The sequence below is a fragment of the Podarcis pityusensis genome (genome assembly GCF_964106645.2).
Source record: "Podarcis pityusensis genome assembly, chromosome: 10".
NCBI classification, from domain to species: Eukaryota; Metazoa; Chordata; class Lepidosauria; order Squamata; family Lacertidae; genus Podarcis; species Podarcis pityusensis.
The window spans coordinates 54,210,544-54,276,494 of record NC_138035.1 but is presented as its reverse complement, the minus strand read 5'-3'; the positions used below and the strand labels follow the sequence as shown (position 1 = coordinate 54,276,494).

General features: G+C 41.9%; 1 protein-coding gene across 1 annotated transcript; it reads left to right on the top strand.

Moving 5' to 3' along the window:
• The first annotated feature begins 6,766 nt into the window (after positions 1–6,766).
• PPP1R3A (protein phosphatase 1 regulatory subunit 3A) lies at positions 6,767–37,275 on the top strand. Its single transcript, XM_080971117.1, has 4 exons — positions 6,767–7,631; positions 30,106–30,164; positions 30,280–30,416; positions 32,822–37,275. The coding sequence occupies exons 1-4, from the start codon at positions 6,811–6,813 to the stop codon at positions 35,651–35,653; spliced, it is 3,849 nt and encodes a 1,282-aa protein (XP_080827243.1). The 5' UTR covers positions 6,767–6,810; the 3' UTR covers positions 35,654–37,275.
• Positions 37,276–65,951: the final 28,676 nt, after the last annotated feature.

The following is a 65,951-nucleotide window of genomic DNA, read 5'->3' as shown; positions in this document are numbered from 1 at the left end:
ATAGGAATTTGTTCATTCCCCCCCCCCAAATATAGTCTGGCCCCCCACAAGGTCTGAGGGACAGTGGACCAGCCATCTGGTGAAAAAGTTTGCTGACCCCTGGATTAGACCCTTCGCTGATATGCAGAACAAACCGATATCACTGCTTGGCTCCTGTGCGTGACACCTAGTCAGACATGTTTGCATTTGACAGAACACATGCTTGCTTGATAAAAAATACAAATTGAAGTGAAATTTGTTGCGGACTTGGCTGTAATTATTTCCAGTCTATTGCACAAAATCAAAACAGAAGCTTTCATCTCTGAAGGCCTTCATTACTGATAGCCTAAACCAGGCATCCCCAACCTTTGGCCCTCCAGATGTTTTGGACTACAATTCCCATCATCCCTGACCACTGGTCCTATTAGCTAGGGATCATGGGACTTGTAGGCCAAAACATCTGGAGGGCCATAGGTTGGGGATGCCTGGCCTAAACTTTTGTTAGTGCCTGACCAGGTTCGGTCCAAGAAGATTCCTGAGGAAGAGCAGGACCCACAGCACTTCCAGGATCTCTGAAGAGCAGTTGGAGCCTGCCATCCCAATGACACCCCATCAGTAGCACAAGAAGGCCCCACACCATCTGCCTGCCTGATCCAGTTCGAGATACCACCACCCCTGATCATTCTAGGCCCTCCTGGAGCAAAGGCTATGATGAGAAAGATTAGAATGAACAATGAAGCACCCCGTTAGCTGCACAAGGCCCACCTACCTATAGTCCTGTTTAAAAGATGAGGGATGCTCATGTAGGCATTTGTTCAGAGTGGGATCCAGCAGAGAGCCAAGAATAGGTGGAACAGCCAGCTCTATGTTTTGATCTGCTGGTCCAACAGGTCCTTGTAGGCTCTCCTGGGGGAGTCAGTGTGCTCTCTCTCTCTTTCTCTCTTTCTCTCTTTCTCTCTTTCTCTCTTTCTCTCTCTCTCTCTCTCTCTCTCTCTCTCTCTCACACACACACACACAAACACACCAGGTGGTCGAGGAAAAGCACAGTCTTTGAGTTCAAACCTTTCTTCTTGGTAGCCCTTACTCATGATGCTGGTCACAACTTGATCCCAGAGCAATGATCTGTAAAAAAAATCTGCAAAAACAGCGTTGCCAACAAATTTAAACTAGAGTGAATTGCAGAGGGAATTTGGAAGATTCCTGCTGAAGCAAAACAATCATGTTTCCCCCATGCGACTGAAAGGCATGCATGCTGCCCTCAGCAGAATGCACAAGTGTGTGGAAAGGAGCCTGCCAGCTGGCCTCTGAATAATTATGAACAGTGCTCACAATTGGTTCATTGGGACCAAAATATTGTTTGGAGATAGGCCTTAGTTCAGACCAGAGAGAAGAATTTACTTCTCTGGGTGAGCCAGATCCTTCTCCTTTTACATGGATTTCTGCAAAGAAAACTTCACTTTACTCAATGTCTTAGGAGGTGTCTTTTTTGGTATAATTATAGCATGTATTTAAACAACCAAACTAACATGTGGTAGGCATCTGCTATCTCTTCAAGAACTTAATAAAATGGGTGGTAATGATAAAATTCTTAATAAAATGGGTGCAAATGGACTTCTTCAATATTTCCAGATAAAGAGTATCATTAAGAGGAATGAAAAATTACCTCAGTTTGGGAAAAAGACAGCATCTGAAACATTAATTGCATCAGTTAACTCAAAAGGTTTAGCTGGGAAATGATATTTTTCATCAGATTCAGATACCAGAATCTAATTACATGCAAAAATGGAAAAAGGGCATTGGGATTAATATTCTATAGAGAGAATGGATCTGAATGTACAATAATACTGTTAAAAACTTCATAAGTTGTTTGTTGAAGGAAACCTTTATTAAAAACACAGCTTCAATAGCACCTCAATACCTTAACCTCAAGATAACAGAAATGTATGAAAAAGCTGCCACTGATAAACAGTTATGTATAGTGCTATTTTTATTTATCATGCAAACACACCAGTCCATGAAATGCAAGCTTAGCAGGTGATAAGCTGACCACTACCAGTGTATCAAGTGATTGTGCAGTGTGGTCCTGGAACATGTGGTCCTAGCCAGGACCAGCCCAGTACATTTTGGCACCTGAGGGAAACCACAAAATGGTGCTTGCCCATCCACCAGGGAACAAGAGGGGACTAAAAATATCTCTGCCAGCCACAAGGGGAGGAGTGAAGATCTACACGAGGCACAACAGTGGAGTGCAGTGGCAGCAACAATGAGCAATGCATTCCTTGGAAGCCAGATCTGCCACCTAAGGCGGCCACCTCACCTTGCCTCATGGGTGTTATGATACTGAAATTCTGTTCCACCTTAAGTACAGGCATGACTGTTGTGTGTCACATGCCTGTTTACACTCCAGCACAGCTTGCTGGGAACTTCCGTTTGTGTGTATAGCTATTGCTTTTGCTGCTTGCTCTTGGACACGAAGGGAGAAGACATGTTTTTCCTTTGTCCTGATGTATGCTGAATAAACTGCCTGTAAATATGCTCTCACAGCCGTCTCCTGCCACTTCTGTTGCGTGTTATTTACTGTGAAGATTAGAGCGTGCTCCAGCTTCTGAAGGCTTCTGAATCTGAGGGTTGCTATTTCATGCTGAGTCAAGGACCGGAGGCTGAAGTGAAGGCACAAGACTGAGGATTGATCATCAGTGAGCTGCACACAGGTGAGCTGCATGCAAGCTGCTCGCTAGCCCTGTGGAGCCTCCTTTTATTGAGACAAATATGCAAGCCAGGCAAATACATTTTGGACTGCGACCTTTACACATCTTCCGTCCCGAGATCGTAGGGTGGTACAAAGTTATTTTGGCACCTGTTTCCACCGCGTCATTTTCGCCTTGCACAGTATATGACGAAGGAGACAAAAGGTCTCAGGGACAAAGGTTACAGACAGGACACCGCAGACTACTGAGACCACAAAAGGTCAGACAGAGGGGACGATCTTCCGACAGCCGTGGCTTGTCTGAGGGGGGGTTTGCCCTGCACCCCAAGGTCACGCGTGCAGGCAGACTGTTGCTGCCTGCTGGTGGGGAGTGTGCTCCCTCCGGACCCCACTGCCCACTCCGCGATTATCCCTACAGAGATTGTCCAACTTACCGGCCGGTGGGCTGGAGCCAGCTAGGAGCTTGCAAATTGCCCCCGTTTCCTTGGAAGCCTCCCAACAATGGGTGGGCCAGCACTGGTTCTAGTTGCTGGAACGAAATCCTTCTATCTTCCATGTGCTGTGCACCAATTGTCAAATCTTCAGAAAACCCACAGCTGGCTTTTGGAGCTGGAGATACTGAAGAAAAGAAGTGGTTAGCTAATAACGCATACGTGAATTGTTGAAGCAGGGATGGCTTGAATATCTGGAGGGGGCCCCTCCTGAACTTGTTGGATGCCAACTCCCATCAGTCCCAGCCATCATGGCCAATGGTCAAGATGATGGGCAATGTAGTTCAACAACATCTGGAAACCCTCCTTTTCCCCATACCAGGATAATTTTTGATAGCTTCTTGGTTTTTATTCTTATCAGCCTGCTTCTATTTCTCTTGTGGAAAGGCCAAGGAATTTGTTTGCTGCAAATGAGGTTGCCTTGGCTCAGTGAGATACAGTTTGATACACAGCACATCTGATCTAAACACACCCATGGGATAGATCAGACTGGATAAATATTTTAGCAGTTTTCATTACCTATTTTGGTGTACAGAAAGACTACACACACATTCGCCTTTTACACATGTCTCATGCATAATGAACCACCTTTTATATACATATTAAAAACAGCTGAAGATTACAAAATGAACACCTAGGACAGAGGCCTTTTCATCTAGCTGTAAAAGCTTATCTGAAAGATTGCATCAATCAATTAGTTAATTAAGACCGATTCTACCTTCCATTATGGTCCAGGGACTTCCCAACTATTTATTTAAAGAATGTAAACCAATCCTAACTACAACAACTTTAAACAATTAAAACAACAACAACTAAACATTACAAAATAAAAAAGCCACGGCAACAAAAAAAGTCCAGTTTACAAAGGGCCAAGACCCTTACAAAACCATTTTACGTTCCGCTTGCCAATGTAATGTATCTAAGTACATGAAATGAAGCCTGAAAATATACTATACAAAACAGAGACGTTAAATGTCAATATGTTGTGACTACCAATATGTTGTGACAGTAAACTGGACAGAAAATTTATGGATGTTGGTGGAGCCACATGTGAGACCAAGTCAGAGAGTTCTTCCAACAGAAAACACCCCTGTTTCGTATTTTTCTTGCTTGAATTTTACTTGCTGAGATGGTGAAGAAATTCAGAAAGGGGTAAGACTTTTTTTATGCAATGTGTGGCGACTGCACAGAAAAAGAAAGGAAAAGGAAATTCCATGTGAGGGAATTTGGAAATGGATTAAAAATAAAACCGCCAGTATGATCATTCCCTTAATACAAGTCTGCAGTGTGGATCCCAAGTGCAATACGGTATACAGTTCTGCTCACCCCATCTGAACAAGGATACGTTGAGCTGGAAGGGGTGCAAAAAGGTGCAATCAGAATTCTAAGAGGTTTGAAGTAGTGTCTATTTGGAAAAGATAGCTAAAGCATTTGGGGCTTTTTTACTTTTAAAAAATGTGACGGGGGGTGGATAAATGCTAAGCATTTTGATAAAATTAGACATGGCATGAAGAAAGCACATAGAGAAAAAGTATTCTTACTCCTTGTCCCATAATAGAAGAATCTGGGGTCATCCAATGAAGCTGATTTGTTGGAGATTCTGAACAGACAAAATAATTTGGAATTTATGGGATTTTGTGGCAAAAGACATAGGGATAGCCTCTGGGTTAGATGACTTTAAAAAGGATTAGACAAAGTCACATGGGGTAAGGGTGGCAGTGGCTGCTAATAATGGTGGCTATATGAAACCTGCATGCCTCTGTATGCCATTTGCGGCAGAGGCATATCAGCCGGGGCTTGTTGTATTCATGCCTTGTTTTTGCGCTCCCCAGAAATACCTAGCTGGCTACTGTGGGTAACAGGATGCCAGACTAGACGGGACTTCAGTTTAATTCAGAATTGATTCTGAATACCAATATGGAGCCTGATTGTTCAATAAACATGGAATTGCACCATATGGAGTTCCTTGTTATTCAGATGTAACTGACATCAGTGTATTCACATTCCCTGAACTGCTACATTTCTGCATCAGTTAATGGACTTTTTTTTAAAGTCCTCATGGAAATTACTGTTATTGTTGTTATTGTTATTGTTATATTTCAATATATATGTTATATTGTTATATTTTTATGTTCACAACATAAAAAAATCAGCATTTCTCCTAATACACACATTTTTGCAGGCAATTTCCCCCAATACAATGCATATGCAATTTTCTTTAATGTATGTATTTTTTGCAAACTGTCCCCTAAAACACACATCTTTGCACACATCTCAGTGGAGAAATTTCAAAGGACAGATGAGTTTTGGCTCATATATTGTTTCAGTTAAGTGCAATTTAGGTAGGTTCACAATAAAATCCTAACCAAACCAAATTTATTCCCTATCTGTAATCTATTCAGGGTAGGCTTTATCTCTTTTGCACAATGGGCAGGTGCTTTCTAATGCTGACACAAAGTCATTCCATATATATATATAAATGGGTGGAGAAAGACTATTGTAGGGGCTGGTCAAAAGATGACTCATGCAATGCCGAGAGCTACCTGATACAATGTAGTATTCAGTTATAATGGGATTATATCTGACAGGCACCATAGCAGGGCAGATTTGCCACACTTGCGCCACATAGGACACATCTGTTTTGCAGTTGCTAGCTGGCAATGATCATAACCTTTTATTAAAATCCTACAACATTCCCACTGGCCCTCTCTCCCTCCTTCTATCTTCCCCACAATGCTTCATGTGTTTTGACACGAGGCACTTTCATCCTTTGCTTCAAGTGTAAGGGTTAGAATCAGTGCTGTTTTTCTAGAAAAAAAAGTGCCAGAACTCACCATGATCACCTCCGTTGTTCTCTTAGAACGGCAATGGAACCCACCTGAGAGGTGCTGGAACTGAGTTCCATTGAGTTCCTGCTGAAAAAAATGCATTTGTTAGAATCTTATCTTTTGAAAAGCATTTAAGCTGAAAGTATTGTGGATTTTTAGGACACTATGCATTAAACCACAGGGGGAAAACTATATAGAAAGGATATTAAATGAAACTTAAGGCAGCTATAGGAATGACAGAGACAAGGAGTGGCATCAATACCAAATTAAACCAAATTAACTGATTACAACCCTAGGATCTGTCTGCAAAGTGTTGATTAACATGGTTCACGGAGGGCAGATACTGGCTCCCTGCCCTTAAAAAAATACACGCATGCAAGGCAAGTCAAACTGCCTATTTTGTGCATAACATAGAAATCTCATACAATATAGGAATCCTCAAGTTGACAAAATAAACATCCCAGATCAGGAATCTATGGTTGCTTTCTATCACTTGGAATGTCAACTTAGTATATTATGAATACGTATGCTTTTATGTTTGCTTTCATGATGAAAGTGGTTTCAGGTTTTAAGTTGTTGGCTGGTTGACATCTGTTTCAAAATGGATGTTTTCACAGTAATGCTATCAGACTGAAGGCCTTTGGAGAACAGGCAAGCATAGTTAAAAAGCCATTGCTTCTATTAATAGAGCAGAGTCCCTTCTGCAATGTCAACTGTAATATTAATCCTTGTTTCAAATCACAGGTCTCAAATATCAGCTGCCACTACTCAGACGGGTCTCTTTCAGTTTATATCAGAGAACCCAATGGAGTCTTTTGAAGAACCTGGTCAGGTTAGTAGGGAGAACTTATTAGAAGTTCCCACTTTAAGCGATTCTCTCTCAGAAGATGAAGATGTTAAAGCTACACTGCAGCACCGCTTCTCCCCCAGCCCCCGGAGGCGGAATTCAGATTCTTCTGAAGAAATGGAAGCAGAAACCCCATCCACCATTGCAAGAAAAGTTTCATTTGCTGATGCATTTGGTTTTGACCTTGTATCCGTTAAGGAGTTTGATACCTGGGATGTTCCAATTACATTACCAAATGACGACTTAGAAGATGAAGTTGTGCCTGTGGAGGAATTCTATTTATCTCCACTGTTTATACTGCCTGCCACACAAGAAGAGCTTTTGCAAAAAGTGCGTGCACAGAAAGTATGGTTAGAGTCTGTCGAGTTCCTGCCAGGGATAACATGTATGAAGGGCATCATCCGTGTTCTGAATGTATCCTTCGAAAAGCTGGTCTATGTCCGAATGTCTTTGGACAACTGGCAGACATATTATGACATCTTAGGAGATTATGTGCCTAATTCTTGTGATGGCGAGACTGACCAGTTCTTGTTCAAGATTTCATTGGTTCCTCCTTATCAGAGAGAGGATGCTAAGGTTGAATTTTGCATCCGTTATGAGACATCAGTGGGAATATTTTGGGCAAACAATGACAATCGTAATTATATTTTGATCTGCCACAAAAAGGAAACTGCGCCACCAGCAGAAGAGAATAAAGCCCAGGGAGAAGTTACAGATAAAGTCCAGGAAGGTGTTACAGACAAATATATCAAAGGCTGCTTAAAGACAATACCAAGCAGGTGAGGTTGCATCTTGCACTTCTTTCCTTTTAAAAAAAGTATTGTAAAACCTCTTTCAATGATAGTTTCCCCAAAAGATGTTCCTATCTCTTCAAAGAAGGAGATGCTGTTAATAATTTTTCAAAATCTGTCCCTGTGGTTAATTTTGTGCTTCCATACTACTTTAAATAAAATGTATATAATTATATATATATATATATATATATTTCCAGAGAGGTTAACTTGAGGGAAATGTAATTACCGTAGTCTTACATCCTAAGTGTATTACCAAAATAGTATGAAAGTCATAACTACTAAGTATAGGTGAAGCAGTTCATTACAGGTGAAACAGCTCATTCCTGATGCCTAAAATGTCGAGCATAGTTAGACTTTGATCACTTCCTATTTAATTTCACTGTAGAAATTTAGCAATAAACCTGCATAGTGGTTGCATACTCCTGAGAGTTTAAATGGGTTTTGGCGATAGTTGGGAAATGTTTGAAGTGTTTTTAAAGGCCCATAATCCTTTAAAAACAATTATATTGGTCATAAGAGAGCTCTGGTAAAGAATTAGTCTGTCCAGGGGACACTTTGAGGTGGGAGAAGAGGTGGGAAGACCATCTAGTGTGCTATGCCACCAAGTTCTGTTGCCACAGAGACCAGCTTATCTTTCACCTTTAGATTGGTAACTTGTGAAGGGGCAGGTAGCAGCATCCTTAGGGGTCCAAGTTTGCTTCAGAGGTCTGCAGCTGTTGACTCATGCATGAGAGGAATATAGAGGAATGTATTTAGGATTTTGTTATATTTCAGTCATAAAGAAAACACACAATGTAAAGATCTATGTTTTGGTTGCTCTGAGAAAAGCAATAATCAATTTTGTTTTGTTCTGTTATTAACCATCATCTAGGCCAGGGATGGGAAATCTGTGGCCCTCTGGAAGTTGTTGGACTCCGACACCTATCAGCCCCAACAAGTAGGCTCAATAGCTAAGCATGCTGGGAGTTGTAGTCCAACAGCACCTGGAAGGCCACAGGTTCTGTACCCCTGATCTAGATTCTGCTGTTTCCTATGTGTTACCAGTGTATGTTTTGACCGCAAGTCTACAAGTGTAGAAATGTTTATTGCAGATGAAATGTTGGGTCCCTAACAATCTCCGTTATCTCAGAGATCTCAGCTATCTTTTTGCAGGTTTAAAACAAGTAGCCTGTAATGCCGCCTGCTCTGGTTACATAGATGGTTTGCTTTGTTGCCATGGCATAAAATAATGCACGGAGTTGCTTACTTTGCACAATGATCCATTAGCCCTGTTGTGGTCACAATCAGAGCTGGCTCTATATCTGAGCTGCAAACCACTTGCCTAGTGGGCTCTTGACATTGGCGGGCTGCTGCAACATTGGTGGGTCCTCTTTGGGCAAGTTAGTGGCAGTGGGCAGCAGTTGCGCCATGATCTGTAACAAGGAACTACCATTTCAAATGTCGTTCAATGCCCTGTGATCGTTTTGGCTGCTTTTCCATTTTACAAGGTAAAATGGGCCCAAGGGAGCACAGGTGGGTAGGCAGGCCCAATTGGCAGAAGGCATCCACAGGTGGGGATGCTCAGCGATTACCCAAAGTGCCAAGGTCTGGTGGTGGGATTGTGCAGATTGGATTTATAAGATTAGATCCAATTAAGAAGAGCCTTGCTGGATCAGACCTGACCATCCCATTCTCACAACCACCAGCCACATGCCTACAGGAAGCCCACGAGCGGGATATCAACAGAGAGGTGCCACTGAGAGCCCTGCTTCAAAGCAGTGCTTTCGGACATCCCCTTAGACTCACAACTTGTATGGTGTGAGGAGGATGTGCATGAAACACGAGTCCAAAGCCCTTTAGGGTGTGGGGAACTAGTTGTGCAGTTCTGTTGGATCCTGGCCCTGACCTCCAAACGCATAACACCTATTCTGCCTTTAATCATCTGTTAGACCTGCATTTGATCACGAGTTTTCTGTAAGCTCTAAACTAAGCTCAGCACCTGCTCCCTTAATAGTTTTGACCCTAAGGAGATATTTTGATAACAATGACCTATTTGTATATAGTTGGTCATGATTCTAAGGACTCAAATATAAGGCTGACAATTTGTGACGCAACTGAATAAGTCTTAAGGGTTGAACTATGCAGGACAGTGGCAGGGTTTTCTCCCCCACGTGCCTGCCTGCCTTGTTCACAGATGGGGGGCAAATGTATTCATCTTAATCTGATTTTGCTGAATTAGGATGGCTTCTTCTGTGGAACTGATATAACATGTATGTTGTTGCCCTGGTTAATCTGTGACTATTATTATTATTATTATTAACTGAATTTATATCTTCCCCATCCTCCCCAAGGATATACAATTCAACAAATATATAATTCGAAAACCCAAAACAAAAATATTCTAAAATGGATTAAAACATTCCAAAAACAATTACAGTTAGAAACTTCTAAAAGGGACTGCAATTAAAAACCTCTTTCTGTCCAATGATTTCGAGGTAGCCAGGAACAGCCACAAAGGAGCATTTTCAAATTCTTCCTAAAACGATAACAATAACAAGGAAAAAAAGCACACCTCACCAGGGAGGACATGTCACTAATTTATGGTGAAAGACTATAATCTCTCTATCTAACAATTGGAAGTGGTTGGATCTGACTGAGCACTAAAAGAAGCGCATAGGAAAGATGTGCTAAATCCTCTTTCCTGCCTCCTTTCCCCTCAGTCTGTGGCTTAGACACTTTTCTCTATTCCTTGCTCACTTCTAGTATCAAAGCTAAGGTGGGAGAAAAGTGCCTGGCGCAACTGCATGAGGGGAGATCAGGGGGTGTATGTGTCAGGGGGATGCAGTGCCCCTCTCCCAGCAACAGGTGGTGTGCTTACTGATGCAATAGAGGTGTATGGTGGTGCTGAGGTTGGGAATGCCCAGCCACACCTCAGAATCCATGCAACGTTCCCATTGGTGTGCCCATCCAGCCCCGACCTCTCAATCACCTGGTGGCCCATCCTGGTAAGTGGCAAAAATGCTGCTTTTGGGGAGGGCGACCACTCAGCACCTCTCCAACTCATCAGATGCTCCTTTGTGCTCTCATATATTCCTTTCAAAGGTTGCACGTGTGGCACAGATAGGCATACCTGCATCTGTAGAGACCTTCCTTGGTACCCACAGGGTTTCTTTCTTTGGCTGCACCACCTGCAGAAATTAACCTTGAAAGATGCACTCCACTAGAGCCAATAGGATAGTCTGTGGTGTGTGCTTTGTTGCAGGGCATGTGTGGTGTCCACAATCCAAAGGTTTTACTCGTAAAATAATGCCCCATCTCAAAGGTTGTATGGGAATAAGGGAGATGTGTGGCTGACACCATCACCATGTTTTTTTGATTATTTTTGTGTGTGTTTTTAATATTTTGCTGGAAGCCACCCAGAGTGGCTGGGGCAACCCAGTCAGATGGGTGGATGATGATGATGATGATGATGATTTGTAGTTCCAGATAACCTGGTTAACCCCTTTTCTGTATTAATTGTAAAATGTAATCTGTTGCAGATTTTTATATATAGTCACATATACATTTAGAGAAAATACAGAGTGTTTATTGGGCTGTATCTTCAAACTACCTTTCTTTCTCCTTCCCTGCCCCATGTAGTTTAAATTGTTTGCTAACGTTACCTGGAACAATTTACAATTTTTACAAAAATTTTCCAGACAGAGATTAGGGCCCAATATTTTGGACAAGAGGAATCTTCATATTTTTGTGAACTAGTGTCTCTGTGTTTTTAATAAAATGCTTCACTTGTAACAATGAGGTATCATTCAAAAATATGCAGTGAACAGAAATACCTGCTGTAACAAAAGTAATTAATAGACCTTGACATTAGAATTTTGAAATCTCCCCAATTACACTTACAAGTCACCTCCTGGACTCCAATTTGCTTTATCCATTGGTGATGTCACAGCAATTAAGCCAATGGCACCCAGGTATCCCTCTCCCAAACTTCCTGCTTGTGGAGCATGAACATTCTGGTAATCTGATTTAGCGCAGTGCGTGGAGACTCTCTGAATGGGCAGCTCAATTCGGGGGTGGCTTGTGGGCCAGTTAAATAACCCCCATGGGCCGCTTGTGGCCCATGGGCGCCCTAGGTTGCCTACCCCTGATCTAGATGGTGCTGTGAAAGTCATTCTGTCTCTCTCAGACTAATGTTTCTCACTCCATAGTAGGGAACATAAATGAGACAATATTGCAATGTGTTCTGTACACATTGTTTTCCTGAGGCTGCTGCCACCCCCCAGTAATACGATTGTTGTTGTTTAGTCGTTAAGTCGTGTCCGACTCTTCGTGACCCCATGGACCAGAGCATGCCAGACACTCCTGTCTTCCACTGCCTTCCGCAGTTTGGTCAAACTCATGCTGGTAGCTTTGAGAACACTGTCCAACCATCTCGTCCTCTGTCATCCCCTTCTCCTTGTGCCCTCCATCTTTCCCAACATCAGGGTCTTTTCCAGGGAGTCTTCTCTTCTCATGAGGTGGCCAAAGTATTGGAGCCTCAGCTTCATGATCTGTCCTTCTAGTGAGCACTCAGGGCTGATTTGCTTAAGAATGGATAGGTTTGACCTTTTTGCAGTCCATGGGACTCTCAAGAGTCTACTCCAGCACCAGAATTCAAAAGCACCCATTCTTCGGCGATCAGCCTTCTTTATGGTCCAGCTCTCACTTCCATACAGCACTACTGGGAAAACCATAGCTTTAACTATACGATTAGAAAATATTAATAATATAAACATATAATAAAGCAGCTCACTGTGCCTGGGAGCTTGGAGTGCCCCCTTTCTATACCTTGGCCCCACACAACTGAATCATCAGTTTGTCTCAGTCATGTCTGGTGATACTCAGAAATGTTATCAGCCATGGATGCTGGCAGACTGAAATAGAAAATGGGAAGTGAGCAGGTTGGCTTTGGTATTGGGCTAGGGATTGGTTGACAAGGCTGTCGCTCTACATGGCCTTCAAGAATGGCTGAGACATGGCCATGTTAGCAGTGGGCAGAAATGGCCAGAAGTCATGAGAAATCTTATCAGGGGTGCTGAGGCCAGTGGGATGGTTCAGAGAGGTGGGGCAGAGGCCAGAATTCCCTCTCATGAAGGAGTGAAGGGGACGGCAGAAATATCTGAAGTAGACTAGCACAAAACATATCGCTATGGGGTGCTGCTTCTAACTGCTTTAGGATAAGGGTACTTACCTATTTTACTTACCTGAACTAGTCACTTCTACTGTGTACATAATGAAAACGCATAGTAGTATCTTTCCTGAGTTTGTTGCATCATTCAGAGCTCCAGGGAAGCAGGGCGCATTCCTGGATCACAGTCACACATTTTCAGTTTACCATATGATCTGATTTTGTAATCTGTTCTTTTTCAAAGAAAGGCACAGTCAATAATTTTTGTCATCACTGTGTTAAGATAGTCAGATATTAGTTATATAATTCTTTAGAGCCCAAGTTGATGCATCTGAAATGTTAGTGAAGGCTTTTTTTTTAAAGAGATAATACGTGATGGAGTACTAGATCTATTCTATCATAGGTCTAAGATAAACGAGAGACCAAATATTTTATTATTGGAGTGTTCTATCACAAGGAACCACAACTGAAATATGCATGTAACAGTGGTTGTTGCCAATGTAGGTAGAATTTCTTATATAAATCTGGACAATTATGTAGGATTTTGATTTGCTGAAACTGTCTGCTTTCTTTTAAGAAAAAAAAACCTACCTCATTTCTAGTGCAAAGAGCTGTGGAAATGTTTAGAAATATTAAAGTGATGGGTTCTAACCCAACTAAGTTCTACTTGGAGTAGACCCATTGAAATTACTGGCCCTGTTAGCCATGCTCATTCATTTCAGTGTGTCTACTCTGAGTATGTACTGTAACAACGGATACAACCCAGTGTCTGTAAAAGCCTTAGTACTAATTCATACATTTAGCAAAAGTATGGGGTACAGATTATCCCAAGATTACAGCATGACTATATATATGTGAGAGAGAGATCACAAATCTGAGTGTATCACCTGATGATGATGATGATGATAATAATGATGATACCTAATACTGGGAATTGTACAATAAAGGAAAATAATACAACCTTGCCAATAGCTTACATCTATAAAACCTCATATTGAATTCTGCTTGCATATGCAAACCTGTCATTCCTAGGAGCCAGCTCCTTGGAACCAAGGTCCCTTCAGCCTCCCCCATAAAATATTTGAGGGGACTGCCCCCCCAAGTTGATGGGCGTTGTCATTCAAATGGTGTGCGTGTGCCGTGTCATGTGATTGATTATGTGGGATGGGGCTTACCTGCCCCCAATGTTTTATTCAAGTTGGCACTCCTGCCAACTTAGGGAGAAGAACTGGTTGCGAATATGTTTCTGGTTGTAATTCAAAGCATTTGTGATTAAAGCCTTTAAGTGGCTTAGATCCAGGATACCTTTGGACCTAAAGTATAGGTCTAAGGCTTACAATATTCCATATTCTTCTGCTTCCCTATCAACCTGCCTGTTCCCTAACATCAGAAGTAGAGGCTCCTCTCTCTTTGTTCCACCTAGGATGGCAAGAGAGGGACTTCTCAGTGGCTGAACCCTGTCATGGAATACCTTGCCCTGAAATGTTTGGCATGGGGGTTTTATTTTTTGTTGTTTAGCTATTAAAGACTGTTTTATTACAATAGGCTTTTTTGTGTAATTGGCAGCTGATATTCTCATTGTGATTGGTTTATGCTGGTTCCTCTGTCCTTGCTTGCTTGTTTTATATCGTTGCGTTCATGAATTTGTAATGTCGCAAGGTGCCCAGAGTGCTGCTTTTTCACCGGAAGGGCAGGACACCAATGTTTAAATAAATGAATGAAAGAACAAATAATGTTAGCCAGACTTTTTCCTGTGAAATAACTTGTTTCACATGCAGAGAGTTAACAACCGAGTCAACCTATACATATCTACTAAGAGTAAGACCCATTGAGTCAAATGTTGATTGCTCCCAAGTAAGTGTGTCTAGGATTGCATGTGTTCAGAGGTGGCTAAATCCTGCAAGGGCTGTACTGCGAATCTCAGTTAACTTTTTGAATTGTCTCTCTGTTCCTTTGAGTGTCGGGTCATGCATGCACAGAGCACCCAGTCATGTTATCATGTGAATGCACCCCTGTTGCTATTAATTCTCTTTTGACTTTTGACTTTTCTCCTGCCATCAGTCTGCTCCTCGCCAAATGAAAAAAAACATCAACTACAAAATCTCAAATATCTGATTTTAAACAAAAGATGCACGTTAAGATGCTGGAAAACAGGTGAATGCATATAATTTCCTTGCTAGGATAAGTCAGAAACGTGGGGTGCTCATCTTGCAGAAGCAGGCTGGGTTTTTGTTTTTTGTTTTTAACAGACCTTTGGGTACGTCTTGTCAAAGCCTTCACTTGATAATGCCGACAGCTGCTGATCTTCTCTCTGTTTAAGAAAACTTGTTTGCCTTGTGTTTTCCTTTAAATGATTGCTCTCCAGCAATTAATAACTTTTTTCTTGACAAAAGAAAGACATGTGTTAAAAAGAGTATACGTCTTTACATAGCTCCGGATTTTTGCTCCAAGCACAAAATTGAAAGAGCAGCCTGCAATCAGCCTGTGGCTTTGGTTAAAGCCCTTTGCTATTATTAGGAAGTGATGATGTACACGGTCTTTTCCAGTACATGGTCTTTTCCAGCAGAGCAGCTGTTCCCTGCTACTGTGAGGGTGGGCTTTGCATTTACAGGGTGACAACTGAGAAAACAACACTCTCGCTGTTCTCAGATCCTCTTTAATATTCTTTACACTGGACCAGCAGCTACTGCTAAGAAATTCACGGTAATTTTTGGGCAGCTAGGGAAGTCTCGATTGTTTGGGCACTTCTGGCAGCGAAATTGTAAAAAGAAATATATTGCTTTTTGCAACTTCTTTGGGGCCTGACACATAAATAATATCCAATTGACAACATTATTGTTGTTGTTATTGATATTGTTGTTCTTATTATTATTTGCCTTTCACACTGAAGTGCATCAAAGCTGCATGCACAATCAAAATAGAAATATATATGGTACAAATCCTACTCACCCCACTTAAAATGATGCACATAAGAAGAGGCCACAGATATAGCTAGTTACCCTTCAAATTAGGACCAAATGCCTGGCTGTAAATAAAAATGCCTTTGCCTGGTGCCTAGAAACAGACAACAAAGGCACCTGCTGTGCTTCCCTCAGAAGAGTATTCCACAAATAGGAAGCTACCACTGAAAAAGTAAATGGAGAAAGGACAGAGGGGTTTAATGTGGTGTCCAGGTTGGTTTGTGTGTTGAAACAAAGACTGAGCTCAGTATCAAGAGAGCCCCTTCACCCTTGACTTCCTAGCTCACACCTAGCCTACCACAAAAAGCCTCTTACCTGTTTATTTGCATCCATTTGTGTGTCTGTGCGTGTGTGTAAGTTAATCATGTTTTTTCAATTGCCATCAGATTCCGCATGTGCTGTTCAGAGGTTCAGAAACATTTTCTCATCATCTCAGCCAACCATTGGAGTGTGGGAAAGGATGGAGAGGTTAACCGACCATCAATAAGCAGTTCCTCTTATTTACAATACTGTGGGTTGTATTAAGTGTTGGCCGTACTCAGAGTAGACCCATTGAAATTAATGGAGATGGTTAACCTAGGTTCATTTTAATTTATATCCCACCCCTTCTCCCAAAGGAGCCCATTAACTTCAGCAGGTCTACTCTGAGTAGAATTTACTTGACTACACCCTAAATCTAAAGAGTGTCAGTAAATGAAACAACTGTAAGGGGAAAAGGACATAAACCCAATACCAAACATACAGAATATATATATATATATATATATATATATATATATATATATATATATGAAGGTAGGTACAGGCATGGTATTTATGCAGTCACTGTGATGTAAAAGGGTAAGATTTTTTGGTAAATGCAGTTATTTATTAACTTATTAAAATATTTATACAGCAATGCAAAAACTTTTAAAAGCAATCATTAAAACAAATGGCTACTCAAGAAAATGGTTAAACTATGTAGATCTGCCGGCATTTAAAAAATCATATTTATATAACAGTTGCAAAAAACCCTACTATGTCTTTAAAAATGCTGACTCGTATACCATCAGCCCCCAGAAAGGGAAGTGTTTCTCTTTTGCTCATCCGATCTTGACCATAGTTAATACAGAATAGTGACAGGAACTGTGGACCACGGCAGCAAGACACACAGCATCCCCCATCCCAACACCAGGCTCCGAGCTTCAATCAGCTTCCTAATGTGAATGTAAAATGTGCCTTTGGCCGGGATGCTCATTTCCATTACAAAGACCCTCTCCTCCACTTTCTCTTGCACATGAGAACAATGATCAGGCACTGAAATAAACAGCAAGAGAGAAGCACAAAAGCAAATTTAAATGTGTGTGGAGGGCAAATGCTCAAGAGTGGGCGTGTTGCAGCCATCAGAGAGGCTGGCTCTGTTGGCCATCCAACGGTGTGTAATTGGCTACAGCTGGGAGGGAGAGCCCTGCCGCCTTTGTCAGACAAGCACCACAGCACACAATAAACAGTGATGTGCTCCGTTTTTCGTTTACCAAGCCGCCAGTATTGCAGCTGGCCATTTTATGTCTTTCTGCCATGGAAACTCATGCTCCCCAAAGCTGTCAATGATATGATTTCTTAGTGAGCATGCTTAGAAAATTGGCCTCCCCGCCAAAAGTAAATTTCTAGTACTCATGCTGCAAAGCAAAATGTTGACTAATGTCACTAGGGTGTGTGTGTGTGTGTGTGTGTGTGTGTGTGTGTAATTCCTTCTCTTTTTCAGCACATGCCATTGGAGCAAATGCGCTCTATTGCTTGGTAATGGGTATGGGAAAGAAGCTGCAATTTGAAAGGTGTTGTGAGAAGATACACACTTCTTGTGCGCTGCAGGTAGTGCTGAAACTCAGTTTAGAAGCCATTAGAGCATGGGTAGGCAAACTAAGGCCTGGGGGCTGGAGCTGGCCCAATCACTTTCTAAACCTGGCGTGTTTTTACATGAGTAGAATGTGTGCTTTTATTTAAAATGCGTCTCTTGGTTATTTGTGGGGCATAGGAATTTGTTCACCCCCCCTTCAAAATATAGTCAGGCCCCCCACAAGGTCTGAGGGACAGTGGACTGGCCTCCTGCTGAAAAAGTTTGCTGACCCCTGCATTAGAGGGTTAGGTAAATGTTCCTTATCTCTGGAAACATTCAATAGGATAAATAGATCTGGAGAAATTATTGGTCAGACTGAAGGGTGGGGAACAAGCAGAGCAGGAACTGGAGTAGAATGAATCTGGTTTGATCATACACATCTCCATGGTGAGCAGACTGGATTGGCCAGTCCAACACACTGTTTCTCCATTCTATTCCCAGGCTAGGAAGCAAGAGCAAAGTTTGCACTGCGTAATGGCGTTTTAGCAGTGCATACCTTTTTTTTTTTTTTGCAGGCAATGAATCCTTGCTGGACATCAAATTGGTGTGCCTAATGATGCTGCCTGTAACTAATGGATGTAAGCAGCAGGTCTCAGACACAGACATGTTAAAAGAGCCAGAAATTCAGGGGAGTCTGCATTTGATCAACGTGAATCATAGAATCGTAGAGCTGGAAGGGACCCAAGGGTCATCTAGTCTGACCCCCCTACAATGCAAGCATCTCAACTGCAGCATCCATGACAGATGGCCAACAAACCTCTGCTTAAAAACCTCCAAGAAAGTAGAGTCCACAGCCTCCTGAGGGAGACCGTTCCGCTATTGAAAAGCTGTTATTGTCCTAAAGTTCTACCTGATGTTTAGTCAGAATCTCCTTGCTTGTAACTTGAAGCCATTGGTTCAAGTTCTATCCTCCACAGCAGGAGAAAACAAGCTTGCTCCATCTTCCATGTGCCAGCCCTTTAGATCACATCTCCTCTCTTCCAGCCTAAACATACCCAGCTCCCTCAACTGTTCCTCATAAGGCTCAGTTTCTAGACTCTTGATCATCTGCGCTGCCGTTCTCTGAATACGTTCCAGCTTGTGATACGTTCCAGCTTGAGAGCCAGTGCAGTGGTTAAGAGCGGTAGTCTCGTAATTTGGGGAACTGGGTTCGCGTCTCCGCTCCTCCACATGCAGCTGCTGGGTGATCTTGGGCCAGTCACACTTCTTTGAAGTCTCTCAGCCCGACTCACCTCACAGAATGTTTGTTGTGGGGGAGGAAGGGAAAGGAGAATGTTAGCCGCTTTGAGACTCCTGAAGGGGAGTGAAAGGTGGGATTTCAAATCCAAACTCTTCTTGTCAATATCCTTAAATTGTGATGCCCAGAACTAGAGACAGTATTGCAGGTGTGGACTGATCAAGGCAGAATAGAGTGGTACTATTACTTCCCTTGATCTGGACACTATAGTTCTATTGATGCACCATAGAATAGCATTATTCTTCGTTGCTGCTGCTGCATCACATTGCTGACTCATGTTAAACCTGTGGTCTGCTAAGACCTCAAGATCCTTTTCACATATGCTACTTGTAAGCCAGTTGTCTGCTGCCTTATATTTGTGCAGGTGACTGAAGTATGGTGTACCAATAAACCAAATTATTTGCCTTTGGTACATTCTGTAGTATCTGCTGTCTATCCTGGTTATGGTTTACTCCCATACCCACTGGGTTGCTAAAGAGCAAACCCTGAATTAGATCACCAAATCAACACTTTTAATAAAAACCTTAATTCTCATTGATATTTCCATATTCTATGCTACATCCTGACACTATAGATCCTTGGAAAATTCAGTATTTGTGAATTCAGATGTGAACTGCCCTTTCCAGAGTAATGTGCAGACCACAATGTGGCAATTCATTAGATTTCACACTTCTCCAATTACAGCGATGCAGTTCTCAGATCTAAAATAATACACCAGAATGCATTTAAAGAGCTGCATTTTGAGATAAATGCACTTTAAAAAAAAATGTACACCATGAGAGAATATATACCTACAAACGCCCTTTTGCAGGCAATTACATTTAAATACACACTTAAATGCAAACCCCTAGATTAGTGCAGAAACAGAACATGTTTATGAGTGAATGCATGCAAAGTGACACAGATGAAAAATAGACCAATCTGGTGGTGTACTAATCTGGTCACCACAAAGAAGCCCATGAAACAAGACAGGCCAATTGTCACAGCACCATGAAGAGTTTTCTCATGAATTTTTAAAACTTTCCAGACACGTTTTAAATCCCCTCCCCATTGGTCTGTTACCCTCTAAATATTGAACATGATCAGCATTCTAAACAGCTCAAATATCATGCTCAAATATACTCATCTGCTAATCATCTCCAAAGGTGGTAATCTGCAGTGACCTTAGGCATGTAAGCTTTTAATGTTAGTCTAATATATGACTAGATAGACCAATATTCTGGCCCATACTTACCTTTAGAGACACTCAGGAGCTGGTTTCCCTGCCCTACACTATTGGTTTAGACTCCCTGTCCTACACTTCCTGTCTCTTTCAGGCATGTACTTTATAAATGTGAAGCGTGTATAATGTGTGGTCTATTAGGAATGTTTTGGAGCTCTCTGCATCATAGAAGAAGGTGCTACATTCTGTGCTGCCTGCTCTTTTTCACACGGGGCGCTGATCACATGAGCCAGCTGCTCATATGAGTTGAAAATGAGATAATCAGTGACAGAACCTTGTGAGAGCATTGGCCTTCATGTTTGCTGCCATTCATGCAGCAGACTGAAGCTAAGGATTTACAAAGCAAGAATCATAGTGAACAATGTGGATTAATGAGTGTAATGCCCCCTTTATTTCAGCCAAATGGGTCTTGGAGTTGGACTTGGGGCACCTGTCTCCCAGGTCCAATGCTTGTCTTTCAAGCTCAGGGTATGGACCTTCAGGGTGGCTTTGAACAAGAACACCCTGTCTGCATTACCATTGCTCTACTGAAGCATTCCCAGGGTAACCGATTATGGACTCATCTGAAATAATGCTCCAAAGAACTCGGTACCTCCTACCATGGGGACAATCTGATGGGACTGTAGAGAACATCAAGAAACTCCTGTGTACAGCCTGAGAGCACAATCCACTGAGAACTTCCCCTGCCAAACTCTGTTGAAATGAATGGGAGCTTTGCAAGAGTTCTTGCAAGGGCAAGGCTCCATTCATTTCATTGGGCTCATGCAGGAGAAGGTCCTTGGTCCACTTGGCCCCAAGAGCTTAATGTGTTAGTATCTCAACAATTAGAATATTTCCCCCTTGTTGTTAACCCTTAACAACAATCCTTCTGCAGTTTAAACTCAGTGCTTTTTGTCCTGTTATCAGGAGGAAAAGTGGAATGGTTGAGCCCCCTCTTTGTCAGAGATAAGTCTTAATATTTGCAAACTGGCAGCTTAGTCTCAGGGCTGTCGCAGGCAGAAGTATTTGCAAGTGTCGGGTGAACTGAAACCGTCTCTTGCCCAGTTTCTGCAAAGCCACACTGGAATTGTGCCAATCCCTGCTAGTCCGAGCCGATTAAGAGGATCAGTGCTGGCTACACAGCCGGGCTGCTGCCAAATCCTGCTTACCAGATGGAATAAGGCCAGGTTCTTGGCCATGCGATGCTGGCTATATTGACAGGGAAAGAAACACATCTTGCACAGTCACCTTAAAAAAACCATTCCTCCTGTGAACTCAGGCAAACGGGTGTTGAGCTGAGTAACGAAGGTGAACGCAAGCTCACTGACGATCGGAGCTTGTGATGAAACTTTTAGATGACCTTGTCATGAACAGGAAAATCATGGCTAAGACATCTGCACCTACATGCCAAAAAGGTTATGAGGACTGGCCGTCACTTGATACAACGTAATGACTACCCAGGAATGAGGTCATGTTCCTCAGCACGAAGAAGCCTCCAACTCTAATATCTTATGCCTCTGGCACTCTGACCCTGGGTATATGATAAAGCACAGACTGGAGCGCTACCCCAGTGGTATCCTATGTGATGTGAGGTCAGAACTCTCCTGCCACCATGTCTGGTTCTGGAATAGTACATTGCTGGGTTGATTCTAATATGCTTCCATCTCTGCCCATTTGGGGGTGGTTGCTCTTCCCTAATGTAGCAGTCGCTCACCTTGCTGAGAGAGCATGCTGAGGCCCAATGGTTATTTTGCTGCATCTTAATACTTATTGAGTGGTTTAGTGGCTCACAAGAGCAGGGCTTAAGATCCACTTTATTCTAAGAAGTTAAAAGAGCGGTCAGCATAAAAGCATCTCAAGAAGTGTTGAAGAGTCTGAAAGTGGGGGGCCTGTTTGTTACAATGGGAGGATCGCTGCCAAATAATGCAGGATTGCCCCTTTTTAGAAGGCAACACTCTTGGTGATACTTTAGAAATATTGCTCTTGGGGATACTTTAGGAATAACCAGGAGAAACGCAGCAAAAATGCCTTACCACTTGTACGTCCTCCTCTGAGAAGTTGTTGACCTTTGCTAACTTACATGAATCCATGATTCCTACAAGCTCTAATGGCTCTGTTCTTTGGAGAACGAGAAGAGAAGTGTTTCTACACCTCATCGCATGAGTCAGTCAACTCTGAATACCGACTGAAGCTTGAAAACAGCAAAACAATCTGTGCAATTATCTGACAAGCATAGGATTTAATTTGCCTCCAGTTGCTACTGTAACCACACCTTATCCCTTGTCCCGACTTAATGTGGTCCAGTGGAAAGCTGACATTTCTCAAGAAAAGCCAAACCTAGTGTGCCAGAGAGTGGCACTAAGGTTTTGATCCAGAATGGAACCCCTACACTGGCAATTTGTGTAAACAAACAAACAAATGCTACACATAACTAATATAACATCTAATTTCACAGGAACAGGATTTAAGCCATCTTTTGCATCTGTGGCAAATAGTATAGGTTTGGGTTTGCACCTACTTAGTATGGAGGAAGCGAGACAAGCCTGACATACATGGTGTGAGGAAGAAATATAGCATTTGCTCGTGAAAACTGGAAACAGGATCCTTGGCTTTTAATGGAACAGGGAACTGGTGACATGATACTTGCATCCTGCACTACAGATATGAGGCATCGCTCAGCACTCAGAGCTGCTGTGTTTACTGCTATGTATGTTTACGGGGTCATTAGCAGAACAGATGCAATTACAAAATTTGACTGCTTTTTCTGTGGGGGCTATCCAAAGCTATACTTCTCTTGCCCTAAATCCAGCACTCTGCGGGCCCCACACCAGTCGTCTGTGCTTCCTGATCTTTAAAAAAAAGTCCATGTGTGGAAAAACCTCATTTTGTCTTTCCCTGGGCTTTCATTGAAGCAGCAGACATCTGGGAATGCTGCAGAGTAAAAACCACCAAAGAGAATATTCATAGAATGAAAGAAGGACATTCATCACTAGCAACCCATGCCCTCCTCAAATGTAAGGGAAGCAAAACCCAAACCCTGCATCTCGCCCACGAGTATTTCACAGAAGTATTTTCTTCCCTGAAATATTTTTCAATACCTCCCTCCACCCCTTAACAGAAAAATGTGGGAGACATATTCAGCACAGCACTAGAATAATACCTTGTAATTAAATATGACAGGTATTTTAAAAGTCATTCCATCGCCTCTGTAAGAACCTGCACATGAGCCAATAAGTTCTTTACCTTCTTATCAGCTACAGCTTTTATGAAATTCAAAACTTCACTGAAATTCACAAAACACAGAATTTGGATTAAATATTAAGGTTCCTGTGGTTGTGGATGTTGATTATACCAAAATCCCTTTCACATGTTTAGCTATGAACTGGCAATTTTTTCTTGTTGTGCCATTCTTAACTACCACCATTAGTCATTCCTACAATTTCTCACAATATATGTAGCCTTGTTAGCTTTTAAGCTCCATTTGTGGTGAGCCATTTCTGCTTATCAGTCCCATAATATTTACATGAGACCTACTGAAAATGTGAAAGCTGCAGCTGCTTGATGTCTTGCCCTGCTCTAAAAAAGCTGCAATAATCCTGCATAGCGCAAAACAAGGCCAGTTGGAGATTGCAGTTTGAGATGAGCAGAAAACAGTGGGTAGCCAGGATCCAGGTAAGTCAGACTGCGTAAAGGTGACTCTGAGAAGGCTAGACTTGAGAAAGGAACCTGGGACTAAACCCAGAAGCAATGTAAGATGCTTAGCAGAGGCCTGAGCTCACCTGGGCACCTAAATATTGACATGGAGCCCTGCTTACCCCTTAAAAGCGTAAGGGTAGCAAGAATTCAAAGAGGTCAGTGCTGTGGACTGCGGTGCTCCAAAGCTGGAATGCCTCTCACAGCACCCCAGGGAAAGAGGGGTCCTGGGCAGCTGGAAATACGAAGGAGTGGTGAATTCTGGTGCCTTGGTTTAGCAGTCTAAATCCCCATCACCAGAGGCTGCTGACCTTCCCTAAAAGTGGCTTCCCTTTCACCAGAATCACTGAGATCTAGAATCATCCACAGTTTCAGAATGGACAGCTTACCGTATTTTTCGCCCCATAGGGCGCACCGGCCCATAGGACGCACCTAGTTTTTTTTTGGGGGGGGGGGAAATTAAGGGGAAAAAATTTATTCCCCCCCAGGTTTGTGCAGCCATCCCCAAGCTAGAAGAGGGAGACAGAGCGCTCCGTCTCCCTCTTCTGCCTTCAGGGACAGCTTCTCTAGCCTCCGTGGGGCAGCGGCTTGCCCCGCTGTCCCCTGAGCTTGTGGGGCTGGCGATGGGGAGAAGCAAGCTTGCTTCTCCCTACCGCCAGCCTCCAGACCAGGTCGGGGAATAGCGGGGTGGCAGCGCTCCGCCTCCCCGCTGTCCCCCGAGCTTGTGGGGCTGCCTGATATCTGCACGCATCGGGATGCAGGCTGCTATCCACAATGTGATGTGTTGTAGAGCAAGATATGTGTAAAAGGCAGACTCCTTCTATAATACGTTGGCTCATGAACAGAAATGAATGCACATGAAACTAAAAGGTAGAATCAAAGTGAAGGTATCTACAATACCGATAGAATCAAAATGTAACTGGAAGCATCTACAAATGTCCACAAGGCAATGGTTTTTGCCCAGTGGCTGTGTCAATGGAAGGCAGCTTGCCCAACCAATCTTCACCTTCCCCATCTCTTTCCTGCAGCCCCCAATAACCCCGAAAAGCTAATCCAAGGGGACCTACTGATCATTGTGGGTTGTGCCACAATGTAAGATAGGGGAATGAGGATGTGGGAATCACCTAAACCAGACAAAGGAACCTTACACAAGCAGAGCTCTATTGGGGAAAGGTCCCTTAGCCCAATTTTGTATCATTTCACTCTCCGTACTGCACTTTCATTGATGGGGTCTGTTGAAAATGGCTTCTCTATGCAAACCAGGAAGTGATCTCTCCAGACAATGGTATGACTTTTATTTTCTAATCTCAGTGGCTATGATCTCCTGTGTGACATGGACACTATTAGGCAGTTGAATGTGCATGTGTACTCTGTCCTTTTCCCTCCCTCCTTCCTGCCCCCCTCAACGCAGCCCCGGGCACTGGCAGCCCACGCTACACTACTGATTTAGCCCGCAATGTCCTCCAGATCCTCTGAAGATTGTAGATGGTGAAGGGGAAGGACAGATGAGGGGAAAGGTAAGATTGATTTTGCAAGTTGTCTTCCACTCCCAGAACCATTGGATACAACTCAGTGGATTTTCTGTGGGAAGCGACTGTATGGGGCCAGGAAATTGGAAATATATATTTCCTTTTGTGGTTTTCACATATCCAGGGCACTTATCCAGGGCAGAGATGTTGCTTGACGATAGAGACACTGTTTAAATAAAAACATTATTTGTCCAAAACAACTTTTCCCACTGTGAATAAGATACTGATGAACCAAGGAAAGAAGTAAAGGCTACATTATAAATTTAAAAAGGTGGTGACAGGTCATGTGTAGATTGTTGTAGCCAAGTATAAATTTAGCAACCTGCCGCTGAATATTTTTGGAGAATTATTTCAGCTTGCCTGCAAGATGTTTGAATAAGATGGAATGGGAAAAGATGTATAATTCATTATAACTCCAGGATTTTGCCTAATGGCAACACATAAATGCCTCCCCTACCCAAATGGAATTATATAGGGCAGAATCTACAAGACAGCTCTCCTACAAGAGAAGTTCCTATAGTTGGGAGGAGGGAGGGGAATAAAACTGGAAAACTGTAAGGCTGGAAATGGAGCTGAAGGCTGTCTAGTCCAGGTTAGGATGTTGTCGTTGCAAACACCCCTAAAGCAAGGATGCAGAATCTGTAGCCTTCCAGATGCTGCCGAACTACAGTTCCCATCATCCCTTGTCTTTGGCCATGCTAGCAGTCATGCATCTTGTTTCTCTCCATTGCCATGTGGCAGCATCAGTGGTAAATGTTGCAATAGGAAAAAAATACAAGAGGCCTCCATATTTATTTATAAAGTACATCTAACTATTTCAAGTGAAATAAGCACTTGCTACAGAGGAACCAGCAAGCTGTTTACTGATTTAGCTTTGTAGCAGACTCCTCAAAGGTATACTTAGGGGTGGAGGAGAAATTTGGTTTTGTTTACATTTTAATGAGAATCTACCTAGTTCACACTTTCTGAACCAATACACGAACTGAAACAAAGCTATCCCAAGAAACTCACTCTTCTCTGAATTTCATGATGCAGTTCTCTAAGAATGCACATGTCAGAGAGTCATGCATAAAAACACATTATACTAGTGAACATAGCATTCTATTAAGGAAAATAACATGCAAAAGTGTATATTTCAGTCACAACTCTGTACAAAAAAGTGTTTAATATGGTAAATTTGCTCCAAAATGCTCATGAATTTTCATGAGGGTTTTTTGTTTTTAATTGCAAATTTCTGCGGAAAGATAGGAAGAAAATGAGAAACGGAGAGACCAGGAACTGACATATCTGCCCCCCTTACTTATACTCGATCTTAAAATGAATGTCCCAAAGGGTATTTCTATTATAATACTGTGCCCGATGCTGTAACTGCTGCTTTTGCCGTTGTTGTTACACAATTCTATGCACTGCTTTTGCAAATTAACAAAATTGTTAGCCAAAACGACAGTTCCCTGTTCAAAGTGACTTGCATTGTACTTGATCTTATTTATTTGCTCCTGATGGAGTAAAGGAATAGGTCTTGGAAGAGTTTGTTTTTAACAGGGATCATTATAAACCCTTTGTCCATCACTTTTACAGGGGTTATGTTCTGGGTCTCCACACACATAAGTGAAATTTCATAAAGTGGGGAGCACCCTGAAAACACCCTTTAAAAGCCCACTCTGACACTCTCTCTTCAGTCCATACCAAAATACTGCATCCAAAATTATCCACAACTAGAATTAAAGCTCTTGGGCTGGCAGGAGGCTGGAGGATGCCCAGGAAAACTGCTGCTGCTGCTCTATCCCACACACCAGCTGTTAGACGGGGAGGCTGAGCAGCGTAAGCAAAGCCCTGCTGTGCCTCTTTGTCTTCAGGGCTTCCTCCACCCTCACTGATGTCCTTTTCAGGCTCCAGGAAGGGTCTTGTCACAAGGCACAAGGACTCTCCAGCTCTGTCCTGCCATTTCCGCATACGAATTAAATTATCTTATTATTTCCTGGTGCCATGTGCATGCATAGAATATGCATATGTGTGTGGGGGGGTATCTGTAAGTCCTTTTAGTCAGGGCTTTTTTCAACTGGAACTCAGTTCCAGCACCTCTCAGGGGGCACCATTGCCATTATAAAATAACAAGGGAGGTGTTCATGGTGAGTTCTGGCACCTCTTCTTCTAGAAAAATAGCACTGCTTATAGTGCTATTAAAAGGACACAGCGAGAGGACCTTTTCCGTGGTAGCTCCATGTCTCTAGAATTGATTGTCAGCTCACCACACTCCAGCCCTGTAGAGAGATTCTGAGGACCTCTTTGTTTCAGGTGACCTAGGCATGAATTATATCTTTCATTGCTGTAGTGCTCTTTGAACTGGAATAATAAGGGAAAACAATGTTTTCCTATTTGGGATTGAGCAGTGTTTTCCTATGGCTGATTCATTTAGTGCTGGGGTGTTTCGTACAAATCATCTTATATTTTATATTTTTGAATGTTCATCACGAAAGCTGCCTTGAGATCATTCTGCCCAGAAAGACAGCCTATAAATATTCTCAAAGTAAAATAAAATATATTCTTCATTTCTTCCAACTTCCATCTATACTCCACCTCTTTGCTATCCTGGCACTCAAAGCAGCAGACTTGGGGTTCTCAGGAGGTCTTACACTTAGGCACTGGCCAGACTGACACCTGCTTAGCTTTAGCAAGGGGGTGCACTGTGATCAGTTGTGTGCCAGTTGACTTGTGAAAAATTCCCAGTGATGCGATAAATAAACAAGTGTTTTAGGGACACATTTGGCCAGGGGTGGGTAACCTTCTTTGGCCTGAGGGCTGCATGCCACTTGTGCATGGGGCCATAGGCAAAGGTAGTCAGAGCACCAACATGAATTTTCCCACCCTGGCACTGGGTCTACCTACTCATCACCACTTATTGGCTTCTTGTTGTTTAGTCGTGTCCGACTCTTTGTGACCCCATGGACCAGAGCACGCCAGGCACTTATTGGCTTACTCCACAATAAAATTGTCTCTGTGCTTTTCAGTCAACATAACACTACATCAGGGGGGAAAGAGAAGATCAGTAGGGTTAGAATAAAAAATATGAAACCTTTGATCGTTTGAACTGAAGCCTTTGTTAGTGAGCTACACAGCTAGCTTGTGAGTCAGTTGTAAAAAACATTTGCTTTTGTACACCAGCAATGATGTAAGGATAGGTGTCACTGGAACTACTTGGGTTTCCTTCCTTCCTTCCTTCCTTCCTTCCTTCCTTCCTTCCTTCTCTGACCATCACAACAAACATTCTTTGTATTATCAATTTCTAAAAATGCTTTCATTCATTTAGGGAAAGACACTGGCATTTCAAATCAGAATTCTCCTCAAGCTGCGCCAAAGCAGTCTTTCCCAAGGCACAAGCTATTGAAGAGCCTGGGTATAAATAACAATAAAAGAGAACAAAACAGATGGCCTACCTCTCCTTGTCCTCAGCCACAGAACGTGCAAATTAATCTGAGAATGGAGAATGCATGAGACAACACAATTATTGACAGCATAGGAACATAGTGTGTTGTTGGAAGCTGTCTTATAATCAGTCAGAATTCAAACAGAATCATGCCCCTGTTGTAGAAAGTGTGGAGCAAGTGGTTCTTGATATAGTTTGTGCTCACAAATGTGGGTCTTAATAAATCTAGCAGTCATATGCATGTATATCTTCTTTAGGGGCACAGAATGGCATGAGCGACCCCATATGACTCTTTTTAGGATTAAGACACCACTATTTGTCACCAGGGCTGTCTTAAGCATATGCGGTGTTGGGGTGCAAAGATCCGCCTGGTGCCCCCTCCAGGTTGCCCAGTCCCAGGCACGCAGGAGGGCAGAGCCAGCAGGCCACCTCAGTGTCTTGCTGGCTCAGTTGCTCCCGAACTCGCAGCGCAGAGCTGCTCACAGCAGAAGAGCCCACCGTGGCGCTCCGACCGATGGGCGGGCTCTTCCCCAGACTCAACTGTCAGGCTCCGGACTCTCGGCCCGGCGCCCCTGAGAGTCCGGTGCCCAGGTGCCCTGCACCCGTAGCACCTATGGATAAGGCGGCCCAGTTTGTCACATTCGTTTGTTGATCAGGCATTGACCTGGATAGATGAGTCCATTTACTATTGCATTTTAGCAATGTTATTTATATCCTTATTACATTTTAATATTATATGTGGGATTAAAGTTGTATACCCTCCCTATACTACTTAGGAATACAGTATCATTTTTTGTCTTCAACGATCACAGTTTCTGAGTTCAGCTTTGGAGGTCAGTATATCATTTGTTGTGTCTTTTATGGAGTCAGACCAATGGTCCATCTTGTTCAGTATTGCCTACACGGGCTGGCAGTAGCTGTGCAGTTTCAGGCAGGAAGTCATTCCCAGCCCAGTCTGGAGATTGAACCTGGAAGCTTCTTCATGCACAGCCATTGATCTAAATGGCATACACAGAATGGACCCCAGTGAATTGCAAACAATGTGATTAATGGACAATTGCCTCATGAATATGGCCCAATAAACAACGCAAGGAATGGGATAATCAGTCTTGGGGGGGGGAAATGTTTTGGCCCTCTGCTTTCAGCCCAACTCATTTGGAAAGGACACAAAGATGTTAGGCTACCTCTGGCAACTGCCAGGGTCTTCCTATGGTGGCCTCAGACGATGATACTTCAAGCCACATGGGAACCCTGATATTTAAAGTTATGTTTATGGGGAAATGCTAATTGCTTATTCTGCCTCATTAACTTTGATGCCATTAGCTTTGCAGATAAAAAGATTTCGAACTTAAATTCTGGGGAGCATCACTGACTTTCTTTTCTCTTTTAACAGTAAAGAAGAAATATTGCCAACGGATGATGAAGACATATGGAATAATTCCAGGAGTTCAGGTATAAAACCCCATTCAATTAGTTCTTCCTTACCGCACATCTTAATTTTTAAAAGTAACAAAACACCCTGATATATATATGTGTGTGTGTCTCTTTCTGTGTGTTAACTCTTCAGAGTCAGACATCCCCAAAATTCTTTATTCACATGTGGATGATAATGAAATTCAACAACGTAAGGAAAATGTAAGCAGTAAAGATGTGGAATGTAACGAAGATGATAATGAAGATAATGAAAAAGAATTAGAGTTGTTGGTAAGTGTTGTGCATTATTCACTTAACGGTTTGATAATATGAACTCATTTATTCCTCAAAGAAAGTTCTTCTCCAGCTTCAACAGTGCTGATAGGTACACAGAGATCTGCCAGTGCTATGCCAACATCAGAGCTTTGATTGCATCTTTAACATGATTGGTGGTAAAAAGTGCTTTGTTCAGTCTATTCCATTATGTTCTGCTGCCCTTAATTCAATAACTTATCTCTTTTCTTCTTTTTATCACAGGCGATAAGGGACAATTTGAGAGCCCTAGAAGACTATTTCAAAGTCCTGTCTCTCTGGTCTCTGTGATCAGTGTACACATGTATACAATTTTTGTTCAGTAGACTTCCTTTGTTCTACATGTAGGCTGCCTCACACAGACTATGACTGGATGTAGATGGCTGTTTGCCCTGCAGTGGCTGCTTGTAAGCTCACCACAGAGCAACAGCAATGATGTGGGGAGTCAGTTATCTTGGCATCCGGCCAATGGGTAAGGTACCCCACACCCATGCTGTACCCCACACCCCTGGTATGACAAATTCCTCTTTTCTTCCTGCTTATGAACCTCTTTAAGACCAATATTTGTGCACATCTTGGCCATGAATCTCACCTGCCAGCTATAAAATATACATTCCCAGCACCTCTGATTCATATCAATTCTCTTCTAAACGACAAGCATTTAACCTGTGTGGGTCATCCAAAATAGGCTGCCTTGCATTTTGTGGGAAGGAATGACAGCAAGTCTGGAGCTCATATTGCTTGTGTGCACATAGCTAAATAAGTATGGAATATAATACTGTTTGTTTGAGAACACAGGAAAGCTGAAACCCACAACAGGACTTGTAGCCCTTTTGGACAGTGAGCAAGAAAATGAATTTTTCACATATAAGCATGAACACTCCCTTTCTCTAACTTTAGGGTAGTTAAGAGTTGTCATCCAATGCAGGAGCATTCACTGTCTGAAAATCAGCATCTTTGTAAATTTATTTTTTTAAACTTTTTTTTAAACAAAAAGACAGAAATAAGAAGCTGGGGTGGGGGAAATCACAGGATACTCTTAGCATTCCCTGAGACAATGAATACACTAAAATTTAACAGTTTTTAACAAGAAGGGAAAATCAAAGTGATCATCTGTACAATAAATGAAGAGTGTATATGTATGTCATTCAGATTTTAATTTACCTTATGTGCTGTGTAATGAATTAAACAATGGAGGCCTATAATAAATGGAAATGCAACCAAATCTTTGAAACCCATAGGCAATTGCTCACAAGACAGCTCGGCAGTTGACAAGTAACATGAGCCTTATGTGAGAAGAAGGGAAAATCGTAAGATTTGCATATAATTATTGAGATCATGCAAATGTCAGTTATGAGGAGGGAGAGAGAGGAGGGGGAAAACCCAGGCATCTCACTATTAAATCCTGACAGTTGGCATCACTGAAGAGCTCAGATACATTTGAGCGCCAGTTGGCAGAGGGTCATTAAAACAGAATTTGCAGAAACATTAGTTCCTTCACTTTTCTTTGAGTGACGTTTTACTATTAATAGTTTGCAGAGGCTTTGCAGAAAACATATTAATAAGAGTCACTGTAATGGGGGTATCTGCAGCAAGTGTAAATGTAATAAGGTGGCCCCCATGAAGCTATCCTCTAATTGATTGGTATGAAACCATCAGCCTGAGTATTCGAAAGCAAGGAGAGAATGCCATGACAAGGAAATGCTGTTGAATTGTATAATGCAATATTTGGAGGAGAGAGAGAGAGAGAGAGAGAGATAGAGAGAGAGAGAGAGAGAGAGAAGAAACTTACTCGTTCCTGGCCTTTCCTTCACTAACTCCTTTTACACTTTCTGGAACTCTCAAAACATTCCGGTATGCAGCCTGTAAAATGGGTGCTGAGAGGAATGAAGAAAAGGGAACCCTTAGAGTATTTGTCAGTGTGCAAATGTATCTTTATTTTACCGGACAATACCATTCATTCTCTAGCTTTGATATGCGGTGTCAATGCAGTCAGTTTAAAATAAAACATGCCTGGGAGGGAATGTGCTCTGTGAATGAATTAGCTTCTCTTGTAGAGAATATTCTCTTTTGGATTCATTTGTCTGAAATGGACTTGCAGCTTACTGAGCTCATGAATAAAGAGGGTGGGGAGATGGGGGTGGGGGTGGAAGCGAGAAAGAGAGGGGACTCAGGGCTTTTTCATTTCTTGCTTTTACACAACCTTCTAACACCCTTTATTTTAAAGAGGACACGCAACATAAAATCTGTAACTGATTTGTTTTCTCCAAATCCGTCTTACTGAATACAAAACTTTCCTGATTAAATCCTTCCTCTTATATATCTAAGTTTATGTGTATGCACACATGCATTCTGATCATTTTTTTCTTATTCTGTTCTTTCAGCTAAGTCAGCACTTCACTAGAGCCAAGGATGAAAGGAAGTTATACACAACCGAGCCAGTTAGATTTCCAAATGAACCAAAAGAACTGGGGGGCAAGATGGACTCTGGCTTGCTTAGGCAACCTCTGGCGATAAGTTCATCTGAACGTGCTTTACAAGACAAAGGTCTGCACAATAACCAAACATCTTCCACAGGAAATGATTTTTGTATGATACCCCCAGAAAAGTTGACTCCACTGGACTCGGTAAACAATAGGGCCCAGTCTTCGGAAAGCTTTAGTACCATTGAAACCCTTTCATCACTGGAGCACTGGTCTGGAACGAAAGAAAAAGAGACCGACCGTTTTACAGATGTTATCTCAAGTAAACATGGGGTGTGTCCTGCAGATGTTCAAAAGCATGAATCTGAAGATGCCTCAGGAAGTGAAACAATGGAGAGTTTGTTAATCAGAGAGGATAATTATGATCACCACAGAAAGGCGTGGGAAACAAGGCCCAAAATAGTTCCCTTAGAGTATGATGAAGCCATCGAGTTAAAAGAGGAAGTGTTGGAAAGAGTGGATGACAAGGTCAAGCCATTTCTTGGGCAACATATGCAAGAAACATCTTCCCAAACTCTTGAATCAGTTTTAGAAAACATTGACAAAAAGGAATTCAAAATTGAGAGATATGGGAACAAAAAGGTGTATTTAAGAGGAGAATTTAATACCAATACCTTAGCTGAAGCTAATGTCACACCAAGGTCTTTCACAAGTTTGCATACCAAAGATGACATTGTAGAAGAAAAATATAAGTCTGAGTATAATCTTGATAAGGTGAAAGAAATAAAGTTGAGCATTTTAGAGCAATCTTCAGAAGAGGCACAAGCATGCCCTACCAACAGGCATGGAAAAGATTCCGCTGAAATACAAAATCAACAACCATTGTTGTTCACACCAAGTAACAATGAAGGCAGTACAATAGAGAAGTTTTCTCAAAGAGAAATGATGAGTCCTGGTGTGTTAGATGTAGCAAAAGATGAGGAGTTACATGAATCCATAGATATATCATGGCTAAATGCTGGAGAAATCTCAGGCAAAAGAAATAAGCAGGAAAGCACAACTTCTGTTGTAGGTGAATTAAGTCAAAATTTAAAGGGAGCAGAGAGTAGTTACCCAGAAGACATTCAGCCCAGAAGTGGGATTTGCTTGAGCTACCCAAATTTGGTACAGGCAACTGATGAAAGTATATCCACGTATTCTGCATCAACAAATGTAGAAGATGTGTTTGATGCTGGAGGAAATTTAGAAGAAGGGAAGCACAGTCAGGGCTATGACCTAGCAAACAGAAAGATGTTGCAGGCAGAGCTGTGCCAAAGTGATCCTGGCAGGTTTACTGATGATGATCAGAGCAGCAGGGTCACATGGGGGGATCAAAGTTGGAGAGGCTTAGGAAGTCAATTGGCAGAAAAGGAAAGCGAAGCCAATGAAGGAGTGCAGGTGGAAGAGCTAACAGGTGGCGAAGCTATGTGGGGAATTAAAGATGATACAAGATGTTTGGATGTAACTCCCACAGATGAATTGTTTACCTGCCAAGACCCGGTGAGATATGAAGAGTCTTACGTAGTGGAGCATGATAGTATAAGGGAAGCAGAGGCAGTTACAGCCTCTTATATAATTAAAATGACATCAGAAAGCACTCCAGAAAAAATGTCTGCTGGTGAAAAAGCAGTAATTGTTAAGCTACCTCAAGAGACTGCACTAAGTGACAGGTCCACAGAGGAAAAGGAAACAGTGTTTGATATACATGAAGGGAGAAGTGATGGTTCACATTATCCTCTTTGTCAATGCAATACAGTGGGTGTATTATATGACACCAAATTTGAAGAGGAATCAGTTTCAGATATTTATAATGCACGCATACATGAAACGGTGCACGGAGAAATGATGTCAGTACGCAGTGCAAGCGAAAAGCTTGGTGGAGCAGAACATAGCACTGGGAATGATTCACCACCAGATGCAATATTATGGACTTCTGCTGCAGAAGGAAAAGCCATTTCAGAGCAGGATTTATATCCTGAAACATCTCCGAAAGCTTTGCAGGGCCTACCGCAAGGCCTATGCAACAAAGAGGCTGAAGAGGCAAGTGTCTGGAGAATGCTTCCTCACGACAGTGCTAAAGCAGAAAGCAAAATTTCCCCTTCTGAGGTCATTGTTGCTGGCAGCTATTGCGAAAGTTCATCTGTGACATCTTCGGAAGAGTCCAGGGGAGCAATTCCTGCTGAGAGGGGGCAAGTGTTGCATCCAGACACAGAAGCCTCAGTTGATATTGCAGCTGACTCAGAAAGCGGCTTCACCACAACTGGTGAAACAGCTCCCATGATTCCAAATATTTATTTGGAGACTGAACTCCAAGAACTTCCTGAGAGTTCAGCAGTGCTGCCTTCTAGTGAGAAAGGAGAAAGTAGCACAAGTCTGTTTCCCCATCAGCCAGAGCTCAAACAGGAGAAGCTATTAGGGCCAACCATTTTAATTAGTGAACCCCTAGAAGAAAGAGAAGAGAGAATCTCAGAGTCTGAAGGTTTGATAACTGAAGAAACATTGAACACTGACCACCAGTCTGTTTTTGGTCACACAGCAATTTCTGGCCAGCAAAGTGAAGTTCATAGCTTACCATCTGAGTGTCTCGTTTTAAAGCACATTGGTTACAAAATACTTTATTTCCTCTTGTTTGTTGTGTTTTGCGTCACATTGTACCACTACGATTTAATTGTTTGCTTTGCACTCTACTTCTTTTCATTGTATTGGCTATACTGTGAGGGCAGGAGGGACGAGGAATCTGTCAAAAAAGAGTAGTATAAAGCTTCCAAATGTCTACATGAAGCACTTAACATTTAATATTAGTATATCCCAAAGCACAGCCATGTCCACACAGAACCAACTCAAGATTGCCCCCCCCTTTCCCTTGAAACAATGCTTAAAGGAATGTACATGGAGTTTGCTCCCTCATATAAGTAATTATTCTGCATAGGACCATTAAGTTTGGATCATTAAATACCTATATGAATATGAGTTCTGAAGCACATCAAGTTGAAATTAAATACAGCTGCTGCTCCTTTTCTGGTTAGGAAGATGTGAAGCTTGAGTCTCTTCAGAGTCTCTTACAATTTTATCGCACTCATTTGTTTTGTAGTAAAGCTTTATTTTCTTTCTGGAAGGCTTTTTAAAAAACGGTTTTATATAGCAAGTAAGTAAAGAGGGAATGGCATTATGACTAACACAGTAATAGGGCATGTCCACTTAGGAGTTTCCTGTATTTTATACTTATGCACTAAAATTGAAGGATGAGAAGTAGGCCCCACAAAATAAGGTATTGTGTGGCCAGGGAATTTTGCACACCATTCCTCAGTGTGGACTATATCACCTCCATTCATCCCACGATTTTCCTGTTTTGCTGGGTGAACAGATGGGAAAACCAAAGCTGCAGTATTGTTTGCAGGGATCTGATGCACCGAGTTGGAGCCCTTCTCTTCCTCCTCTTTCAAACTATGCAATGTGGACATGCCCTTAATATATTAATACTGACCATAGGCACGATCCACTGGGATGTCACTCTGCATGCACCGCTGAAATTGATAGGAGTTGTGCAAGAGCGCAAGGAATGTGCCCCATATGCATTTAATGATGTACAACTAGAATTAGCAAGCATATTTATGGGTTAAGTGGAGCCGTCATCAGACATTGCCAATCAGAATTAAGGAAACATACGAGGAGGGTCATGTGGTCAAGTATGCCAGCTCTGACCTTTGTCACCATTCTCATCTCCCTCCAAATCATGGAGGTCAGTCTTCTGAAGCAGAGCCTTCTGCCCTCATGAAGGCTCACGTGTGCTTTAGAACCCTGATTTTCTAGCGTTCTAAAGAACATAGAAAGATTCCATGAGTACAAGAGATCCCCCACTTCAGAAGATTGTCTTGTACACAATGGAGGGTGACAGAAATAGTGACAGGTGGGGGGCAGAGATACCCCCAGCTCTGATGTTAACTTAATACTTCTTGATAATGCCTGAAGAAGGCATAGGTGGCTGCTGTTGTTTTTCCCCCAATGTGATGATATTAATTAATAAATGTCTGCACAGTTACAACTCTAGACTCCAGTGCAATTGTGATGTAACTTTGTATGTGTCAAAAAAAAAGTGCTATGCAGAAAAAGCAGGCTCTTGTTCACACCACAGAGCTGATATGGACTGATGTAGACTGAAGGATACAAATTAGAGCCTGGTTGTCTTTAGATATTGTTTTTATATATAAATATACTTTTTGTAAATGAAGACTGTGTAACGCAAGGGAAGAATTTCACTTAATCTTAGCATTATTCCAGTTGGACTTTCTGAATGATGTTATTTAAACCATGTTGCTTTAGAAAGGCAATCCCAACAAGTGTTGAATAATAGTAATAATAAACAAATTTTGAATGGTTGGATTGTGTGTGGATTACTTTGGAACCCCGCAAGATAATAATGAGTCCTAAGCCTTCTTCTGCAGGGATGCCATGGCAGAGTGTCATCAATGTGGTTGAACTCTGATTCCCATTATCCTTGATCATTGGCTATGCTGGCTGGGGCTGATGGGAGCTGTAGTACAATGAACATTACTTGGACTGTTAATGGTTCTAATAAGGTTTTTTTGTTTCGTTTTTTTAAAAAAGGGAAATAACCCACGATTTGAGTGATAAGCAAAACTATCTGCTGCATTCATTCAGTTACTTGCTGAGAGAGAACATATTTTCAGAAGTACATTTCAAATGTATGCCCAAAACATTTAAAAAAACATTCTACATGACAATTTATTGTCTGGGAATGTGAGAACCTTGGGAGTGGTATTCTATTTCCAAACATCTCCAGTTCCTGCTGTATTTTCTATTGCTGCAAGGTTGAGGCTCTAAAAGTTTGGATCAGTCGACAAGCCTTGGCTTTGTGAAAATTATGGAAAAGCTAATAAAGAAAGAATCCATGAAAATCAGTTGCTTTGGTCAATATATTTCCCCTAAACATCCATAATGGGCCAATCTTGAAAGAAAATTCTTTCTTTCTTTCTTTTTGTGGGAAGACAGGTAGATTTACCTTCTCTTGCCCCAATGGTTTGCATCAGTTGACAGACTCCAGACTCCATAACTGGTAACTTTGAAACCCTTTTAAAGTAATATCTAGCATTTCCCCATATCCCTATCTTCATATGTGTGCAGCTGTGCACTGCACAAGAATCCTATGGCTCCACTCCCCACACCCTGAGCAATATACTTACATATCCATGCTTTGATATTTGTATACTTGTTTTCTTATATGATCAAACTGTTTTACACAGATTTTCTTGGTAGAGCACATTATCCCCATTTAACAGACGAGGGAAGGTATGCTGAGGCTGATTGTACCTTACCACCTTGTGCATTCAGAGTAATCTGAGGTTTGAGTAAGAGACTTGTTGACTGGGAGTTTATGTGATTAACCACTGCATTACCTTTTCTCAGTTTATCCTTTATATTAAAATGGGAAATGAAAAGTTGTGGATCCAAAATGGTGGTCAAAAGGTTGACAGCTTGGTTATCTAGATTCTTATCTAGTTGTTTGACTTTTAAAATATGTAAAATGCACTGGGACCTGCAGATAAATATTTCTATATATTTCCATGGCTGCTGAAGTGAATCAAATATATATCTGAATAATCTGTACTTGAATAATCAGACAAATGGGTAGTGGGCAGGGGAGCAATAAAATGAATTAAATAAATATCTAAATTTCAGATAAAATATCTGCCACAAAAAAGTAATGAAATAAAATGAAATAAAATACATATTCTACATATTTATGCAAGAGACAGAATTGTACTTCTCTTTTTACTGACAATGACAAAACTAAATACCTTTCAGGTTGTTGTGTTCTATTTATTTCTTCTAAAATATTTTTCATTGCCTTCTTTTACCTCATCAGCTATTGTCCAGAACAATTTTACTAACATGTTAAATATGTAAGCATACGTTTTTCATTTTCAACCATCATTGCCCACCTTTGAAGCTAAAGGGGTAGCTTTTTCAAAAAAAAACACCCTACAATATACAAATATACAAATGATATATAAATATATAAATACATATATTTATCTCTATGAATTTCCAATAGTTGCAGGCCTCAACCAATCACCTTTATATATATATTTTAAGCATGTGCAGTTTTCAGCATTCACAAGCTATTCGGTATCTATGGAAGAGCTGGATATAGAACTTTAGAACACATCAATAACATCAAACCTCAGAGTCACATCTGAAGAGATGCTGATGGAGAGGGGAACATATTCTGTTTTCTACAGAGAGCAGGAAGGAGTTGCATGGAACAACCAGCATGTCAATATGTGCTGCAAACCAAATTTAGGGAAGGCCACCGCTTTCTCCTCTTCATGTGATAGATAGCTCATAACTATCATGCCATTTCTGAGCTGCAGCTCTGACCTTTTGCTTTAAATCACATGTCGAAATGCACCGTAAACCCCCCAGAATAGCATGGCACTGTTTCACTAATTTGATAATGTGCAAGGTGTCATGGAAAAGCAGTGTTTAGACAAAACGGTTCGTTAATTTAGAATTGTCAAACATCATAAGGTGCAGAGTGCAAGAAATTCAACACTAGCAAATCCTACCATGACATTTTAGATTAGATGATGTGGTCGGACAACCACCTGCAGCTGTACGTCAAGTCTTAGTGCAGGCATATGGCTTGCAAAGCAAATAGATGCCCATGATTTTCTATGGTGGAATATATAGCCAGGAATGGAGGATTCTGTCAGTTTTGGTTTCTCTCACTTTCCCCATCTTAAATTCAGTTCACTATATTTCCTCATCAATTTGCAATTTTTAAAAAGTCTGTACGAAAATTCAGTGGCATTTGAGTGCACATTTCTCCCAATATACCATTCTTTTCTATGCAGTTTTGCCTAATATGCCATTTTTTTGGCAAGTATTTTCCCCTAATATAATGCATTTTTAATGCAATCTTCACAGATATATGCACTTTTATCCACACTTCCCCGATATATGCTTTTTTGAAACTTCGGATGCATGTTCATCAACTGTCTTCAGCCATTCACCACAGAAAAGACTCGATACAAGGCCATCTTCAAACTTGGCAGTCGTAACAATATTCTTATACATGACAATTTGGCACCATTTGGATTAGTACCCAAAGAAGCAAAAAACAATAGCACAACAGGAGCTAAGCTTTGAGGTTCTCTTCTTCGGGACATGATGCAATGGTGTTTAGAGGCAGGGGACCGCGTTAAAACGACGTCTTCTAATGGCAAGATGTGCTCTCTGTCTAGAACAAATAAACATGCATCCTGTTTCACTCTTTCTTGTGTCACCTCTTATTGCCTCCCATAGGAACACAGCTGCCTTACACTGAGACAGACCATTGGTCCATCTAGCTCAGTATTGGCTATATTGGCAGTGGCTCTCCAGGGTTTCAGGAATACTAGTCCTACCTGGAGATGCTGGGGATTGAAATGGGGACCTTCATGCAAAATAGATGCTCTACCACTGAGCTACAGCCCACACCTGGTGCTTATAATATTGCTTACAATATGGAGAACAAGAACATATGCATGCAGTTAAAGGAGACATCCCAGAGAAATCATGCAATGTCTGTCTTCTTGTCAGGGGCTGGACAGAGAACGAATGGTGGGGACCACCCCCTGTCTTCTCCTGAACCTTCCTGAGAAAAGGAGAACAGTATAGATTTAGATCAGCGGTTTGCAGAAGGGCATAGTTCAGAGGCTGCAGAGGGCAGAAGCTGGGAAATATTGGAAAAGGATCATCAGGAAGAAGCAGCAGCACCAGGGGACAGACAGCTGACAGACTCAGTGTCCTTGGAAAGCATTCCTGACCCCCCCTTCTCCCCAGGACCAGATGGGCATTGAGGTAGTAGAACAGAGAGCTCAGCGGCAGAAGGCTCAGATTAGCCTATGCAGGACTGACGTAGATTAAGGGAGACGAATGGGGGTGGGTCTTTACTTGGAGCAACACCATCATTGCATAGAGACTACATCCCTTTGTCTTTCTCTGTGAATACTGAATAAATTACGTAGTAAGGACTCTTCGTGTTATCTGCTTTTTGGGGGGAGGGCTGTCACTGGTGGAGGGATAGTGTTCCCTGAGCCTTGACACCTCTGTATAACCGCATTGATTAAGATGCTAGTGTGCCACATCCTACCTGAATCACTGCAAGTTTGTTTCACAGCTCCCTCTGATAATGTAACACTCTGCGGGCCACATTCAATGTTATGCAAATGTAAGCCATCTCCCATAATGGAGATCTGCCAACCCTTCTCCTACTGCAATTCACTGTCCCGTTTGAAAAGCCTCTCCTGAGTGTTGGGGATTGGGCATGGTGATGGCAGTAGGAAAGTTGGAATTCAGGGGCAGGGCTGCCTTCTTGCTTGCTCACCCAACGCCTGTGCTGACTTTGATTCCAGGCAGCTCTGGACTGTCAACAGAGCCCAAGCCAGCAGTCTAGCATGTTTTGATCTTTGTTTTATACATTGCACATCAATACATCCACTCTCATTTCTTTTTGCATCATTATTGTTGGCAACTTTGAACTGCAAGAGACAAGAAGAGAATTAATTCTGAGATCTTAATTAGAAGAGAAAATTCCTCATGCCAAATGTTAAAACTAACAGTTGAATAAATCCGGCAATAATTTGTTCCAGGCTTGTAGACAGAATGCAATTTTTATTTTAATGTCTTCAGCTATTTCAGTTTTCATAAATTAATGTATCATCAATAACAATCTGCAATACACAAGTTTGCCTACAGCATTAGATCATTTAAAAATGATCTAGCAAAGAGATGTGGTATTCCCAGATGCTCAATGCAAAGTTATTAACTTTTGCTTTATTTCTTTCACACACTCAGTCACATTTATTCGCTCCAATCCATTTTAGTCAGCCAAAGCAAAGGAGTGAGCCAGATATGAAGAGATAACAGAACTATCCATCATTCACTTATTTATTTCATCATCAAAATCAATATATAGTCATTCAGAAGGACCAACTCTAACCTTCATCTTATTGTTCTTGATTTGCTTCTTTTTCAAAAGTTTCACTCTTCAATATAATCCCTGAAGCTGAAATACTTGTGGTGTATTTTTACACAGAGTGGATTGATCCAGGACCTCTGTTACCCCTGGGTTTTCTAGTGCCAATACAATGTCAAGTGTAATGAGTTGCTGTTGCTGGTGATGGTGATGGTGATGGTGATGGAAGGGGTGGAAAAACCGTGGCCCTTCAGACATTTTTGGACTCCAACTCCCATCAGCCCTAGCCAGAGTGGCCAGTGGTCAGGGATGATGGGAGCTGGAGGCTAATGCCATCTGGATTTTCCATCCATGTTCTTATCTAATCCCATGTCCTCAGACAGAAAATACTATATCTATAGCATCCCAGGCAGACAAAAATATTGAAGACTCCCCTCGCACATCAATTTATCCCGTGCTGCATTGCTTAAAAGAAGTATCTCCTACTCTTTAACAGTATACAGTGGTACCTCGGGTTAAGTACTTAATTCGTTCCGGAGGTCCGTACTTAACCTGAAACTGTTCTTAACCTGAAGCACCACTTTAGCTAATGGGGCCTCCTGCTGCTGCCGCGCCGCCAGAGCACGATTTCTGTTCTCATCCTGAATCAAAGTTCTTAACCTGAAGCACTATTTCTGGGTTACCAGAGTCTGTAACCTGAAGCGTATGTAACCCGAGGTACCACTGTATTTCCCTCTAATTTAAAACCAATGGATTTCATTCTGTTAGGTGAAGGCAGTTCTTTTTCTTCTTTCTGACATCCTATAGGGAAATATTTTAATGTGTCCCTTCTAATTTTTCTGTATGTCAAGCAAAACTGTTTCCCCCTATGACTGAATATCCTTGTTGCTTTCTTCAAAATCCTTCCTAACGTGTCAACATATTTTCTAAACTTACATTGCTTAGGGCTGATCACAGAACTCCAGGTTTTACTGTTGCTGAACAGAGAGCATCAGTATAGTCTCTGCATCTTCACTGTCTCACCTCCATTGTGGAAGACCAACAGTTTGCACAGGTTTGAACAGGTTTGTAGGTGACCTGGGTGGAGGGGCATGTGAGTGAGTCCAATACCATAGCATCCTCAGCCATTGTGTGCAAAATAAGTCATGCTCTGCCCCAACTCTGCTAAGTTTAATTTTGCATAATTAAAATGCAAAAAGTAAATACAGATGTACAGGTTAAATAGCGATATACATTGAAACAGTAGGCACAGCACTTTTCATCAAATATCATTAACCAAGTCATAAGGAAAGCTCTGACTTAATGAGTTATAAAAGTTTCCATATGAATGCAATAATCATTTACAGTTCCTCTTGTTGCACAGTCCGTTTATCCCTAATGCACCTTTTCAAAAACTGCTATTCCTGTATAGCGATTTTGGAATGATTTTGTCACAAGTTTGTCTATTCAGAAAATAGTGCCCTTGCTCTGAATTGACTTCATTTGACTCAGGGACATCATCACACGGCCAAAAATGATTGGCTGCGTAGCATCACAGTACTGTCCTATTTATTATAAGATCCTTGCTTGACCAGAATCACTCATGTATAATTCAGGAAGCATCACCCTCACTTTAAATTAACGTCATTTGACTCAGTGATGTCATCACAGGGCCAAATAGCATTGGTTAAGTAGCCTCATGAAGTCATTCCAGGCATTACCTAATTCTTGATTGGCTGGGGTAACCTGTTTGGCTAATCCATGTAGACCAGTGATGGCCAAACTTGGTTCTCCAGCTGTTTTGGGACAATAACTCCTATCATCCCTGGCTAACAGGACCAGTGGTCAGGGATGATGGGAGTTGTAGTCCCAAAACAGCTGGAGGGCCAAGTTTGGCCATCACTGATGTAGACGAAAACAAAGTAGAAGCAGTAATTTTAACAAACAGCACCCAAACTGAAGCAGATGGAGGATATACTAGTAGTGAACAGAACTCAGCTGAATGTCCCTTTGTTTACTTTTTGCACCAAAAATAGCAGATTAAACTGTTAATCCCATGTTTTCTGGAACCTATTTACAGTCATTGTTTCTCTCCTGACTAAGGCTTCACCATTATTTTTGCTTTCTGTTTCGTAAAATGCCTTCCAGTCTGGTATCCTCTACTGGACATGATTGTGTCATGATGCTACACAGACAACCAGAACAGGATATATGTTGATGTCACCAATGACAAAGGAGGCCTGTTTCAACTTAGAACAATACACTATTTCCCAAACTGGTCTCATGGATTATCCTAATCAGTTGTGGATCAGTCTGAGGTTAGGTACATATTTGTTGTTGTTTAGTCATTTAGTCATGTCCGACTCTTCGTGACCCCATGGACCAGAGCACGTCAGGCACTCCTGTCTTCCACTGCCCCCCGCAGTTTGGTCAAACTCATGCTGGTAGCTTCGAGAACACTATCCAACCATCTTGTCCTCTGTCGTCCCCTTCTCCTTTCCCAACATCAGGGTCTTTTCCAGGGAGTCTTCTCTTCTCATGAGGTGGCCAAATTATTGGAGTCTCAGCTTCAGGATCTGTCCTTCCAGTGAGCACTCAGGGCTGATTTCCTTCAGAATGGATAGGTTTGATCTTCTTGCAGTCCATGGGACTCTCAAGAGTCTCCTCCAGCACCATAATTCAAAAGCATCAATTCTTCGGCGATCAGCCTTCTTTATAGTCCAGCTCTCACTTCCATACATCTCTACTGGGAAAACCATAGCTTTAACTATACGGATATTACTGGCTTAAAAAACCAGCAAGCTTGTTTTTTCTCTGGGTATTTCAAATTGAATTTGTATTCTGCTGTACACAACAGCACACTTCAATGTGTATCAAAGTCTACTGCTATATGTCCACACCAGTGAGTGGAAATGGGATGTGGGGGTGTGGGGGTGTGGGGTGTGCATTATCCTGCATTACCTGGCTGGTTTCCCCACTCCATCTCTGTACCCAGAAATCTGCTTTGTTTCAATTGTACACACCTAGGATTCACTTGTGCACTGAGTAAGCCTACAGTTCTCTTTTTTTATTGGATTTTATAAACAAGAATAATGTTATACAAACAAGTATACCAAGTTTTCTGATGTCATTTGTATATCACAAAAATAGCATAATAAATATCTACAACGTATGTTTTATTATTATTTCTCAAGTCAGAGTAAAGCTGGCTTGGGGGAAATGGGATCAGAATGCAGTATTTCAGAGGAGACTTTGAGATGCATGAGGTCATGGGTAATGTCATGTGTCAACAGATTAAAAAAAACAGAGGTGGGAATGCACAGGAGCCTGAGTAAATGGCAAATGTGTACACAGACTAAGAATCAAATACTTTGTCAGACCTTGAAAATGCTGTTGAAGGATGAGGGACTTTTGATGTGAAGTGATCGCCCATTTTGTCTTAAAGGAATAAAAAAGAGTGAATATTCTCACTGCTAAGTGGTTTGTAGGGGCAATGTTTCTGTTCCCATCGAAAGCGCTACTTTCAAAATGGGATCTCATTCGGGGCTATCTGCCAAGCAATATTGTTCTGAAAGGAAGGAGCTGCCAAGGCTCTGGGCATCTGTAGCTTCCACGGGATTAGAGATGCTGCCAAAGTCCTCCCAAGACAGGCTCTCACTGGGGAAAATATGCAAAAAAATCATGCAATTTAATAAACTAAATAATACAAGGTCAACCTAAAAATCTAAGCATGGTATATGCATGTCTATGTCTATATGAGATCGATGTTATTTATTTAAACCCCCCCCCATGTGTATTCATTAAATTATGTGTTATTTTTGCATACTTTTTCCTGTTAGCCTTTTTGTTCATTTTGGGTTCATGTCGGCAGCTAGATCTTTTTGTTTGTTTGTTTGTTTGTTTGTTTGTTTGCCTCAGGCAAGGATGTCATTAAAGAAAATCTTGGAAGTTGACTGGCAATGCTCACTGGTGGCATCTGCAAACCTCTGGAACCTGGTGCTATGTGAGAATTCTGTGCCCACCATGGGAGCTGCAGTAGCAGCCCATCAAAGCGGTACTTGAATTCAGAGAGCGCAAAAGGCCTTGGATGTCATGTCCGAAGACGCTCAAAGAATATGGCCCCACCAAATAGCGCCTCAAGCCTCTGTTACATCAGCTGAGCTTTCCCTGCCCTGGCCTGCTCATTCATATCACTTTAAACAATGACGCAGGCGAGTCAGTTTGTTTATGCCACCGAGTTTGGAGCATAATTTATTTTTAGATTATGAAATGTGCACAGAACTGTTTTCGACGGCTGATCCTGATTTCCTGCCTGTCTCTCTCTAAAAAAAGGGAAAAGCAGAACAATGAAGATACGGCTTGCCAAGAGCACTCATTAGGCCAGATTCTCACCACCACTAAAATACACACATTGTATTCTGAAACACTCTCTAATTCTGACACTAAAATAACATTCACAATAGCATTATGCTATTCATGTCTGAAATGCCCCTAAACCAGAGGAAATGAAGAGGGAGCAAGGCAATGCGATTAAGCCCCTGCCATCAATCTAGATGTGAGGAGGGATGGAGGAGAGGCTTCTTGGTCAGACAGACGGCCAGCTCAAGTTACAAGTGTAAGAAAATCGGACGTCTTCTTTTAAGCTAAGGCTTGGCTTTTTTTAGGGAAGAAAAACCTTCATGAAGAAATTAATCCTTGGTTTCAAAGCAATGCATCCTGAATGTAATTGAATGCCGGAGAGAACAAACACACTGTAAACAAACAAACAAACATGAAAGATGCTTTTAGAATAGCAGCATTTATTGTAGGGGAAGAGTTTGTATTTACTGTGGAAACCGAGAGCCCCTGTAAGTTCAAGGAAGAATGCCGTATGGTGGCTGGTGCATTATGTGTTCTGGAAATTCTAATTTTATGTAAATTTTGGAGGGAAATGTATGCATGTACTGAGGCTGGTCTTTGTTCTTGCACTGTTTTAGCATGACTAAGTAGGAGAGGGTGCCACAAAACACTGTTTTCAAAAACAGCAGATGGGGGTGATTTTTTCCCTAAGGAACCCTAATTTCCCTTGGAAAAACTACTTATATTTGTTATCTTGTCTCAATAGGGATTTTTTTTTTTTTTTGTAAAATCGCCCCCTCGCCCCCTCCCTGCTCCAGCTTCCTTATATTGTGAGCCCTTAGCCATTTTTACATTACAAAATGTAAACTAAATTTCCTGCATTTAGAGATTATATTGTATGCTGCGTTTCAAGCTGATTATTGGGTTAAAAGAAAAGAAAAATGAAAACAACAACAACTTTGAAGTCGGCAGTTTTGAGCAGTGCCTCCCTGCAATAGTCATTTTATGCAGATTTAGAAAATAAATGCAGTTTCAATGGGTTCTGCTTTGTTCAGCCACTGTTCGGGCATGTCAGCTTAGTAGCGGATGCCACACAGCAGGGACTATAAAATACCAACTGAGGGAGAAAAGCAGATGAGGTTTAGAGTCATTTTACTCTCTGTCAAGCCCAGAGTTTCTATGCAAAAGGACACAGATTTAATGCGGTTGTAATCAGGGCACTTGAAACCTTTAAAAGGCTTGGTGTTTGTGTTGTCAGATTATTTGCTGCAGTTGCATAACCAAGCAAGCAAAAAATGGCTTATATTTACTGTGTTCTTTTCTATAGCATCAGCCTCAAGAAGATTTATGGCTAACAGAACTTTGATGTGGGATGTTGAATCTTTATCCTTGCAATCCTCACTTTGTGTATCGTCATTCCCGATATAAAATGCAAAGATGGCTCAGAGTCTTGTTGTCAGTCGGATGGAATCTATAAATATTAAACAGGAACCATGTTGTTGGGGCGGGGAGAGAATGGGATTGCTGGATTGCTTTTCCATAAATACATACTTTTCAGCCATATATGCGTGTAGTTGTGTACATATATACATAAACACACACACACACACACCCATGATGGGGGTTGTGGTCCAAATGTATTTTGAGGGCACAACGTTGGCTACCAATAGCCTATCCATTTGGAAGCAAAATGGCTCCACGTATAAGTTACGTGGTGGTTTCTACATCGTCAGGGGACTATCCCATTAGCTGATGTAGGCAAGCCTGTAAGAAATATAAAAAAACCTCTCTGGGGAAAAAAAAGGTTTAGTGAGGATAGAGCGCGCACACTTTTCATTGCTGACGTGTTCCTATTATTATTATTATTATTATTATTATTATTACGCCCAGAGAGGTTTGTCTCAGTCCAGGGGCTGTGGGTGCCCCCCTGGCGTGTTCCGTTCTTCTCTGGTGGGGACTTTATCTTCTTTCCATCTCTGGGCCAATAACAGCCGTGTAGCCGTGGTCGCATACATAAATAGCCTTTTCTGCTCCCTTGGGATTTCAGCACCTAGAATTCTGAAAAAAAAGGCTTCAGGTGTTTTTTTTAATAGAAAAAGTTCTTTTAAACATTTTTTTTCATTAGATATCATTTCCCAAAATTCTTTTAGTACCTTACATTTCCACCACATACCTTTCTCTCCCGGATCTGGCTACAGTGATCCATGTGACGGTCACCTCCAGGCTTGATTATCATAACTCGCTCTACACGGGGCTGCCCTTGAAGCTGACCCAGAAACTCCAGCAGGTGCAGAATGCTGCGGCGAGGCTCCTTACGGGGTCCTTGCCATGGGATCATATTCACCCACTGCTGTACCAGCTGCACTGGCTCCCGGTAGAGTACAGGGTCAGGTTTAAGGTGCTGATTTTGACCTTTAAAGCCCTATGTGGCCTAGGACCCTCGTACCTACAGGACCGCCTCTCCTGGTATGCCCCGCGGAGGACCTTAAGGTCCACAAATAACAACACTTTGGAGGTCCCAAGCCGCAAGGTGGTTAGATTGGTCTCAAGTAGGGCCAGGGCCTTTTCAGTACTGGCCCTGACTTGGTGGAACGCTCTGTCACAAGAGACTAGGGCCCTTGACATCTTTCCACAGGGCCTGCAAGACAGAGCTGTTCCGCCTGGCCTTTGGTTTGGCCTCAGTCTGACCCTTATGTTTCCCTCGCCTTATGGTTTTGATCTATGGGCTACTATTAAAATGAGGCTGCATTTTAAATTGTATTTTAACCCGTATTTTAATTAAATGTTTCCCCACCCCCCATTATGTTTCATTGTAATTTTATTAGTGTTAGCTGCCCTAAGCCCGGTTCTGGCCAGGGAGTGTGGGGTATAAATAAATTATTATTATTATTATTAGATAAAAGGTGCCTTCTTTTTCCTCACATTGGTTCCTTGAGACCCTAACAGCTTAAAGCAGAGGTAGCCAATGTAGCACCCTACTGATATTGTTAGACTACAACTCACATAATTTACAGCCAGTGTGGCCAATAGCCAAAGGTTGCTGGTGCAGGCAAACCCCTCAGAAGAATGGTGGATGAATATATCTTTGAATATGCAGAGATGGCAACATTGATGGCACTGATAAAAGGTACAAATTTAAAAGCTTTTAAAGAAGACTGGAAACCATTTCAGGTCTCTCTCTCTCTCTAAATTATTTCCCATATGCAAAGACCACAGCAGGGTTTGAAGTGTACAAAAACAACAGAATACATTAAGAAGAATGTTGGAGAGAATGAAATTAGATAAGACAGAACCTTAAAATGCAATTGTACATTGTAAATTAGGCTATAAACATCAATGTTGGGAGAGTGGGGAGTCATCCGTTTTGTCAAATTGGAATATACTGTAATTGTTGAGTAACAAGTGTTATTTTCTACATGGAAAAAAGAATAAAATATTATTATATTTAAAAAGAAATAAAATTTCATTTTCCTTCTAAGAGACAATATATCACAGCTCTACTCTCCCCTAATGCAACCAAACTACTTTCTTCCTCCAAAAGGAACTAGGGCATCTTCCTGTCTCCAATGCCACTCTGCTGCTGGCTGAGATTTAAATGTTGTCTCGTCCCAACCGCTCTCCCCTATAAACTCTATCGTGAATCTGAAATCCGAGACTCCCTGTTGTTGCTATTTATGCCTAGTGCCAGATTGCTTCTGGAACATTGCATTTGAAGCAGACGATCTATACCAAATGCCCTTGACCTATCCTGGTTTGGGCTAGCAATGACCTTTTCATTTATATTTGAAGCAGATAGCTGAAGGAGTACAGAAATATGGTCACAGATTGAGCTCATAAAGCTAGAAAATTCTCAGCAGCTCATACTATACACACACACACACGCACACAAACACATGGGATCTTTTTGTATAGTTGGACTGACATGTGTCTGGTGGACACAGTTTGAAGAAAACAGGGTGAAAGGCAGTGGAAGAGGAGCTCCTAAGAGGAGCCATGTTATGTGGCATGGTAGGTCTCTCTGGACTAGGAAGCCAAGCTGGTAAGGACACAGGCTGGGAACTAGGCGTCCTGGGCTGTTGAACAGTTGATCTGATGAGGGACTCATCCCAGGAGATCCTTCTGCAAAGAAATGGAAGGTCCTGCAGTAACTACTTCCCATGGTAGGGATAATATAGGTCAGGCCTGTCCAACAGGTCGATCGCAATCTGGTCGATCCTGCTCGATCTTAGGTTCCTGATTGATTCTCCCTCCAAAAAGCTCAACAATTTTGGCTCAACCTTCCCCCCAGAAAGCTCAACAACTCCAATGGGTAGATCACTGCCAGTTTTTTATAGTGGGAGTAGATTGCAGTCTCTTGGAAGTTGGATGTGCCTGCTTGATATAGGTGATGAATAAGGGGGCGGGGGCAGAGAGAGGTAGGGGATATGAGCAGTATAGTATGAGTTCCATGGATTTGTGATGTGGAATGATGGATGCTAAGAGAAGGTAAGGATCATGTCTACTCTACACATTCTTTGGCTCTCTTCCTCCAAATCAGAGAGATTTGACCAAGGCCAGGGAGTAGGAACAGAAGGATTAAACATAACATGCCATTCCCCCCCCCCCCCGGTTTTATTTTCCAATGAATTTTTTTAAACAATTTTTTGAAAGTTTTGTAAATCACCCAGAAGACTTGGCTGATGTCTGAATAAATACAATTAGATATCTATTTTAAAATGTCTGCTTCATAATACTGTATGTGAATCTGTCTCCAGTCCATTTGCAACAGCAGCGCAGTGCTCAAATGCTGGATTACTTCCATGGGCTCTTAGGGGGCTGCCCTTGGAGTTGGTCTGGAAGCTGTAACTGGTGCAGGAAGCAAGTGTAGAATGAGGCAGCCTACTATTAGGATGCAGCACCCTGCTGAAGGATCTGCAACAACTGCCAATTGTTGCTGCGTCAAGTTCCAGGTTTTCTTGATAGTGCACAAAGTCCTAAACTATTTAGCACCTGGTTATTTGAGAAGCCACCTTCTCCCATGCTGCTTTGTTTGGTCACTGAGCCCATCTCACAATGACCTCCTGGTGGTGCCACAAGCCCTCAAGATTAATTTGTCTACCACTTGGAAGAGGGCATCTACTTTGATGGCACCCACTTGATGGACCACATTCCCTTCTCTTTTATGGCATGTAGTGACAGATGATTGCTGGCTGCTGTCAACGTGAAGATAAACCATTTTTTTACATTGTTTCTCTGCATGTTGTTCCTATGTTGTAAAGCACCCTGAGATCTACGGGTGAAAGGCAGTATACAAATTTAATTTACATCAACAATAACAACAAACAAACAAACAAACAAACAAATAACAATAACAACTGAAATTTAAAACCAGTAATTTATTTTAGCCTTCTTGACATTTCTTTAAATATAGCCACCAAAAATCAGCAGTCCATCTACTACCTACCATATTCTCTCTAGGTGTCAGGTGTGACTGTTTCAACTAAGTGTGAAATCTAGGCTGCTGTTTGATAAAAAGCCATAATTTTATTGTGTTTCCCCTAATAAAACCCGAGAAGTGATCTCAGCGGTTTCTGAAGTCCAAATAGCATTTCAGCAGCGTGTAATTATTTCTTTCCCCCAAGTGTTTTTTTTTAGCCTGTCACTGTTCCTGTTGATACATTTAACAGCGTATCATGTATTTTACCCCTGAGTCCAAAACCAATTGTTCCAACGATGTAACAAGACAAGCCTGCTTTCTAACAAAGCTGTTAGTAAGCAAATGGCGCAGTGGATCTAATTGCAGCCAATTAGTTCTAATGTCTCCCAGGCCAAGTTGTATTTGTGCTTCAGTAATCTGCTTATCCGAAGTAGATGAACTATAGTTTACGAAAGTATATGCCATCGTAAATTTGTTAGACTTTCAAAGCACTACAGGTTTGTTTTTGGTAACAGCTACCTCTCTCTTTGGAAGGGGATAGAGACTTATTGCTCAGTACACATAAAGGAGCTTATATTGCATCAGGGATGGGCAACCTGTACCACTCCACATTTGGCTGAACCCTAGCCATTATGGCTAATAAGATAATCAGAATCGAAGTCCAACAACGTCTATAGGACTACAGGCTCCCCATCTCTGGGTTACACATAAACTTGTTTAGAATACAGTGGTACCTTGGTTCTCAAACTTAATCCGTTCTGTAAGTCTGTTCCAAAACCAAAGCGTTCCAAAACCAAGGTGCGCTTTCCCATAGAAAGCAGTGTAAAATGGATTAATCCATTCCAGACTTTTTAAAACAACCCCTAAAACAGCAATTTAACATGAATTTTACTCTCTAACGAGACCATTGATCCATAAAATGAAAGCAATAATCAATGTATTGTACTATAAAATAAATAAGACAATATTGTAGATGATAAAACTTAAAAAAATAAATTATTACCTGCACTGATGATAGTCATTTCCGCAGTTACATAATCAATCAATCAATCAGTAGCTAAACTAGGTTCCACACAGTCACAAAAACAAATTAACTGAAAAAGCCTCAAAAACAAAAACGCAAAATAAATAGCAAAAACAAAAGCGCCAAACTTAATCCATTCCGGAAGTCTGTTTGACTTCTGAAATGTTCGAAAACCAAGGTGCAGGCGCCCCAGAAACAATAGCCGACAGCCGCATCAGATGTTCGGCTTCCAAAAAATGTTTGAAAACCGCAACATTTACTTCCAGGTTTTCAGCGTTTGGGAACCAAGGCATTTGAGTACCAAGGTACCACTGTATGTGACAAAGGCTCCAATTCAATTAACCTGTTCTGCCAGGGAATCAGCACAAGGTATCTTACTAGCGCAATAGGAAGGGACCCTCTCTCTTCTCCTTGCATGACCACTCTGTGTTCCCCAGATCCACTCTGGCATGTTGTGAGAACCTCCAGAACAACATGGGTGGGGTGGGGTGGAATAGGCAAGATCATTTTGCCAGGCAAACAGAAATGCTTGCACTGATGGAAGAATCTCCTTAGTGCTAGTTGAATTACACCCAGATTTTTTTCCTCCGTGTAGTTGTATAGCAGCGTTTCTGGAGTTCATGAAAGTGTAAAAGCAGCCTCTACAGCTGTTTGACAGATGCCCTTTGTGCCTTCGAGGTTCACTGATACAGACAGTAGGAACCTCAACACTCTTGCTGCAACTGGGGCTTCCAGGTCAATACTTCACATAGGAAAGTTGGATGAGGAATCCAAAGATAGACTCTTAAATATCCCCCAACACCCTTGAGCAGTTAAGATGTGCAGAGCGGTCTTCCACAAGGATCTCCTCGAATATGAGGATGCTGTGCTGGTTTAACAACCTTCCCTTCCAAAATAGGAAATAGCAGTGTCCCCTGTTTGCATAGAGGGCGGGATCTTTCCTGCCTCCAAACTCTCAGGTTTTCTTTTCTTTGTGTGAGAGGAGAGGACTGTGCCTGACTGCCTGGCGCTTAAACAAAAACACCCCTCCATTTTAGAATGTATTTAAATGATTAAAGTACAGTGGTACCTCAGGTTACAGATGCTTCAGGTTACAGATGCTTCAGGTTACAGACTCAGCTAACCCAGAAATATTACCTCGGGTTAAGAACTTTGCTTCAGGATGAGAACAGAAATTGTGCAGTGGCAGCGCAGCGGCAGCAGCAGGAGGCCCCATTAGCTAAAGTGGTGCTTCAGGTTAAGAGCAGACCTCCAGAACGAACCAAACCTGTTGACTAAATGTTGCAGTTCTATTTTTAAAAGTGGGGGTACCCATTACTCACCTGCATATCCCCCTATTGATTAGTGCCCTAGGATATCATATCTATATCTATATCATCTAGTAGGAATGAGACTTAGTATTTGAGGTGGCTCACCCGAGGATTACATTCAGCAGAAATTAATTAGAAAATTGAATGTTTGAATGTTCTAAGGGAGACAAAAATAAATAAATAGTAAGTGGGTCTGAAATTCAGGAGGGCTGTTTTGATCTAGCAATTAACAAAAATATGTGTCTGTTGACAATTATGTGGTCTCTGTGTGTTTTTCAGTTACCAGGAAAAGCTCTTGATAGCTGCATTTGGAGCTGATTTGATATCTCCACGTTTGTTAGTTGACATTCTGTTTTTATCTTTCTGAGCAGGTGTTTGCCTCCCCTTCTAAGACATAATCTAGCTCACAGGCTCAGTTTGTTATTGAATATTTGTTTTTCTTGGAATCTCTGAACCAAATGTTTATGATGTGATTTTTTTTCACCAGGATACTCACTATCTTTTTACACAAAATTAATTTCAGAGTAGGGCTACACATATAGCCATGCTATTTCTAGATATTCCCCTCATTAAAATTATTGTTGCAGAGTAAAAGGAGTCTAGAGACCAAATCTCTCCATGGTATGATTTCATTAATGGAGCATTTTAAGATTACGCTTAATTCTGAATTCATCTATTTTACATATCTGTCTATCAACCTAAAAACTTACACAGACCCATAACAGTATCTTCTGAGATCGTATTTTATACTTTGTATTAATAAACACACACACACACACACAAACACAACATTCATATGTAAAAGCAAACATGCATGTGCTGTGTATTAAACATTGTAATCCTTCTTGACTGAAACTCTGCATAGTCAATGGTTGTGCCTTGCAAACTAGGCTATCCTTTGTTCCTGAATGCACATTGAAACAATTCTCACCTATTTTTCTGAGTTTCCTTTGAACTCCATCTCTGTTTCCCTGTCAGAAATATCTGAGTCAATAACTATGGTGAAAAGGTTCCTAAAATGCAATTTCCCTTCCCAGGGAAAACATCAGTCTTTAAACTGTATGTAAATGAACATTGTTAGCAAAAGCTTCAAAAGAGTCTGGAAATAATTTTGCCCATAGGGGGTTGCAGTGTGTGCCACCATACAAAAAGAACTCTTCCCTTGATAACGGAGAAGTCTTATTGGACCAGAGGTCACAATCGTCACCAGCTTCACTGGGTACATTTGCTTGTAAAGATTTTTTTGTCAGGCTGGAATAAAGGGTGCTGTATGACTGTTTATTGCAGACTTCCTCAGCCTGGTGCCTTCTAGATGTTTTGAACTACAAGTTCCATCATCCCCAGTCAGTGTGAACAATGATCAGGGATGATGGGAGTTTCAGTCCAAAGCATCTGGAGGACATCAGGTTGAGGAAGGTTGGTATATTGTATAAAAGAGGAGATTGGGAGCTCTGATCCCTGCTTACCAGTTCTGTGACCAATATAGTTTTCAAAACTAGTGTTTAAGCTACAACCGGAAATGAGACAGTAGCTGGTATCTTAGTTCAAGCTCAATCTTGGCTTAAGGTTATTAAGTGCACCATATCCACTATAGGCTGCAGTCCAACTTAAATGCTCCCGTTTGGGTTCACTTTCAACGTTAATTAGAAGTATTAACGCTTCCACATAGAAGCTGGAACTCAATGTTGTACTAAGGAGGTCATTCCACAAGTGCAAGCATTTCTGTGCAAGCATGCTGTTCTAGGGTTTTCCCCAACCCTGCTGAGCAGATTTGGGGAGAGTGTAGGACTGCATGGGGAGGGGGGAAAGCCCCAGTGCATTAGTGGGACTTGTTGCTCTGCTTTCCACTAGTGAAACAACTTAGTTAATGTTTGATGTTTGATCGTGTTTTTAATATCCTGTTGGAAGCTGCCCAGAATGGCTGGGGAGGCCCAGCCAGATGGGTGGGGTATAAGTAAATAATAATAATAATAATAATAATAATAATAATAATAATAGTTGAATCCAGGCCATAGTTGAATGCTTCAACTGACCACATCTTTGCTATCCCTACTTAGCACTCTTCGTCCACAAAAATTCCCATTCCCAGAAGGATAAACGCACCTAAATCCCCCTATCACATTTCTATTCACTGGATTTTGGTTCTGCCAAGTAGCTGAGCCACGCCACCTTGCAAGACCAGGAACTCCTTTTCAACCCCAGCCCTCACAACAACAGAGTCTTGTTATGTAAGAGATATGGGCACATTTAGACATCCAACTTATTGGCTCAAATAATAGGTCTCAGCTATATGGCATGTCCATTTTGGTTTCAGACAGCAGGACAGGTTTGTCTGTGCAGTTCTTCTCTCAGAGACCCCGAACGCAATGTAAACTCTTATAGGTTCTAATGTCCAGCTGGAATGCCAGTTCTGTTTTCTTCAGTGAGGCTAGTAAAGGAATACAGTCGTACCTTGGAAGTCAAACGGAATCCGTTCCGGAAGTCTGTTTGACTTCCAAAACGTTTGAAAACCAAAGCGCAGCTTCTGATTGGCTGCAGGAAGCTCCTGCAGCCAATCGGAAGCCATGGAAGCCCCGTCGGACGTTCAGCTTCCAAAAATAGTTTGCAAACCAGAGCAGTCACTTCCGGCTTTGTGACATTCTAGAGCCAAAACGTTTGGGAACTAAGCTGTTCAGCTTCCAAGGTACGACTGTATTCAGATTGTTTCACGTTCCTTTTGTGACATTCATCACTGACACATATTCTGGGCTTTGGTTGTGAATCTCATACATGATGTACATCCAAGCAGCAGCAATTGACAAAATTCAACAAAGCCAGGATCCAATGGACTGTATAACTTTCTGTGTAAACAATGCGTCTTTCAATTTATCCTACATATATGTGAAGCAGCAGCATCCCAAATAAACCCTGTTAAATGTACCAACCCACCCATCGCTGAGATCTTTTCCCGGCACTCTGCAATGGTTTGAGAACATCAATGCTATATCTGATAGTTAATAATTAACAAGTGGCTGGTGCAAATGTAACACTCCTGTCCTGGGCTTGGCAAGGAAGGTCATGGTACAATAGGGGTGGCAAGCTCTGTAAGCACTCTGCTTTATTTGCATATGTCAGACGAGGCTGCAAATACTAACATCACAAGCACTTCACATCTGCTTCTGTTTACTCCCATGCTAACAGCCCAACTGTACAAAAGTACAGTGTTAATTGCTCTGCTACACACTGGCTGTTGACACACTTTCCGCAGAGCTTTTCATAAATACACTGTTGCAAATAAACTACTAATGACTTTGCTTATATCCAGCCCTGTCCCTGAAGATCCACAACATATACCCGTATTAATGATCCTCCCATTTAGCGGTGTCTTGTTGCTAGCTGTCGTAAAGGGTTATATAAAGCCAGTATCAATTAAGAACCAATTATTCTCAGAGGGGTCTCTTTTTGGGGAGGAGGGGCAAAGGCATAAATAAGTAATGTGTGACATCCGAGAACATCTGACAACAACTTGAGGTGAACTCTGAGGCAAGGGCACCGACTAGTGAACAAATCCACTACATTTCCTCCTCTTTTATGAAAACAAGTGCATTCTATAGCTTTGCTTTTTTTTAAAAAAAATAGGCTTTTTCAGAAGAACACCCTCTCCCAAGGGTAAAGCCAATGGATGGTGTTGCCAGTTAAAAGTACATCCTGTTAAAATAACTCCATTTGAGATTCTGGAGAACTATGGTGAGCAGCAGTGGACAACCCTGGGTTATCAAACTTGATATAAGGCACTGCCTTATGTTCCTAGAGTGCTATTGTCCAGAATAACTTGCAAAGGACCCAACTGCAGCCATTGTCATTGGGAGAGGGAAAGATTGTATGCTAGCTTCATGTTATATATAACTGGACCACCTATCAGTTGTTGGGGAGATTGCTTGTTAATGGCCCAGAATAATCCCTCAATGTACATGGCTCCTTCGTGGGCAATTATGTCCTCATACCCAATGATTTCTCTTGTTTTGACTGTAAAGCCATTTGATCCCAGGGTATGTGACAAAACCACAAAGCATGATTTATCAAGGAAACTGTGGGATTGGGGTGGTTGTTTTTTTAATTAACTGTTTTGGTAACTTTGCTACAGCAGGGACAGGAGGTGTTTGGCGTGTTCAGAAATCAGTGGCTCTGAAAAAGGTTATAGGCTGCTAAGAAAGGTGTGTGTGAAAGAAATCCCATTGCCAGTTGGAACAGAATTGGACAGAGAGCTGAGAGATAGCTGAATGCTGGAAGTATCTTGACTGTGCACTGGTCTTTCTGTGGGAAGAGTAGTAGGTCAGCTGCCAACACATGTGATACTTGTTTATTTTTAAGTAAACTCTTTCAATGACATCGTGAATCAACAGTGTACTCTCGCCCGACAGGAACCAAAACCTGAATAACGCTGAAACTTGTTGCTGCTTGGACAGTTTCACACAATGGACCGTATGATTGTTTTTGCTCAAAATGGTGGCTTCAGAGATGTGTGCTTCTTGAGTTATCCATGCAGAAGACTTGTTGGAACCAGTTGCCAACATGAAGTTTTATGGAAAGATTCCTTAACCATACAATAAATTTCGGCCAATTCCTACTCACAAGTCTTTCCCTAAAAAAATATTTCTCAAAAATCTTTTCTTAAAAATCCATTGTATTGCAATAGCACCATCATATTCATTCTCTCTCTCTCTCTCTCTTAATTTGAAAGTTTATTCCTTGAGATTGATTTTCTAAAATTTGACTCCAATGATTGCACCTTTCTTATAGCTTATGGGAAAGACAGGAAAAGAAAATTGAAACAAAAGGCAAGGCAGAAGAAAGGCAAGGGGCTGTGGAAGAAGCTAAGGAATAAAATACACATTGCATTTTCCTTTTCCTTGTGGCCTCTTTGTCAGAAACATGCCCCACTAATCTAAGGTGCTTGCTTAATTGCCTCATCATAAGTGATGGGTCTGGCGAAATTGTGCCCCAGCTGCTGTTCTATATGTGTTTGTTTGTTTGTGTGTGTGTATTTGAAAATTTAAAAGATTAAGTAATGCAAACTATGCACTCATCTAGAATAAATCCAGAGACTGAGAAACCATGTTAAGAAAAAAAAGAAGGTCTGAAATGTAGTTTCCATAGGTTGTTAACGATGGGAGTCAAATCCATTCTTAATATGGTTCAGACTGGAGATGACATTGGAGAGGAGGTAGAGAGCTAAGTCACCTATAAAAAATGGATTTCCAAAAATCTGTACAAACAAGCTAATCATATCTCAATTGCAGGTCTCACTTTGCAATGAAGTTTTGCTATAGGAATATAGTTACTGTCACACTGAAAACAGCCAATTATCTAGCTAGTGGGTATTTTGACAATGGGCTAAATTAAATGCTTCAGAAGAAGAAGCAGTTCCACTCAATGGCTAGACAGTTCTGCAATATTAGACCCATGGAAAGCCCTTTCTTCCTGCCCTTTACCCATTACTAGCTTTCACCCTCAAGCATGAATATTGATAGTCCCCGTAATTGGTATCCTCCCTAACCCTCCATTATTCCTTAAGTCAGCAGTCCTGGTCTGAATCATGCCAAGAACTATTTGCTTCAGTAATACCCAACCTCAAAGAGTTGCAGAAATTAATTGCTTTATTATTGCTGTTCCAAATGCCTTAATTTCATCAAATGCTTTCATTTATAATGAGACAGCGAATGCCTCCACCTAATCCTTGAGCTACCATTTACCTCTTTCCCATTTATCATTTATAAATAATAATAATAATAATAATAATAATAATAATAATAAATTGGTCCAACGTACACATGGGTGGTGGTGTGGTCTAAACCACAGAGCCTAGGGCTTGCCAATCAGAAGGTTGGCGGTTCGAATCCCCATGATGGGGTGAGCTCCCGTTGCTCTGTCCCTGCTCCTACCAACCTAGCAGTTCGAAAGCAAAAAGTTCAAGTAGATAAATAGGTACCACTCCGGCGGGAAGGTAAATGGCGTTTCCTTGCACTGGTTAGCCAGAAACGGCTTAGTCATGCTGGCCACATGACCCGGAAGCTGTACACCGGCTCCCTTGGCCAGTAAAGTGAGATGAGCACCGCAACCCCAGAGTTGTCCGCGACTGGACCTAACGGTCAGGGGTCCCTTTACCTTTACACAAAAGCAGGAACAACAGCAGGAGAAGGCTTCTGGTCTCATGTCCTGCTTGTGGACTTCTCAGAGGCATCATGAGAAGCAGGATGCTCGACTAGATGGGCCTTTGGTATGGCCATCCAGTCTGTTGCCTTGTGTTAACAGGCCACAGGCAGTGCAAATACAAGGCAGACAAGAGATACACATGTAGGCTGGTCGACAGGCGGCTGTGTGCACAGAGCTGCCCATGAGATGGGTTTAACTGCCAACTTTGACAGTGGGGTCCATTGTTTGTGAGGGGTAGGGGAAACTTGAAGAGTCAACAAGGCAAAGGAGAAGAAAAAGTTAATCAAAATGAGGGATGAAGTGTTACATCTGGTGTCAATATTCTCACAAGTAGGGGAAATGCCAACTTTTGGTGATTTCTTGAACCCCTTTGGGATAGGGTGGGGAACTGTTAATGGCAATGTGGGTGTCAAGGGAAGAGGAAAGATGTCCTTGCAGCTAAGGCCGTTTAATGGACTACTTTAATTAAGAATGTTTTAATGCCCCCATAGGAAATGATGTTTCAATTAATGGTCCTTTCATACATAAAGTATCACATTAATCTTATTCAGTTTCAGAAAACACACTGGAACAGTAAAAAAAAAAAAAAGTACTCACAGTGTCACTTGTGATAGGAGCCCTATGCTACCAACTTCTGCATCTGAGTGCATGCAATCAATCATTTGTTTTGCGATAGGTGGTTTCGCTACACACAAAAGCCCAAAACTAGCTAAAAGGCAGCTAGAGAGGTGCATTAAACAATAAACAAGTTTAATACACAAGATACATTATCAAGTTCATGACCAATATGTGGAGGGACTTGGTTTAATGCCTACAGCACCTGTTGATTGACTCCCAGCAGGCAAACAAAGGCATCGGCATAGTCTGGATGCAATCTGATTTCATTGAAGTCAATGGCTGCTCTGCAGTTGACTTCAGCAGGAAGCAATTTGCACTCTCTGCCCTCTGCCTGCTTCCACTAAGTTGGGCAAGAGAAACCAAACCACGTGGTTTCAGAGGAATGAACAGGCTAAAAAAATTGACTCATTTCGAGAGAGAGGTTCATTAAATCTTTATTGTTTGTTACTGCCATGTTTTGAAAATATGCAAAGAAACTGAAATACACAAGTAAAAGTTTTTATATGTTCCTGTGAAGAATCTGGGAGCAATCATGGAGGTGGCAGCAGGGGGCTTGCTCCAGCTAAACACAAAGGGTATCATCGCTAGGGTTGCCAGCTTGTGAAATGAAGTATTTTAGTAGCTAGGTAGGGTTTGGGGGAGCACCGTTCTGGGCTGAGACAGCAGAGCCCATTGCAGACATGTGGGTAGAGTCAGGAGCACAGCAGGGGGTGAGGACATGGAATCTATCTATACATTTAGCTAAAAAGAATATGTTGGTGAAGAGAAAACATTGGTTTTGCCCTTTGCCTGTCAATTAGCAAAACAGGAAAGCAAACCCAAACCAGGCCAGGGTTCTTTCCTAGTTGACTGGCAACCACAGTCATGATATGCATGGAACCACTTACTAAGCCAGCAGCCTAAGTGGTGAAGATAATTTTACTACCCATCAAGTGCAGAGGAACTATAGTTCAGCACTAGAATCTGAACTTTTTATGCAGAAGCTCCCAGGTTCAATTCCTGGCATCTCAATAAAAAGCATCAGGTAGCAGCAGGTGATGGGAAAGACCCTCTGCCTAAGAACTGCTGCCAATCCAAGAGGAAAATACTGGGACAGATTGACCAATAGTCCGGTCTCATATAAGTTGGTTTCCCATATGGATGGTGCTCATCTGGTTTCACATTTCAGATCAAACTGCAGGGCAGGTTGGATTTATTAATTTTGATCCAAGGTAGGCTATTAATGTGTGGGGGCGATGGAGTGCGAGTCTTGAGAGAACTTTGATTTAATTCTATTCCTCATTTTGGACTGCCCTTTTGGACTACATACGAAACAATGCATTTAGCCATGGAATGTTTTCAGTCCAATAAAACTGCATTTTGAGAATAGTCACATTTTGCCATACAGATTCTGCCAAGCCATATATGCACCAGTCATTCTAATGGCCTACAGCTTTGCTGCTAGGACTTCCTGAGTTCAGGCTAAAAAAAACACAAAAAACATAAAACTAATGGGGGAGCTTTAGAATCATACAAAGGATGGAACCAGTTTATTTATCTATTGTCCACTGGCATCTGGGGCAGGCCCTCTAAACTGTGGAATGACCACAAGGAAAATGAAGGGCAGGCCCAGCCTGAAAACAATGCAGAGAAATCTGCTGGAACTAACAACCCTGGTAAGCAACTCTACATTCTGCTGCCATATAGCCCTAGTGAGGTACTAAGAGGAGTTTTCCTAGATCAGACCGTAGGCCTATTGTTCTGTTCTATCCATTAGTCAACTACATACCTCTTGGGAACCCCAAAGCAGGTAGGTTGGCTAGATACAAACAGGGTGGCAGAGCGCATGCACCTTTAATAGCAACACTTGCTGAAATCCCCTCTTCTACACAACAATTAAAAGATGCGGGAGACCTGTCTTCTTTTTCACCTGGCTGCCTAAGTGAGCACAATCCAGAAAGGTGGGTCCACCTACCCAAATGTATCAGCACCCATCTGCATTTATAGAGAAGTAATGCATGGGCAAGGGGGTGTAGAAACCTATAGAACCAGAAAGGTGAGACTCTTGTACACTGGGGATACTCCTGAAAGTACCAGCAACAAGAGTGACCTGAGGTAACAGAGTCCAGTTACCATGGCCTCTGGGTGCAATTGAATTTGCTAGAAATAATTGTTAATGATAAGCGAGGATACCTGACTGAGGAAAGAGGAAAGTATGAAGTGACATTAATTTGGATCAGTCAGAGACAATCAGCTGCTATAATAAGCTGAAGAATGTAACCTTCTAAACAGATATGCTTGCCAAATATAAGGTGCCATCTAGTGGCTTATTGTAAGATGAAGACCTTATCAAGACAGATACTTAAAGCAGCCCTCACCAACTTCTTTACAAAGTGTGCTATATTATTTATTCAGTAGTTTGCTTAAAAAGTATCTGGAACCCTCAGGTTTTCTTTTTCATTTTTTTGTGACAGAAATTCCTACTGCTCTTTGTAGTGACATCTTGAAAGGTCTTATCAGTTTTATGTCAGCCGTGTGTGTGGCAGGTATTTAGGATGGAGTGTTTTTAGCATAAACAGGATTATCCATCCAGTAAGGGCAGTAACAGCATTAAACAGCTTGGTTTCCTTCCCAGTAAAATTAAATGACACAAGTTTTTGTTTAGCATTTCATGTAGATTGTGTTGATTGACATGCCGTATATTTTGATACAGGAACATTTTCCAAGTTGCACTAGGAGCTTAGATAGCCTCACAGTTTCTGAGGTATTTTATAAATTAAAAATATGTATGAATTTACTATTATGAAACAGAAAACTGATAAGCTGGCTTTAGCTGACAGTCAAGAATGGGAAAAGAAACAGCATATTGCACCATTTTAAAAATCCATTCCAATCTTCTTCAACACCTATTTTTTATTTTATTTTTAAATTGTCTTGGGCTACCTTAACTCTAAAATCTTTCTTGAGGAGGATTAAGAAGGGGACTCAGAATTGACAAACCACAGCCTGAGAAAATAATCCCTTATAGATGCCAAACAGAAAGTTTTGGGGGATTACCAAACCCCAGTCACGTCAAAAGTAACATAACAAATGTGGCCAATAGTACCACCTGGATGTGCCATTTTGACCACAATTTATACCTAGCAATAAAATTAATGGAGGATAAGGTTAACAATGGCTACTATACTGTAGCAGCTGGTGAGGTTCCACAGGTGAGAGACTGTTGTTCTTCCGGCTTCCCAACACAGCACGTTACTGGTGCTTTCTGAGAGGCAGAGGAGCAAGGAGAGAAACAGAGATCTTGGCCCAGTGAGGTGCATGGTGGTGGACCCAGTCGGACACCCCCACCCCATGTCCCACACTAAGCCAAGCTCCCCTCCCTTCTTGGTAAGCGACAGCAGTGGTGGGTTTTGGGTTCTCAAATTTCAACGGCGCCCTGTGTCGTGCTAAAATTTGGTGCCCCCTCCCGCCTCTCATGATCCATTTTAAATTAATGTTGTGGTGTCCCCTGCGGTGCTGGTGCCCAGTGCAGTTGAACCGGTCACGCTATACTAAAAAAAGAGATAAAGGACCCCTGGACAGTTAAGTCCAGTCAAAGGCGACTATGGGGTTGCGGCACTCATCTCGATTTCAGGCTGAGGGAGCCAGGGTTTGTCCACAGACAGTTTTCCGGGTCATGTGGCCAGCATGACTAAACCACTTCTGGCACAATAGGACACTGTGATGGAAGCCAGAGCACACAGAAACACTGTTTACCTTCCTGCCACAGCAGTACCTATTTATCTACTTGCTTTCAAGTAGGTGTGCTTTCAAACTGCTAGGTTGACAGGAGCTGGGACAGAGCAACGGGAGCTCACCCCATCGTGGGGATTTGAACCACCGACCTTCTGATCAGCAAGCCCAAGAGGCTAAGTGGTTTAGACCACAGCACCACCCACTATACTAAAACTGCATCTGGAGCCAGCAGAGGTTATATTTTCTGGGAATCCTCTGGAAAAATAATATTTCAAAGGACCGGTTGATGGCATTTTACCATTGTACTGTTGAGAGTGTATTAACTTATGGTCTCTGTGTGTGGTTTGAGAGCTGCACGGTCAGGGAAAAAACAATGCTGTCCAGGGTTGTAAAGACTGCGGAGAGAATAATTTGGTGCACTCTTCCCACCTTGGATCAAATCTATGCTTCCAGGTGCCATAAGAAAGCGGCAGAGATAGTGCAGGATAGTGCGCACCCCGGAAATTATCTCTTTCAGCTTCTGCCTTCTGGAAGAAAGTACAGGGTTATAAAGACTAGGACTAGCCGCCTGAGAAACCGTTTCTACCCAAATGCAATTTTGGTTTTAAATGCAGTGTAAGGTAATCTCTATGGGAGTATATTGTATTTAATTATGGGGTATCAGAGTTTTTAGGGGGCTAACCAGACAGGGATAGCTGGGATAGCAGGCTTGTTGATTTTTTCCAATTTCGTTGTTCTGTATGGGACAATGACAATAAAGATTATCGTATTGTATTGTATCGTATCGTGTTGAGGTGCTAGGAGACAAACAGTGCCCCACCAACTGCTACTGCTACAATATATGCTACTTCTAGAATCAGCTGCAGCACTCCTCTGTAAGCCACTATTGTGTTCACTTCTTGCCTGTCAGCTTCTCAAGAGTATCTCACTGGCCACTGTGATGAGCGAAATGTGGGACTGATCCGACATGGCTCTTTGTATGTTCTTAAAGCCCATTGGAATTATACCAGAAAGAAATGGATGTCTCGTACACCCCAGGTAGTGTGGTTCCTGACCTTGAGCCAGACATCCTGGAGAGTGAAGTCAAATGGGCCTTAGAAAGCACTGCTAATAACAAGGCCAGTGGAAGTGATGACATTCCAGCTGAACTACTTAAAATTTTAAACGATGATGCTGTCAAGGTGCTACACTCAATATGCCAGCAAATTTGGAAAACTCAGCAGTGGCCAGAGGATTGGAGAAGATCAGTCTACATCCCAATCCCAAAGAAGGGCAGCGCCAAAGAATGCTCCAACTACCGCACAATTGCACTCATTTCACACGCTAGCAAGGTTATGCTTAAAATTCTACAAGGCAGGCTTAAGCAGTATGTGGACCGAGAACTCCCAGAAGTGCAAGCTGGATTTCGAAGGGGCAGAGGAACCAGAGACCAAATTGCAAACATGCGCTGGATTATGGAGAAAGCTAGAGAGTTCCAGAAA

Bases quoted from the DNA above. Each gene is read 5' to 3' on its own strand.
- PPP1R3A (XM_080971117.1), top strand. From the start codon at position 6,811: ATGGAGTCTTTTGAAGAACCTGGTCAGGTTAGTAGGGAGAACTTATTA. The intron at 30,165-30,279 runs GTATAAAACCCC...TTAACTCTTCAG, and splicing joins GAATAATTCCAGGAGTTCAG to AGTCAGACATCCCCAAAATT. The intron at 30,417-32,821 runs GTAAGTGTTGTG...CTGTTCTTTCAG, and splicing joins AAAAAGAATTAGAGTTGTTG to CTAAGTCAGCACTTCACTAG.